The sequence below is a fragment of the Apostichopus japonicus genome, chromosome 11 (assembly GCF_037975245.1).
Source record: "Apostichopus japonicus isolate 1M-3 chromosome 11, ASM3797524v1, whole genome shotgun sequence".
Classification (NCBI taxonomy): Eukaryota; Metazoa; Echinodermata; class Holothuroidea; order Aspidochirotida; family Stichopodidae; genus Apostichopus; species Apostichopus japonicus.
This window is the reverse complement of record NC_092571.1, coordinates 3,959,772-4,015,671: the sequence shown is the minus strand read 5'-3', so window position 1 is coordinate 4,015,671 and position 55,900 is coordinate 3,959,772. Positions and strand designations below refer to the sequence as shown.

The following is a 55,900-nucleotide window of genomic DNA, read 5'->3' as shown; positions in this document are numbered from 1 at the left end:
AAATGCAATTTTAGATAGATTCAGGGAAGTAAACTCAAAGGACCAAAAGACTACTGAGAGGTTTCTGGAAGTTAAAAAAGACAATATATTAACGATGATACGATCTCCACTGATTTGTACAAGGATTCTTTGTACTAGAAATTTGGAATCTCACAAACAGATTTTACAACATTATACGGTCGTTAAATTCTTAAAAGATTACTTAACTTATCTTACGCGGCGTGTGCCGGCTCTCGGTTACTTTCGTAACTGTGCTGACCTCCTTGCGTCACCAACAACGATGTCGGGAGTATCCCTCGTAGGCTGGTATCCCGTGACTTGGTCAGGAGCAAAACCGTTCCCGGCTGGTCCAAGTTGACTCAACGTTTGTATCCCAAGGATGGCTTCCCCCTGGGTGAACTCCGAAAAACTCTGCCGAAGTCACGCCTGTCCCGGTTAAACGACGCACCAATCTGATAAACAAACAGTCCACCGGTTCCTCCGTCCGTCCCCTCGCTAATTAATCTTTTATCTCAGAGGAATTTCTTCTCACAATTCTCCTCCGTAGGTTTATTGAGAAAACAAGTTAATTCTGACTCGACTGGATAATAAGATCGAAAAAAACCCAAATCACAGAAAATATCTCTTCTTATATATAGCCGGGGTTTAATCTCCCGAAAGTTCTTTTCCAGGAATTCTGACGGAATAACATCGAGAAACATCAATGTCTCGAAGAAACGACCGATAGTTCCACGTTCATTGGTCGACGATATCCGGTCGCCTGCTTAAAATAACTTCACGTATGTTCTGGAAATTTGTTATCGCTAATATCGAATAGCGACATCATTTCTCGTCGCTTCCAGAAAGAACGAACACAGTCACGTAAGCTCCGAAAGGATTGCATAATGTTCTAATATTAAACACGGTTATCAGTCACGACGAGTGACCTACTTACCACTCAGACCAGCGTATACTGAATACACGTACAATGAATACAGTCGTCCGTGACAGATTGCTAAATTCCACTTCATCGTGTACAAACCGCCGTTACGTACTAACGTAATGTTTAAAATTAATTATCTTTAGTTATAGAAATATTAAGGTAGTGCGAAACACATCACGGAATAGAGCAATGTGTCCTCTATCACCCTATTAATGGTTGACATCGGTGACATAACTTCTATCTTCGCCAAAACTTCGATTGATAAAAAAAAGGATATTTGTGATTGCTACAAATTCTACTACATTGCATACAAACTGCCGTTACGTACTAACGAAATGTTTAAAATTAATTATCTTTCGTTATAGAAGTAGTGCGATACACATCACGGAATAGAGCAGAGTGTCCTCTGTCACTCTATTCATGTTTGATATCGGTGTATTTCATTAATAAAGAAGTTATATCACTGATGTCAAACATTAATAGAGTGATAGAAGGGACTTTTCTCTGTCTCGTTGTTGCGTATCGCACTTCTGATATATTCATGTAGGAAATATTATTAATTATAAACATTTCATTATTGGGAGTTATTGTTTTAAATTTTATGAACAAACAATTATTGAGTACTACTGCACCCTCACCGTGTCGGCTATCTTCAGGTAGCATACGGCCATTTAAAGTCCTATTGACTTACACACTCAATCACAAAAGTAATGTGATCTCTAAGTCTAGATAAAAGTTTATACTAGCTAAACGCTACCCGTCACCGGATAGCTGACAAGTTGGCCTTTAATGGCATTTTTTTTTTTTACCATAACCGTGCAGATTTTTTGCTATCCGAGCCGGAAGTTTTCGTCACTTGTAAACAAACCTCTTCACTCAGTAGTAAACAATTTTCCTACGCTGCTCCTCTGAGGCCTAAAGGGGTCTAAAATTGCCTCAATTGACCCAATTTCTAACCATATGTACTTCCATGCATGTTCTTCAACATGCAAGCCACAAAAAACTAGATCATGGTTGATAACAGGTCAAAAAAGATGTTCTCCTGCTGCTTTTTGGCACTTTTCCTGAAGGAGAACAATCGTGCGGATGGATATTGACTCTAATAGGAGTATGCCACCTTAAGTGAAAGATGATCTTTTTTTTTAAATATCAAAATGATACTTTTTATAGTCGTCATAACATAAACCACAATATAATTCTATGCAATTATCATTTTAGGTCCATAAAGATGTGTATATAGAGATTTCAGTTTGCACAGTACAGTCTGCAAATACACATATGAGCAATACTGTGTTAGCATTAACCAGGTCTACATCTGCAACAATATTTCCAGTCACCAATTTTGATAAGCTTGACCAATTTGGGTGCATTTATGATTCTTGCAGGTTTTATTGGTACTCCTGATTGCAGTCCACTTGGTCTGGCTTGCCCTACCTGCAGAAACATCATCCAGAGAAGGGTCAGTGGGGAGGGCTTCTTCGTCTCTGGCTCTGAAAAGTGATGAAAACTACTTTTGTTAAGCTCAGCTGATTCCTTCCAAACTGACCTACAGGACATACCCCAATGTATTCCTGAACTGTTTGGAACATGTTAAACTGATATTGCATGTCACTTCAATGCAACTGTTAAGTTTCTAAGAATAAGAGAAGAGAATTGAAGGTGCTCTTTGCCAAATGCTGGATCATCGGGATTTGTAAACCACAGCCTCACTGTAACAGTATGTACAGTGGTCTAAAGGAAAGCTTACTGAAATGCTATCTATATACACTGTTCACATCAATAGCATAACCAGTCCATTTCAAGGTTGTGCGTAGGTTGTCAGGCGCGTATCCGGGGGGGGGGCGTTGGCGGCGCGCGCCCCCGGGTAAGAAAAAAAAGAGAGAAAAAAAAGAGAAGAAAAAGGAAAAAAGAGGAGGAGGAGAGGAAGGAAGGGAAAAGAAAAAGAAGAAAAAAAAAGAAAAAGGAGAAAAAGGGGGAGTAGAAGTAAAACGCCAAGACACCGGGAAGAGAAAGAGGAACAGTGACATCATAACAGCGCTGGTCCCTATTATATACACAGGGTAGCCAGTGACGGATCAAGGATTTCGGAAGGGGCGTTTGCCTCACCCTAGCCCTCACACCGACAACTCCATTTTTGACGTTTCCATTTTCCTCTCTCACTCATGATCTAAATATATACTATATATGGTCTATCATAACGCGTGTGTGTGTATATACGCCTTAAACAATTGTAGAATTGTGCTATGAAACCAATTGTGGCTGGTCTCGAACTCGACCGTGTCGTCGGGGAACATGACGCATTTCGGGAAGGGGGCAACCGCCCCCCCCCCCCCCCCATTCAGCATATTTTTTTATGATATCGCTAGTAATTTCAAAATAGAAAGTGTTTAGATGCAACTTACAAGGTCTGGGAAGTGTCGTTCCCAGCGTTCTGGGAGGCATTTTCGGCCAAAATTTACTTGTACGCTTTGCGCCAACAAATGGTCCTGGGTAGTGCCATTTCCACCGATATGGGTGGCATGTTCGGCCAAAATTTTCTTGTACGCTTCGCGCCAAGTTATGGTGGCGCTACGCTTAGATAATTTGCCTACAGGCTCCGCTCCTTCCTTGGCAAATTCCTCGCTACCCGCCTGTTCGAATTTTGAAGCAAACAGCAGATATCACATCATATCAGTGAGCATGAAATTGGCGTTCCAGGATGAACAGCCTCAAAACTGTCCGACTTGCCCGGAAAAAATAACCAAAGCGCGCGTTCAACATGTTAATGTCACTATCATATTAGCAAGCACGGGTTATTGTATCGCATGCCATCGTGTACCGTACGGTCCGTGAAAGTTGCGCAGTGTACCGCGGGATGCTAATGTAAACAACGAAATGTCTTATGTAGATGGAGAAAAAGGCATAAAGGTCCAATTATGTCAAAACTCTCTTTTACATTAGTAATGGCGAATTAGGGGCTGCAGACCCCCCCCCCCCCGCCTCCTACGCCTATGTGTGTAGTGTTCGGTTTCGGAAATATCTGCTATTTTTTTCATTTCCTTCAACCAAGTTTTATAATAGCCGTTATAATAGGTTTTAATATTTCTACACCAATAAATTAATTGTGTCGGAATTTTCCAAATTTCTGACCAACATTCTTCATCACACTTCCCTCTACTGTGCAATTTTGACCGGTCTGTTAGGGGTTGAAGGAGGTTTTTCTATATTGGTTGTCCATAGATGATATTTTTTGCAACATTATGGGTATGTTTTGAAGTGAGTTTATTCACGAGAAACGTGAATTTTCAAATTCTGAACAAATAATGGGCTTGGAACCTTGAAAAGTGGGCCTGACGGATATTGTGGGCCGCGACGTAGAATCACCTACAAAAGCAATGATCCACAGGACATGCGATGAGGTCGAACATGATTTGTGAATGGTGACAATCTTCAAAAAGGTTATGGATGGAAAAAACTATCGGGGAATACTTGGTTCTCAGGCAAAAAGTGTACAACTGGTTGGTCATTTTCAAGCCCGAGAAGTGCCATTTCCGGTGATCTGGGTGGTATCAAAACCAGAAGTACGCTGCGCGCCAACCGATGGTGGCGCTCCGCTTAGATAGTAATTCGCGCCCCCCCCCCCCGGGTTAGAAAATCCTGGATACATCGCTGGTTGTTACAATGTATTATTTATGATAAAACATTCAAATTTGTCGCTCGGCCAAAATCAACAAGGTCAAATTACCTTATTCTCCATAGGTGGCAAGCTCTGGTTCATATAGTTACTACAGTAGATCTCCCATGGAAGCATCAGGATATCTCTTTCTGCTGTCAGAGTTGTTTGAGAATATGTTGTTACCTCATCTAATCAGTTGAGTCCATTGATACCACACCCATTCAAAGTATATAGCTGTGATTGCTGAGAACTTAGCACATCAACTTTCTCTGAAAATTGGCAAAATAACAGAAAATTAATGACAGTGAATAGTCTCAAAAAACCCTTGATGCACATAGGCAGGAGCAGAAAATGCATATCTTTTTAGATTATTTACTAAATAAGATCCACTTAGGATACAGACCTCATACAAGGTTTGCGTACAATATATTTATCTGAAGTTACACATTGTGATTTCATGTCAATCATTGGGTTCTTACTTATATAGTATATTATACAACGTAACGATTTTATGGTCTTATAAACAGGTCATGCATGAGTACTTTACCAAAAGTGTTTGAATAACGTCACGCACACTTGGAGATACAAAGAAACTTACATTGTACAAAAACCTAGTCCGACTATACAGAAACAGTAAATAATGCATAATTCTAGTTCACCTTTGCAGCTGAGAAACGTTTCCAGCTGCCCCACAGAGAAAAAAAAAACAGTGAACACCTGTCAGAAACAAAACAAATAAATGCGTTAACGTTATGATTCATACAATCATTCGCTTATGGATTCATTAATCAAACCACTAAAGTACCGTCGATTTTGGCACTGCTGACAAATAGTTACAACCAAATCTATCGGACTGGGCTATCTCTCACAACTTTCGCACGAGAACCGATCTGCTCAATTATGGTATCTGTAGGTATCACTATTTCTTTAATTTAATCTTGTGAAGGATGTCACAATAGTATTTACTTAAACAGAACACTGTCAATTTTAATATCGAATAAGGGCCCGGTCAGGTTGTGATCTGTAGGTCAAACCCACAACTTATTAGGATTTGTATGGCAAAGATACCAACCATATCTCGAGTTGTAGAACAAAATATTGATAGGATGTTTTCATCTTACAATGACGACTGTTTTCTCGTTAAAGAAAGCGTGACATGCCTACCGCCGGAATATTACTTTAATGGTTCGTCATTCGGAGCCATGGGCGGCGATCCGTACTTCCGAGTGGGGGGGATATGACCTTGTTGACTATCTAAGCGTAGCGCCACCATGAGTTGGCGCGAAGCGTACAATAAAATTTTGGGATTTACAAACCCTCTAGATGGCCGGAAACGGCACTTCCCGAGGTTTCCAAGCGGCATATACCCAACTTTAAAATAGGGATATTATGTCCGAAATATCTCATAATCAGGATCCAAAATACTTTTTTTTTTTAAATTTCGGGTGTTATTTTGGGGAAATTGCCCCTGTCAATCTTGTTTCAGGCGCTACGTTAGAATGTTCGAGAGCTCTTTTATATTATTCGATGAAGAAAATGGCCTCATGCAGGCTATTATAGGCCTATACACATGCAATACACAATTACACATAGTTACATTCCTAGGGACCGATTGCTAGGGCATCCAGGTGAAACGTGTATTAAGCATTACCCTGGTAACATGAGATTCTCAGCGGTTCGAGGGAACATGTACGTGTGTAGGCCTACTATAGGGCCTATATGAATACTATGAGGGTGCATATATGTACTATATCAATACCGTGGGCGCAATAATACATTTTGTTGTTATAGGGCCAATGAAGCCTACAGTCAACTATTCTTGCTTTATAAAGACGGTTTATTTGAAAAGATCGCACTGCGTTTATGGTAGGCGAGAAATGAAGCTAAAAAAGAGCCGTACATTCACGATAATGCATATAAAGGCATGAAAATATTCTTATCCCTGGCATTTGGTGGGGGGGATATGGTGTATTACATCCCCTCCACCCATTTTCATGGGGGATATATCCCCCCTTCCCCCCCCCCAGGATCGCCGCCCATGTTCGGAGCAAAAAAAATTATCTTCATTATCATGATAAAGCGGTATGTCGTTTGCAAATATTTTATTTCATAATTCATTGGTATTTTAATATTCAACTGTCCTTGCGCATTTACTCACACAGTTAGTTTCATGGTTGTCTTTCTTCACAGACAGACGGACAGATCATGTTCGTATGTTATAAATGTTACTTATAACAAGCTGTACATTTCTCAATTACAAGGGAGCGGTTATTCTACAATGCCTATATTTTTGGGATCCATCAAAGAATGTTCTCTAGAACATCTATCAACCAATCTGCCAGTTTAAAACTTGATTTTTCAAGTCGAAAATTGAGAATGAATTTACCCTCTTCGGCGTTTGAAACTTTGTTTACTCGAAAATTATCCGATTCGCATGACGTCATGTGACGTCATAATATGAACACGTTTGTTGTCGCTGTTGACGATCCTCCGAACATACCATTCACGTACACATTAGACAAGTACACATACCACTAGTAGTTACTTAACAAAACACCGATCACAAGTGCGAAATCAAATCAAAATTTCCCGTGAAATGGCGGATCCAGAACCAATTGCGGCAACCGAAGTTCAAAGTGATAGTGGTTCTTCACCAGGCAGTGAAATTGGGCTATAATTAGAGTGCCCTTTCTCATATTCGAAGCAGAGAGTGAAGGCGATGATCATGCCAATATTGAACCGAACGTTGAGGGTGGACCTGAGGTGTTAGAACCGTATCAGTTCGAGCCTGGTAAACGAGCCAAAATTGAAGCTCCACAACATATCGAAGAAGAAACCCATTCGAAACGATTGCAAGGAACATACAACGTGGTAAGAATTGATTAACGAAGCACTTAAAAACAAAATCCAGTCCATTCTGTGCATGTGTTGTTGGAATTCGCGGAACTCCTTAAACCGTGTTGTGCGTTGTGTTACGGTAACTTACAAACCATATGTACAATGTGTTGGCTATGTATTCATACATGTACATATACTTTATAGTAGTAGTAGGTTTGGTTGCATACTGAAAGTTTGGCTCGGGGATGTAAGCAAGGGCGGCGAAACCGGGGGGAGCACAGGGGGCACGTGCCCCCCACTTTTCCTCAGTGTTAAAAATGTGCCCTTTTTCTACATACAAATTGAGGTGTCTCAAGTTAGCAAGAGGCCAGGGAACCAGAATGAACACTCGGGAAGGGCCGTTTCCGGCCATCTGAGGGTTTGTAAAACCAAAATTTTTCCAGACCCAACATCAACAATGAAAGAAAAGGCATGTTTTGAAGCATTTGGACACAAGTATTGGCGTGACCGTGATGTCATATAATATGTGCATCAGGGAACGGGCATTGACCTTTTCAGGGGTATTTACCTCCGAGACATGTTTGCTTCGTACCTTTAATCTGGAAGCCAAAATATTAATATAACCAATGATATTTGACAGAAAAGTTATAATAAAGACCAATAGAGGCAGCAGAACTCTTGAATGTTTAGACTTTGTTTCTTCAGCAGCAGTTGTTTTGTTTTACAATCTTTCTTCAGAAACTCAGCAGTACACCCTATTAATGGTCTTCGAATGTTTAGATGTGTGTGATGCTGTGTTTCAAGTTACCGACAGTGTTGTACGTGTCGTCGTGCGTGGGTAACATTTTTGCATGTGAGTTGCGTCGGGCAGTGTTTCTTGTTTAAATTACCCTTTATTGTATTTGCTTCTGGATTATTCTAATTAATTTGTCACTATAACGATTGACTAACTGATCCAGCATATTCCAGAAATAAATTGGGGCACTGAGATTTTTCACAAGAAGATGGAACCCATTACTTCTGAAGCTAACCTCATAGCTTATTAGTATACAACAGAGCAATGAAGGGGTGTTAATTTAGATCAGAGTTGTCCAGCCTACGGCCCGCGGGCCACAGTCCGGCCCGCCGCAGGGTTGCGTCCGGCCCGCCAGAGATGCTCTACGGTGCGAAATTTTAGTGAGCAGATTTATTGATAACAATTTGAAGCTATATAATCAATCATTCGAACCTTCTGGGTCCAAAAAACTGGATACAGGTCAGTTTATGTGACACTCTCAGCGGAGGGGGGGGGGGGCGGCTGGACTTTATTCATCTGCTTTATCAGGAAGGAAAATAAATCAGTGCGCTCCGCGCGCAGTGCTCACATTTTGTTGCCTTGGGCTTCGGGCAAAAAATCGAAAAATCGAGCGTAGGGTTCATGCGGCCCCCTCCTTCATCATAATCTTTCCATGTGGCCCTCCTCTGCAAAAGGTTGAACAACCCTGATAGATGATACAGCAACATCTCTTCGTCTATTGCGACTTCAGTGGAGTAACGCTAATACTAGTACTACTAGTGCTCGGCGCGCTACCTCCTAAGGATCGCCACTTGCCCCATTGGAGGTTTCCTGTTCCCCGATCTGGTCTTCAAAGTAGTTTTAAAGTGGATTACTTGACAGAAGAACGATTCTTTTATGTCGAATTGTTTAAGTCCATTTGTTTTATTTCATAAAAAAGGAGGGATCGTAGTATGCTTCCGTGAAGTGTTCGCTTCATACGGAGCTGCATACTGGCTAGGCCCAGTGAAATCGGCGCTGGTGTTGTGCACTAACTTGGTCATAATCGCCGAATTTTTTTCGTCTTTCGACCATCGATGAAGGCTAATTGCATGGGATATATTTTGTGCAGCCCCCAACAACACAACGGACGGGCATTTCTCTCGGATATTTAACAACATTTTGTAAAACAAACTTGAAATTTCTAACGATATAGCGTTATACAGTGGTTATTCTCTCAGTGTAAATGTGCGTGTATGTGTGACGGTATGATTGTCGCGCATCCGGTACGTGCCTGGGCTTGGCACTTGTGTTCCTAACATGAAGTCATCATTGTCTTGTTTTGAAATCGCATTTTCAGATATCTATTTTCGGATGTGAATATTAAAACGTTAATTTCTAAATAGTCCTTGAGGTTTTCAAGGTGATGAGGATAGTTTTGTACATAGATTTTCTCATAGATTCAGAGGAAGTTACTCTCGATAAGTTGGATTTTTCGTGTCATGGCCTCTTTAAATGTTTTTTTTTAATTTTTTTATTGAGAATCGAACTGCCAGAACAGATAACTTCTAGCGCAAACTGCACTGTCAACTGTTTTGCTTTTTCTTGTTTATTTCCTTGTTATGATAACATAAAAAGATGGCTTGCCTCAAACTGCAGATTATCCAAATATCCATTAGAACCTTATCTTTTTCAGAATTATTTGTGATATTTCTTAAATTTCAACTATTCAGAAATCAGTTACTGACTTGGTGTTCACGATTAGAACGATGCCGATCACACACTGTAAAAAAAAATCGTTAACGTTTGTCTTGATTTGGATTATTGTTTACAGAGGGAGAGGATTTTTCTTAGTTTAGATCACAATTCGATTATTCTAAAACCAACATCGAGTGCAAGGTTTGCCCTTATTTACGGGTAAGAAAGGAAAACTTTAGCTGGTTGAACGAAAATCTATCAGAACGCTTTTCTATTACTGAATATACGGATAAACGTTTTACCATATTATCCGGAAAGTTACTGTTACTCTGTCCAACAGGTAATGTTTATCTCTGCAAGCTTTTTTGGTGTTGACAAAAGCGCACATACGATTAATGTTAACACACGTTAGAATACGTAAACCCGGTTTTCGTTAACCCATCGATCGCGACATACACGCCAACGGCCACATTCGAACCAAACTTGGTTACCAACGAGGTAAATTTCTTGAATTTTAAACAGTTTGCACCCATCAAATCAAGTATCTTAGCTCTTTCATGATACAGTAGGATATACTCAACAAAAGGGAATCGCATTTCTTTCAAAGTTTTTGATAAATTCTGTATTTTCGTGGTAGACTTCGTCACGTCGGGTTCGCTGATGCGGTGGAGATGGTTAGGCTTGCAGGAGCGTACAGCATCTGTAGTACCTTAGCCCGTATACTAACCCCTATGTTATTTGTTAGGATATATGCTACACAATGAAACGCGTATACTGTAGCTAGCTTACTACGATGAGAGTATTGTAATACAATTACAAACGTTAGGCTTATCTATTCCTAAAATAAAGCAGGCCTAAGTGTAGCCTTTATAGTTTAATATCACCTTAGAGTAAACACATACTCCCTCTTAGTTTTGGTGTTATATGGTTAGACTTTTGTAAACAAAAGGTAATTGTGCATATATAACTAGGTCAAAAAATGTACAAAGAAAGCAGGTCCTCCTGTTTTAAAAATTTAGAAAATGTGGATGGAGGCTTAAAAGTAAATAAGGCTTAGGCTTACAACTTTGGGGTTCCTTGCTGCTGAAAGCAAAAGGAAACGATGCATTCAGATTTATGTGTGTTTGGATGCATGTATATGTACCCTTGTAGCTAAGGGTCAGGATTACTCAACTAGGGAATGCGCGATGTTCATCACATTCACTATGTAGATGCATTATGTTTAGTGAGTGCAAGAACATTATTGTTTTGGTAGTTATATCATGAATATTAATGAGGTCACTGGGTCAAACCTGAAAACTATACATTTTGTTAGCCTACTCGAAAACCACAGTTCCCATTTTAGTGAAAGTTGGTATCGTGTAGTTAAGTAAAAACGTTAATGTGTTGATGTCTGTTAAATTTGATATATTAGCATATTAATGAGCGGGTGTGGCTTCATATAATTTTGTAACAATAAGCAATAACTTGATAGGGGAATGCTGATGTTTATCATAGAATTGACTTTCTGCTGGTATTTCATGAGGTGTCAGTTTGCCAAGGTATATTTCAAAATTTGGTGTTTTATTTTGTTTCCCAAAACGTGTTGGAGCTAAAACTATCACCACTTTGTGTTATCAACATTACCCACCACCATGTAAATTCTTGTTGAGTATGGTCATTCTAGGAAAGTAATTGAACTAGAAAATGAAGATACACTGTTCACTGAGTCATTATGCAATGCTCTCTGCATAATGATGAGTGTTCCATTTTCATCAGAAGAAACATTTTTCCAGTACTTTGATGAGGATTTTAAGTCATGGGTTGACCTTGAGCTTGGAACCAAAATTTTAGACAAGAGCAAGATTAAACTTAGCACTCTTCAACCTTTAGAGCCCTTGATAGGAACTGACAAACTCAATTTTAATTGTTCTGCAACTAGTGCATCTAGTTCTTGTGTGTCTGATGATGAGAGTGATAAAGCTTCCATTGAGCTTACAGTTGGATCACTTGATTTGGAATAGATATGACTCCACCAGAACTTTGTGCAGGTGTGATTGAAGATGTTCCAAATACCAAACAAGAGACCACTGAAGAATCAAACAAAATGATTAGTGTAACTGAAAAAGCTGGCAGTTCTGATGATAATAGTTGGGATATTCAGTTACTTTGTATCAAGTTTAGCATGACTTTGCAGAACAAGCTTGAAAATGAAGAACAACTACTGTGGGCCCAAAAACATGAACTACTCAATCATCTTGGAGACTTTCTGTACAAAAAAAAAACAAGTACCCAGATATGCACATGAAAAGGAGAATAGCTAAACAGCTAATAACAAAATATCCTTACTTAAGGGAGCGCATTGGCTCAGGTTATGATACTTGGACTGCGGCCCTTAACAATAAATTGAAATCACTGAGGATGAAAGATTCAAGTCTCTCATTAAAAAATGCGCCTCTTAAAAGAAAAGAGAGCATTCTACAAAAGGATGTTTTCAAGAGGCCCTGCAAAGGGGAATTAAATTTCCTGCCAGTGATACCATCCACTGAAGATGATACCTCTCTGAAAAGACATAAAGAAACCATGAAAAAGGAGATGTCTAAGAAACGGGCCAAAAACTTGATTTTGATCGAGAAACTTATGGATAAAACATATCCACAACGAAGGGCATATTTAACCAATAAACCACTTGTTAAAGACTTACTTCAAGAGTATCCTGCTCTTCTGCTAACAGAAGAAATTAGCAATGAGATGACTCGTTTGGTGAACATTGATTGTACCAAGAAAGTATCAAAGTTTCCTAGATTGGCCAAAAGTATCACCTTACTGGGAAGATGCTACCTCAAGAGTGTCAAGAGTGGTCCTAAACATGACAAGATCAAAGAAATTCTACACAGGTGTGACAGGTAAGTCTTCAACTTGAATTTCAGTCAGTTTAATCTCTACCAGTGTTGTAGACCTAACAGGAGGCTTGGGTGTTTAGCCTTATGCCCCCTTCAAAAGCTTTACGCTCCCAACGATCCCCACTCCAGTGTGGACAGACTATACCTGCCACAGACCCCAAGAAATCGTTCAAAGGTAAATAAATAGGAATGCGTAATAGAGTGTTCTTTTGCGTTCATTTTTATCTTCTAAATCACAAACAGATCTTAGACTAGTACCTTTCAAAAAACCTATCATCCCTTACATGAAATATTAGTCCCCTAAGGGTGCAAAAATGTCCTTTTTTGTTGCGATTGAGGAAATCCAAAACGTTACAAAGGCAAAGACCACATTTCTTTATTTCATGTGCCAACCTGCTGCTATGTTCATTGCATGTACTTATGTTATTTTTTACCCTTCTTAAAATCATGAATCGTGTATCAAACGTAAAACTATGCATGATGCAAACTATCATATTGTGTTCTTCACCATTGTTATTATTCCAGGAATATTAGAAGCTCTGAGGTAGACAGAAGAGAGGAACAGAATAAAGCAGGATTACAGTTGCTACCATTGCTGCTACGGGAAAATGAAGAAGAGTTCGTTTCCTACACAAATGTAAGATCAAAGTTGGAAAAGAATATTTGTGATCATGGCATGTTTGGTATCACCTGTTTCATGTTCTGAGTAAAATAGCATATCTTATGCAGGTGTAGATTCAGGGTGGGATTAACCATCCGAAGCCCCTTCCACCTTCACAATATACTTATTGCATCCATTGTAGTCAACTCCTCAATGACTTAAAGCGTTTGTGTGTAAATCATAACCTTTCTTGCATATTTCTTTATTTATAGTCTTCCAGCATGACAACAAGAACTACATCCCATTTTATGATTAAAGTTTAGTTGCTTGTATATCCTCTTACTATGGGTAAAACGTACCATAGAAGCACCAAGTCATATAGGGATGCGCACATATGGGGTATGGGAAGGATAATTGTCCAAGCATGGACCAAGTGTAATGCACTGCAAAGAGAAAGATATGTCTTATCCTGTCATTATAAACCTGTTGCATTATGACATTTTGTATGTATTGTTTTTATTCATTTCAGACTTCAAACGAATTTCAAAAGATTGCAGAGTCAGTGTCAACCCCAACAGTTATAATCAGTGAAAGTACATGTGCCATTGCTGCTGAGTCCCAAGTGCTCAAGGAAGGTGATTCTGTGGACAGTCTCATTCATCTCATCAGTATGTTTTATTGTGTCAATATTGAATACCCGAGATCATGTAACTGTACATTGACATATGTACAAAAGGAGATTTTTGAAATCACTGACAATAAAAAGGTACCAGCTAAGTTGATAACCTTTGTAACAAAAGTCGCTAGGCAATAGATGATTAACCCCAAGCGGTCTCACATGGACATGCAACATTAAGCGAATCCAGCACAGCTACTATACGATAGCAGGAAAGAAAATTAGCATGTAAAAGCGACTATACGAAAGCTTGGAAGCACAATCTAACTGCATGTTTGTTTTTAAGATTTGGAATTCTTTGCTAGGCCTGGTGTAGATTCAGCATCGTTCATTAGGTTGGGAGTTACTGATAAAAAAGTAATGCATTGAAAAATGTAACTTTAAAACATTTTTTGAGGGGGTGAGAGGGTAGCAAATTTGTATTTTGTTGAAAATATATTCCTCCATGGGAAAAGCCCTTTAAATATTCTTTTAAATCTGGGGCAGGGGTTACACTCTTGGATCACTAGGTAAATCGTTGCTAGTAGACTGACAGTACACATGGGATGCTATGTGGTGTTGAGATTAATTATTTCAAATAATGGTAACACATAATATTTGTATATATTTAAAGTGTAATTGATTGTTTGTACTTGCTTCATATGATACTTTGTTGTATACACCTATTTTGTCTATGGGGAGAAGGTATACTCTTGGTTAAACTAGGAAAATTGTTGTGAGTAGACAGGTGGTATTTATAAGGTGTTCGGTGGTATTGTCATTCCCACCCTATATGGAGCTTTTTCATTTTGTGTATTAATTTAAATATTGCTTAACACATAATCTTTGTGAATGTTTTAATTGTAATTGATTGTTTGTTCTTGCTTCAAATGATAGTGTTTGTATACATGTAGCCTTGGGTAAATAAGAAAACAATTGTTGGTTAGGCATGACGTGCTATAGTAGGTGTTTAGATGTGAGATTTGGGTGTGATAAGGTGACCTGAGATGAATCAATGTTATAATCAAGAAGCTCTTTTAAAATTCTTGATTGTATGGTCACCGCATCCTACACCTCATTTTAAGGGATGTTTCATGTTGTATTTTTATTTTAAATAATACTAGACATGATTGTTTGCATATTATTAAATTGAAATTGATTTATCTCTTCTTATCTTTATAATTTTTAGTTGATTATTTTTAACTTGTTTGAATTCGTTTTTTGTTCTTTATGGGTGAGGGGTGTAATGCTATCAGTCCCTTTATTCTGACACTGCCAAGGCATGAAAGTATGTCAGTGGAACGATTTTACTCAGCCATGTATATAAGATGGGTGTTAGAGCTAAAGGTGGTCCGAGTTAAAATAAGGAGAAAAGTACTGGAGACCAATTTTGTCAGTTTCAAACTCACTCTCTAAGTTTCACTTGTAAAAGCAGCCCACCCTTCACCACATACAGGTGCTTGTTCCATGTGTTGTTATCTTTAGTGATACATATACAATCCTAAACTCTACATTTTTAAATTTTCATTGATAGTCTTTGCATGGTATTATTTGTTGGGTTTTAATAAATATTTCTTACTTTAAAATCAAGTTTGTATCATTTTCAGTCTCACAGCTCTTACTATTCATTGTTATTATTCTGTACATCAGTCTTAAAAGGCAGAGAATTCCATAATATACATAATTTTCATGCAAATATATGTACTGTGTCAATAGTATTCTGAACAGATAATTGAAAGATAATCTCTAAATTCTAAAATTAGGAAGACTAAAACTGAATCCGTTGAAGGTAAATCTAAAAGTGGTAATATTTCAGGAAACACTTGCGTTTTTAAGGAGAAAACACCGTTTTCGGTTGCAGCAACTCAATATTGATGAAACACGCAAAACAGGATTAACGTTTAACCAAGATACGGTTAACATCTTATGGATTAATCTGAGGAAACCCGACTTTTGGTTGCAGCAACTTTAAACCATTTTCAAGGAAACGTTTACGATTTTTTTTTACAGTGCAGGCTTACACACTATTTTAGCTTTATTTCGATCCATTTCCATGCCTTTTTCATTATCAAAACAGACCTGACGATATTGTTCAGTAGGGGAATAAATTGTACTACACGAACCTGTAATCTGTATAAGCCTAAGGCCTTGGCACCGTGACATTGTTGTCGAGCATTTCTTTTAAGCTAGTGAAAACAGCGAAGTCGGTTGTGACACTTGTCTGCTAAGGCATGTTATGCTGTCCATTGAACATAGCTAGAAAGCCTAATTATTGCCTGTTCGATCATTACGAAAACGTACATGCAGAAGTGTTGCGGTCGGAAAATTAACATTTGTGTATGTGTGTTTATTATGTAGGTAACGTAGTCTTTTCAACACGCCATGACGATTAAAAGAAACACAACATTTCGGTTCTTTGTTCGGGGGAGATGGCGGTCCCTGTTATATCTCGGTTTCTCAACAATAGTCACATAAGTTAGCCACGCGACCGTGCGAAGCGTGTCCAGCTGCCCAAACAGATTAAAAAAACACTGAAAAGAGCAGCGTTGGTTGTTTTGTAGACATCGTTCCAAGTAACTTATACAAGTAACTAATATACATAATATCAAGCATGTTGATATGTAGCGCAATCTCTCTTTGTCCCTTTGTGTAGTTTAAAATAATCTCGAAAGGGAAATCTGTACCCCAATGTAGCATGGAATTATTATCATTTATGGGAGAATAGGGGTTAGTTTCACTTATCACAGCTCTCAATAACGAATGATCAGTCATCGTGGTAGCAGACATGGAAACACATTTCTTTCAAACTGCAGGTAAGTTAAACAAGAAAACCATTCTTACCATTATATATACATGTATATATATATATATATATATATATATATATATATATATATATATATATATATATATATATATATATATATATATATATATATATATATATATATATATATACATTGGTATATTTGTTTACTTCAACGCATGATAGCTGGGACTTAGGTTTACCTCGGGGATAGGTTTACCTGACACCAGGTAAACCTAAGTCTAGGGTCTTCTTGTTCAATCAATTTCACTTCCTTTGAGGAATGATTATTTCGAGTTAAGAGAAAACCTCATAAACTTTTCAATTCCGAAGTTACAAAAAAAAAATCGTTCATTTAAAGGGTAAAATTTCCCCTCAAAAGTGGAGGTAATTCCGAAGGGTATATAACAGAATTACGTAGTAGATATACGTGGTATATATTAGGGCTGTGTCATTCCGGTTAATTCACTAACCGGTTAACCGTTTCTATTAACCGAACGGTTAACGTTTACACGTAACCCGTGTTGTTGCCTCAAAATAAGAGCTGAAAATCAGTTATATAGCTCAGATTATAATTCCGAAAGAGCGCCACCACTTTTCATGCGGAAGTACATTCTCAAAATAGCGCTGCAAGTATTGTTTTTTCGTAACGCGTATGTCAAGAATTTGGTTGTATTTGCTTAGTTTTGACGATCGTTGCATTGAAAAAGACGAATCGCGCGTTTTCATGAAGTTTTAAACACATTTTTGTTTCTCTTTCAGTTCATCGGTAACTGTTACAGAGATATTTGAAGCAAATATTTCTTCGTTAATTGCGTAGCCCCTACTGTAATAGCGCAGGCATTGTATGGAAGTTATAAGCCTAATATTACTAGGCCTACTTAATATTGGCATTGTGTATTGAAGTTCGCGATCATATGGAGTGTTAGACTACAAGGCTTTCACCAGCTAGGCCAAGGTTAGGAAAGTCGGTTGTTAGGAAGCGATTACTACAGAAGTGTACGGTAGTAGGGCTAGGCCTACGCAATTACAAGTACAACAATGGGTCACAGATATATTGAATTTGTGCATTGTGGCGGGATAGGCAGAGGGTAGGGGGGAAGTGTGGAAAACATTGTAAAATTCCCCGTTGACACCCTGTCGATTTCCCGCAGGAGTTCGCGCAGCAAACACATTAGCACGCCTAGCATAATGGCGTGGGGTAGTCCCCCGGTGGGGTAATGTGATGGAACCCCTTGTGGGGGTCCAGGGGTTAACGCCCCGGAAAATTTGGCGCGTCTGGCGATAAAATATTCGCAGCTGTGGATGCAAAATACTGACACCTTTTTTTTTATTTAAATTGTCACGAAACTGATGAAAATTTTGAAATGACAAGTTAGAGTAGCCATATTTTGTTATAAAATGAAAAGAGATCTATCTGTCTTACAATCATTAAAAAGTTTAACTTAAAAAACATGCGATTTTATGAAACAACGTTCGGCAAAGCCCCATTCCTGGACTGCCTAACAATAGCTTGCACTATACTACGGTAGGCTACATTTTCCAAGGTACCATGCCAAACAACTGTTAGCTCATCCCCTGTCTAACACCTGTTGTTAACAATTTTTTGGCATGTTGCCAAGGAACGTTTCATGGTCTAGAATTAATAAGGTCAGTCAGTAAAGGTTCGGTTAAGTTATGAGAATTATTATCTTAGACGTTTAAGAAAAGTAGGTAAAATATGATCCCCGTAGCAGCTAGGTAAGTAAAACAGGCAACTGACTCCTCCGCATGAACAAGACAATCTATTCCACATGATACATGAAAGTAAACCTTGTAATCACATGTTTAAGGCCACTTGGCATGATTAACTAAATGCTTAATATTGTTTCCATGTTCTTGTAGAAAACGTAAACTTCGCAATATACAATTAGTTGTGTTTTTGTAGTTACGTGAGATCCGTAACCGACGAGGTGGTTAGGCTATTTGCTATACACTAAACTATGGTAGGATATTATTTTCTCCGTAATTTCTAGAAAATACTTTTTCGCCGCTTAACACCAGATGTGTTCTTACGTTTTATTCATAATTGAGTGTACTAGAGCCTTGTTTACATGACATTAGTTGCATTTAGCACGATATGCCAGTTTCGCGTGAATTTTTCGAAAGTTTTTTGCTCGATCTTTCGTAAAATTTGAAAGGTGTACCAACTTACTTTTCGTACACAATTGGTTATTTCTCTACTGATTTTCAGAGTTTTTTTTAGTCAAGTGTATACGTTGTGCATTGAGTATAAACTTGTCGCGAATGCAAGAAAACGATGCGGGGATTTCCAGCAGACAAATGTTTTCTTTGTGGGATTACTGAGTCTGTTGAATGGAATCTCGCACCTTATAGAACACTGAACTGAAATTACATCATAATAAAGAAAACGTTCACTGCTTAAATACAATATAGATTTGAAAGGATTAGATGCAGACTCGCCACGTTGTCGAACGGGGTAACAATAGGCGCTTCACGGGTCGCATACCGCTTGGTAATCCCTTCAATCGTACCGCCAATCTTAAAAAAATCTTTTGTATGAATGCGTGATAAAGTTTGCAATTGTTACGTGATTTTCGGCAAGCAAATGTTGCGGTCTATTTCGGGAATAAAGTGATGTGAAGACGCGCCGTTGCGACTGCGTAATTGGCATTACAAAAACGGTTAAACTTATACGATGTAAGGCGGACGTTTATCCGGCCGTTCGGTCGATTAACCGTTTAACCGTTACAGCCCTAGTATATATGTTGATCCCAACTTTACACCTCGATTTTGACCAGATGCGGCTATATATAGTTCCGAAACTTAAAGGTTCCTCTAATTACACTGAAATCTTCGTGTTTGTACTTTTTCTTCCATTAATTTGGGATATTTAAGAAAATAAGAGTTTCTATTTTAACTGGCAAATTTACACGTAACGAAACAACGCCCCCATATAAGCAGTTCTTTCTGTGTTCGGTGGCAGGGCAGTCGATCGGATCGTATCGTTGCTATCCCAATAGCCTACATTCAACGTTACTTTATGTGGGCCTAGCCATGTACAGTAGTCTACAAAGTAAAGTGCCGCAGGTTACCGTAAACGTTGCCCATTTGAAGTTGGCTTTTGGAACTTTGGTGGAGTATATGCATTGTAAGTAAATTCCTTAAAAGTGTTCCGGATATATTAATAACATTTAGAGTAAATATCTTCATGCTGAACACAAATAAAGTAAGACCATGGTTAGAGTTAAGAGTAGACTAGCCTAGGCCTAACGTTAGCCCTAAATTGGACCTATCAGTATTACTGGCTATGGTAAATCACAGCTGCCTGCTACTGCCTTTGCTGATACTCGGAATATAAAATGTGATAAATAAATTAAAGTATATACTTGTAACAGACTGGTCAACCTACACATTTTGCAGCCTGGTGATCTTCCAGATTTTTAAAGTAAAGGCTTAATAATTGACGCACCTCCAAATATTACTAGGCCTACTAGTATAGTCAGTATTGCGAAGTTCGCCATACAGCGAAGTTCGGGCACCCTAAGAAATACACGATTTTCACCATGAAAACCTACAGGAAGAGCCAAATTTCACCAAAAAGTACGAAGCTACAGTTATTTTCTCTCCAAAATGACCCGTGTGCAAGAAATTACTTACATATTTGTCAATAAAATGACGAAGATCTATGAAGTCTGTTATAATTACTGAAAGAGCAACAGCGCCACCAATTTTTACCAGCGCCACACTGTGGGTTGCGTGTCCGAACTTCGCAATACTCTAGCAAGAAATACCAGTTCCACAATCACGAAGAATCTTCTTGGAATACAACATAGAAACAGTTTGCAGGAAAGAAAGTTTGGCCGTATATCGTAATATAACAAAATTCTCCCACCATATGAAGTATATTTTCAAATGATTTATACCAGAAGATTTAGTTTTGGGGTGTTTTAAGTCTTAAGTGGCCGAACTTCGAAGTCACCATCCTACTACTATTACTATATACTAGCTTACTAATACTGTAGCTAGTACTAGCAACTATACAGCAGGCAACCATAACTTTTTGCAGCCAAGCAGAGTTAAATATTTCATGAGTTTGAATCCATTTCAGGTATATGCTGATCAAATTGTGTTTGTGCATGTTTTGGGGCATTTGGAAATCTTACTCCCTAAAAATAACCAAAATTACCTCAATATAATACCACTAATCTCTGGGACCTGACCTTTCTGAGGTTAGAGGCTCAGAGCATAGCAAACAGCATCCAAAGATAATGGATGTTTACTTAGGCCTTCACTACAGTAAGCTTATCGACAGATGTGTCAATTTAGGGGTATGAAAGAACTTGCATTCGTGCGATGCAATTTTGAACCATTTCACGAAATATAAATCTTTGGGTATGTTTCAATCTCTCTGCCATAAAATAAGGCAGTCAGAAAGTCACAACTCCACAAAAACAGATACACAAGCAACGGAACACTACAGTAAAAGAAAGGGCCTGATAGATTCCATAAACGAGTTACAAAAGTAAAAAATGTGAAAATGTTTGCCATCTCAGTACAATATTCATCCCCACAATATTCTCTACAGTATATGTGTTAGTGTGCATCACTTAGCCCTGTGCGTACAGTAGTAGTGGTGTGTCATTGGTTCTGATTCAGAGAACTAAGTCACACAGGGCCTCAGTGTAGCAGTGTACAACAATTTTTTGTAACATGAGTTTTTTCCCCCTGCACCTATGGGATGAATCATGGCTGAAGGTAAACAATTGAGTATTCATTTTAGAATAACAACGCAATCATGGCTAAGTAATTTAGGCATTTTGATATTAACGTTATGATGTGGGTAGTGTTAATAGTGCTGAAGTAATAGCTTGATCAAAAGTACAGTATTCCTCAAAGTCCCACAATGCCTTCACAGGGTGACCTACTGTACAGTCACTTGAGCACTTAGGAGTTTTTGCGAAAAGAGCAAATTCCTTGTCCAAAATTGCTAGGTTTGATCCAGTTTTATGGAGTCCCATAACAAAAAAACACAGTCTGTGATATATCAATGGAAAAGTGTAAAGATTCAATGTAACATATTTGAAAGGATTAGAGTATGTTGAAAAACCACCAGCTATGCATTTTAAGGAAATAAACAGTACCTCATTGAACCTTGCATTGTGTTCACACTAATGAGTTATGAAATTGTTATCAGTGTCTTCATCATTAAAAGCTATTAATTAGGTTGATCAATGGTCTCACATATTAGTGCAATCACAGAGGTTAAATTTCAATCAGGTTATAATGCCAAGGGAATCCAGACCTACTTCATTAAAAAAAAAAAAAAATTCATGGCTCCTATAAAGATCATTCATGATAAAAACCAGCATACATACAGTATGTGCAACTAAAGTAGTTTCATATTGGGTATCATGTCCAAATAAAAGCTCTTGATTGTATTCAGTTTTCATACTTTTAAAAATGACCATCTGTGTGCAGTAATTTGGTGTTAGTAAGTAACATGAAAATGCACAAAACTAATGTTCAACAGGCACTAGATAGTTCTCATGTCCATAGCACAAACCAGGGAGTTGTACCATTACAACTCCCTGCACGAACAGGCTATTATGATCAGAGTTGTTATGGAACAAATAAAACTCCCTTGTATGATGTTAGCACTGTACTGTGTGACAAAACACTTAAATGCATACATGTGGTAACTTGTTGCTATGATCCGATACTAGCTGGTTGGGTGTTGAATAGATCACCATTATGCCAACTGCACTGCACATGGTTTCCATTATGTAATAAGTTTCATTTTATGAATTTGTCAATCTGACATGTATGCTACTGTACTGTATATGTGTAGGCTGCATGTACAACTTATTGTATCTTAATAATATACAGTAAAAACTATTGAGAACAGTGATAAACAACATTTTCAAAGTGACAGTTGGGGATCTAAAAAGACCACTGAAAGCCTTCTGTAGCGATATAACATGATACTAAACATATATCTCTGCAAGCTAGTGTACCCTGCTTTGAGATGTATGGTTTAAATAAGGTTTTCACAAGTTTGCCCTGTTGACCCAACCACTGGCCTAGACATACCAATAAATAGATCTATCCATGCTTCAAATTGAGTTTTCACAATTTGACCATTTTAACCTAAATTACCTTTGACCTTCACCAAAAACAATAGGCTTCTTGTACTTGTGATGCATCTATACATACATACTGTACCAACTATGAGATCTGTCCAATAAAGCTTACTGTCATGAGAAACTGTGTTTACAAGCTAGGATCACAAACAGAGTACTCCTACCAATGCACACGCACACATATGCCATCGTGAGTGGAAAGTTTCAACATCATTGAAACCAAACATTAAAAATGAACTCAGTCATAATGCCAAAGTCTGTGTACACGAGTAGTCCTGAGCTTAAACCCCAAATGATGCGTTGAGGGACTAAATGTACTGGTATACATAGTCTAGGGTGCATGCAATTTTTAAGTAAATGAACTGCATGCAGGATAAGGCATTGAACCATGCATGAATACTCAGTCAATCTCTTGAAGGGATTGCATGCTAAATTCCTGGGTACAACTTACATACCTAATAATAGATCAATATTCAAACTTAGTAGTGTGGCATTTTTCTCAATTGTTGCATATGCGGTTTCCATGAAAAAAGTGATAGATAAATTAACTAAACTGACTTGAATATTGGACAACATGTACACTAAGTATTGACATCAAATAGGGAACTGCACTGTCAAGACTTCCACTTGCAATTTATGAAACAATTATCTGGACTTATTTATGTTCATTCTCTTGTCAGAAAAGATGGCTTAAATTTGGCACAATTTGAGGAATGCATGAATGCAGAATGAGAACACCACAGCAGATATGCTCCACTTTATTGCAAGAAGTACAGGGCTGCAATTTCAAGGTCGACACAGGATATCAAAATACTGTAACTTTGAGCTGCTGGTTCATGCTGATCATGGGATGCAGCGAGAAATGGCTTATATGGAAATAAGGAGCTCCCACAAGCATATATTGCAAACATCCCCAGTTGTCTTTAATATTCAGTAAGTATTGACTGTGAGATATATTTTAAATCCCTATGACCTGAAGTTAGTTTTCTAAAGTCTCCCCTTTAATATCCTCTAAGTCTGATCAACACACAATATACATAATATAAATTTACTGTACTAAGTTTCAACACGAACAAAGATGATGAAAATTTGCTGTTTATTTTCAAAAACTGTAAACGATCTAAGGCAACGGCTAACAAAGTAATGTAAGAAAGACTTTCCACTTCCCACCAAGTCCACTGCCAAACCTTTTGTTTTACTTTGCTACTTCCACCATCATAGAATGTTATCAGAATTGAAATGACTTTATGTGTAGTCTTTGAAAACCAAATGTACTGTAAATCTGCCATCTGGCAGGCTGGAATGAATTGTAGGTAGGATTGTGAAGCAAAGACTTGAGGTGTTAACACACCATCACATTTTAACCTTGATTATGATGTGTTTATTTGTACCTTTTGCAACAATGTCAATATCAAAATGTGAGGCTTTAAAAAAATATTTACATGGAATGTACTTCAGTGAAACTTTGACATATGATTGAAATGTTGTTTTGGTTTGTTGTAGGTTAACAAGAGCCGGTGGAATTTCTCCACAAGAGAAGGAAGTACTGTCATCAATAAAATCTGCAGACAGAAGAATATTTTTACTGAAGATCAAAATTTTCAATGAAAGGAAAGGCTTTCGATTAAAATTGGACAAACAACTTCTGTAGATACAATGAGGACTAGATTTATATGTCATTGCTTGGAGCCAGGTATGGTGCATTCTATGAGTTTGAATTTTTCTTTTTAGTTTCTGGACAGGTATATGACATGCAGCATACAAATTAAAATTTGTTAATGAATTTTCTTCCTTCACAGCATCATAAAATTCATTATTAATAATCCATTTATACAAATTCTTATGTTGCTGTATTTGAGAATAATTTTCGTTAGTAAAACAAAGATTTTAATCGTATTCATTGCATTAACTATTATTCATGTAACTCCCTTACTTCACTGTATCAAATAAAACATTGTTTCACCAATCCATTATTCCAGTTTACTGCTGGGAGGGGAGACACCAAGGTCTTTTAATACTTCAGTTACCCAATTAATGCTAACTAGATGCTCAATAATGCTTCCCACTATGGGAATGTTGGGTCTAGCAAACCTTAAGTCTAGTGGACCCTCAATGTAATGAGCATCCTCTGCCCCCCCCCCCCCCCCAATGTTGGTACTGCATGTGGTATACTTTTGTTAGTGAAACTAAGAGTTTGATCCTAGTCATTACATTGAGGGATGCTCTTTATTAAACTCCCTTACTTAACTGCAGCGTATTGGTAATCAACTATTCTAGTTGTAATGTTGCTAGTACTGTAGTTGAGAATCCTTTTGTTAGTGAAACAAAGAGTTTAATGCTATCCATTACATTTAGGAGTTAACTCTCTAAGTCTCTACCTTCTCAACATCATATAATAAATTATTAACAATCCATTATCTCTATATATTTATGGCAGAGCTGTAGTCGAGTCCAATTAGCCAGAGCCCGATCCAAGTCCGAGTCCATCTGGTCTGAGCCAAATACAAGACCCCTCAAGTCCAAGCCGACTCCAGATACCAAAGATCACCTTTGGTAAAAATTCTTGAACTGTTATGATAATTATGCACCCAGGAGGAAATTTACCTCATGCTATAATTTTTTCGAACCAGATAAGTGGCAGCAAGCTCTTCCTGGTTCATAAATGTTATAAAACTACTGGGAGGGGAGTCACCAAGGTCCTTCAATACTTTCAGTTACCCAATAAATGCTAACTAGATGCTCAATAATGCTTCCCACAATGGGGGTGTTGGGTCTAGCAAACCTTAAGTCTAGTGGACCCTCAATATAATGGGCATCCCTCTTTTTGGTACTGCATGTGGTATCCTTTTGTTAGTGAAACTAAGAGTTTTATCCTAGTCATTACATTGAGGGATGCTCTTTATTAAACTCCCTTTCTTCACTGCATCGTATTGGTGATCCATTATTTCAGCTGTAATGTTGCTAGTACTGTATTTGAGAATCCTTTTGTTAGTGAAACGAAGAGTTTAATGCTATCCATTACATTTAGGAGTTAACTTTCTAAGTCTCTACCTTCTCAACATCATATAATAAATTATTAACAATCCATTATCTTTTTATATTTATGGCAGAGCTGTAGTCGAGTCCAATTAGTCTGAGCCAAGTCCGAGCCCACTTGGTATGAGCCAAATCCAAGACCAGTCAAGTCCGAGCCGACTCCAGATATTCAAATATGATCACCTTTGGTAAAAATTCTTGAACTGTTATGATAATTATGCACCCAGGAGGAAATTTACCTCATGCAATAATTTTTTCGAACCAGATAAGTGGCAGCAAGCTTTTCCTGGTTCATAAATGTTCAGCCCGGGCGCTCAACTTTCAAACCATGCAGGGAGAGTTAAAATCATATTCAAACCACGACCACCGCCAGGTTAGAACGTGCTTGTGAGAACCCTGCTCTACTAAAAGTGATATTCTAGTTACATTTAGGATTGCTCAGTAAGATTTTCAAATCATTGTCATGGTTGCTACTTTTTCTGATGTCATCATCATTTGTGAATTATTGTTATTGTTGCCATGTTACATTTGCCAGTATCAATTTTGCTTATTGTTCTCTCAAAATTGCAGAGTAGAAGGAAGAAATGTTAGCTAATAGTGATTATACCATATGTTCTTCGTCTCTAAATTGTTTACGCCGAGGTCAGTATGAACAAAAGTGTTTGTAATAGTTTTCCTTTCTGTTAAAGTATTTTCTGAATCATTTGATTAATTTTATATTTATACTGGAATTTTCAGTAGGTGTTGGCTTCATTGAGGGTCAAAGGCTACTCAAGGTCAGTAGAGTAACATAGAGCATCTACAGGGGCGTATCCAGGGGGGGCGCAACAGGCGCGCGCCCCCCCTATTGGCCGTCACCAAAAAAAAAAAAAGTTTAGCAAAAAAAAAAAAAAAAAAAAATTGATGACGACCTTTATGTGAGATGTCGGTGATCGCTCAACCCCCCCCCCCTTCCCGTATGCTTTATTTTTTGTTTGCCAAAAAAAGGTTCTGGCGAAGTTCGGCGGCATAATAGTTTTAGAAACATAGATGGTAATTGTGTTTGTATTATCACTATAAACACTAAATGACATGCCAGCCATACTAAATTGTGCATTTTGTCTCTATATTTACTGGAAATGTTGCTTATTATTAAGGTCGAAAAATGGATCACATATGGCCATGGGCGGCGATCCTGGGTGGAGGGGGGATATATCCCCCCATGAAAATGGGTGGAGGGGATGTAATGCACCATATCCCCCCCCCCACCAAATGCCAGGGATAAGAATATTTTCATGCCTACATTTATGCATCTTCGTTAATGTACGGCTCTTTTTTAGCTTCATTTCTCGCCTACCATAAACGCAGTGCGATCTTTTCAAATAAAGCGTCTTTATAAAGCAAAAATAGTTGACTGTAGGCTTCATTGGCCCTATAACAACAAAATGTATTATTGCGCCCACGGTATTGATATAGTACATATATGCACCCTCATAGTATTCATATAGGCCCTATAGTAGGCCTACACACGTACATGTTCCCTCGAACAGCTGAGAATCTCATGTAACCAGGGTAATGCTTAATACACGTTTCACCTGGATGCCCTAGCAATCGGTACCTAGGAATGTAACTATGTGTAATTGTGTATTGCATGTGTACAGGCCTATAATAGCCTGCATGAGGCCATTTTCTTCATCGAATAATATAACAGAGCTCTCGAACATTCTAACGTTGCGCCTGAAACAAGATTGACGGGCAATTTTCCCAAAATAACACCCGAAATTTAAAAAAAAAAAGTATTTTGGATCCTGATTATGAGATATTTCGGACATGACATCCCTATTTTAAAGTTGGGTATATGCCGCTTGGAAACCTCGGGAAGTGCCGTTTCCGGCCATCTAGAGGGTTTGTTAATCCCAAAATTTTCTTGTACGCTTCGCGCCAACTCATGGTGGCGCTACGCTTAGATAGTCAACAAGGTCATATCCCCCCCCACTCGGAAGTACGGATCGCCGCCCATGCATATGACACCATTTTGCATTTCAGCCCTTCTTTGAAAGCAAAAATTGTACACCCCTCCCCTTAGACCCATCCCCCAGGACGGCAATCATTCATGCCTGGCGCCCCCCCATTGGAAAATCCTGGATACGCCCCTGATCTAACTCAACAAGGAAAAGTTGGTAGACATATGTAGTGCATATAGGTTTCTGACATTGAGTACTATTCTATAAATTTTTACAGTATAGCAGAAGCCCATGTGGGATAACTAGATATCTGAAACTGAAAGCCATGTTAACATGATAGTTCAATATTGGAATGATGAATGGAAGTTTGTATGCAGGTGTATCATGTGCTGAGTGCTCTTAGCCAAGTCAAAGGTTATTTGAGGCCAATATAGGTAAAATCTGAAAACCTTCATGATCCCATACTATCTAGTATCTGACTAGTAGCTGCTTTAATAGCTGAATCTTAGGGCAATTAATATATTTATCAGAACAAGTAATGTACCTCAAAAGACTTCTTAAGCTCTTTTGAGCCCCATTCAATATTTCAGTGTATTAACTTCATCATTCTTTTAACAAATTTACTCAAAATTGCTAGTTTCATGTTCTGGCAATGAACCTTTGTCATATCATGTTGCATGAGTGCTGTAACTGGTTTACAAGCTTGCAAAAGCCTTAAAAGGAGGATAGGATGTTGGGATAAATAGTTCAAAATAATATTAACAAAATTGTACCATATTTTGCTTTTCTTTTTTCCCATATGTTGCCACTGCTTGAATAAGACTAGTTGATAGGACTTTTTGTGAGCTCCACCTTTGACAACAAGGTACAGTAGACTTCAACTGCATCTTGTTGGCAACATCCTAGGAAAGTTTCAATAAACACAGATGTTTCTATAAATGAGGAATCTGATGAACATTCCAATACTGCGAGTCTTTATTGGACATTTCAGCAGGAGGCAATAACCAATTCTGCTATCGTTACATACTGTAGGTCCTTCATAAAATGCCACTTAAAGAACTGTATTACTTCCTTGGGAAGGTGAATTTATTGTCAAATACAACATCTGTCAAATATTTAGTTTCCCAACCTGTCCAACTCCCCCCCCCCCCACCCTCCATTTATCCCGAGTAGTTTACAGAAACTGAGACAGAACATTTTTTGTGGGAAACAAGGTTAAATAATGTTGTTTGAGGTATTGAGCATTTATCTATATGTCCCTTTCGAATCTAGATAGGAGGAAGTAGCAAACAATGCAAGGAAAACATGAAGTTCAAGTGGATGCTTTAATTGCTTTTACCCAAAACATTGCTATATTCATTGATAAATATAATCCACTTCAAGTTCAGTACCGTTATACAACATGCAAAAGAGTTATGATATTGATGTACTTTCTGAATTTAGACCATTGCAGGTGAACAAGTTTAACATTGGTTTTTAATTTGACTGTATGTAGAAAACAGCGGTTACATAATGAACCTCAGATACAATGTCGTGTAAATACATATTACTGCTAGGAGCTGTTTAACAAACAGTGAAAGAAAAATTTATTACTTGACTATCAAGAGATTCGCAGAACTCCACTCCTTCAACAATATTTACAGTGGTGCAGACTTCAAAGCAGTGCAAGGGCAACAACTGCCTATCTCTTTAAGAAATTTCCAAGTGCTTTCATTTCTAGCATTTGCATATGTTCAAAAGAAAAATGACAAATTAAAAGATGTGGTCTTTTCAACATGTTACCACATCTCCCCCCCCCCCCTCTCTCCCCCATCAAAAAAGTATTGCATGTACAGCAGTAACCCTTTTTGTACATGTGCAATATATGGGGCAGAGCCTTATTCATGACTTGACCAAGCCCTTTATCCATTTGAATAGCACAAGTTATGTCAGTGGTATTCACATCAATGCCTCATAGAAAATGTGCCTCATGGTAAATTTTCTAGCTGATAGCATGAAAGTGAATGAGCTGAAGTTGTAGAAGTTGCTTTGTTTATATATTTCTGAAAGTAACATGAAATTTCATATTGATTTTTAATGAAAATATTTGCATTTATCAGTAATAAACAGAAAGAAGACATAATGATTTCTGCTATAGTGTCTTATCTCTGCCTCTTATGTTAAAATTGTGTTCATTGGTTGGTCCTTGTACTTCGAACATATTGCTCCCTAACTCAGCAAACCCATATTCGATCTGAAGATGCTAATTCAGACAGCTTACTGTTCTCCACCTATTATATTGATGAATTTGCATCTGGATGAATTTGCACTGGATGAATTTGAATCATGCCAACTATGTAAGGAGCCATTTCTTTAAACCTTGCAAGACTGGTCTATAGAGTTTCAGCTAATTTAATACAAGCCGATCGATGAAGAATTCAAATACTGTGTAATCCTATCCTACTTCAAAGGTTGTACGTGGTCGAAAGGTTTCCTAGTAAAATTACTGGTCCTTTCAGATCTGCAACTTCATCTTGAGAACTTCTTTTTGGTCACATAGTAGCCTGAAACAATTGAAAGTTGGAGACAGTACTTTGAAGATATGTGCTTCGGCACCATTTACCCAGTGGCGTAGCCACGGGGGGGAGGGGGAGTGGGGGCGACAGCCCCATGAAAGCTTGTCGCCCGCCCACTGGGATTTTGGGTGTCGAAAAAATTACATGTGCGAAAAATATATCATTCATTGGTCTGCATGGTATCGAATCTCCATGATGACCACTTATGAACGACCCTTCGACCGCGGACCGGCAGTAGGCTATAGTTGCTGAAAAACCTGACGTGACATAGCGCATAGGCCGAGATATGTCATGATATTTCAAAGCAACTTACCAGATTGTTTTTTTTTCTTCTTTTTCTCTAAACTATTTGATGACCATATCAAAGACATGGGGATCTCAAAATAAAGGATGTTGTGAAACTTTAGAGCAGCTTACAAGGCCTGGGAAGTGTTATTTCCAACGATCTAGGAGGTCTTTATAGCTGAAAATTTCCCGTACGCTGAGCGCCAACCCATGGTGGCACTCCACTCAGGTAGTAACAAGACGCCCTCCCAGGAATTGGTGAAGCCCCCCCCCCCAAGCGCCCACCCCTCCACTGGAACAATCCTGGCTACGTCACTACATGTACCACAGGTTTATCTGATACCAAAGTGAAAGCGGCTTTCCACAAGAATAAAGAAAGCATATCTACATTTTTGTGTAACACCTACACAACTCAATCCCCACGCAAGCAAGACTACCTACGTATAGTTTTCATTAAGGATTCCAATAATTCCTGCAATTTCCTACCAATGACATATGGAAAGTCACTCCTGTTATCGTGGCGGAGCTAGGGGTATTGGTAAGAGGGGTGAGAATGGTCTGTATGGGCGCTTTCGACTTTATCTAAGCGGAGCGCCACCACAGGTTGGCGCAGAGCGTACAGAAATCTTTTGAGTAAAGATACTCCCTATATGGCCGGAAATGACCCTTTCTGGGCCTTGCTAATTTGCAGATAAACGAAGAATAAATAGGTGTCATCGCCAACAAAATGTGACAAATGTCAATAGGTAGATGAGAGCGCCATAAAAAAGTCAATAATCACGAATAAGTAAAAAAAAAGTGATAAATAGCTGAAAAGGGCGCCAGCAGTCCATATGAGGGGGGGGGGGGGCGGGTGCATCCGCCCCCTGACTGTATTGACGCTCCGCCACTGTTGGGAGCTCAGTGTAGGAAGAGAAGGGGGGGAGAGGGACGGTATTTTTTAACGGTTTGGGTGAGCGTCTGCAATGATTCGTAATGACATGTTATCGCAAGCGTTCAACATGCTCAAATAAAAAGAATGAATGAGGAGGAATTCATATCACTTTTCAATCATTTTTTGAAACAAATTGAGCGAATTGATCGCTAGTAATCTTGAAATTGGTTTTATCACGGTCATTGTCATGTTTCTCATATGAACCTTTCTCATATAAAAGAATTCTGTACGTAATGTTATCAGAAATACTTTTAAAATGACACCAAAGAGATTAAAAATTCTTTTCGAATTTGTTAATAATATTGTCTTTTAAGAGACACCGTAGACACGTTGCTCGGTTGGGTTTACTGCAATAGTGGCAAATGGAGACCAATATCTGCACTTAGTGGACCTAATGTTATAGTCGTGCATTGACCTTGAACAGAGGGGCCTACCGTGAAAACGTACGGAAAATTCATCCTTTTATATCTCATCAAGACAATTCCACTGGATACAATAATACGGCTCAAAAGTCCTTAGATGTGGTCATCATAACAATCACAATAAAAGATATGTATGAAAAGCAGATTAAAGATATGATGGAAACTCAAATGTGGACCAAAAAACGATGTCCCTACGGATGCCGTTTAGTGACATTTACATAATTTGTGTGTAGTAGGTTCCGTAGCTCTTTTGTGGAAAACATTTGTAATATGCTTAAAGTTGGTAGTTCATCCATGCTTTAGATTAATGAGAGACATAGATCATCACGTTTTATGAGGATGGAGGCTATTTTTAAAAATCTGTATAATAGGTACTGTAACTCTTTTCTTGGAGAAAGCTTGGAATATGCGGATAAGGAAGAAAGTTTCGAGTTCCTCCCACGCATTAGATAAATGAGGGACCTAGTTCATCACGCTTTGCGAGGATATCTCATATATTAGGTGTAAGAGAAGCGGTGATTGTAAGGAATGGAAGGGGAGAATGAGGGGGGGGGGGTAAATGATGTTACCAGGGGGACCTAATCAAGGGCGGCGGAAGCACTTTTAATCTGGGGGGGCACCGACATCAAAGGGCACTTTGCAGAAATTCGATTGGAATGATGCAGCCTTATATTTAGTACCCTTTATAACTCTTATTGTATTATCTTATTTGCGTATACACATCACTCCATCAACGCCCTCCCCCTCCCCCCCTCAAGAAAAATATGCATACAAGCACTGCAATATCCAATGTGCAAATTGGGAAACAAGGAACAAGTTTTCTTTTGAGACAAAATGAGGTGAAATCATGCTAGTTGCTAATGTAGGAATCTTCCGAATTAGAGTTTATTTCTTGTTAATATCTTAACAATTTTTTTCCATTCGAAATAGCTTTGAGTGTGACCCACAGAGATTCATTATAATTCAGGGGCGTAGCTAGGATTTGCAAAGTTGTATGCACGACTATCTGAGCGGAGCGCCACCATCGGTTGGCGCGGAGCGTACAAGAAAATTGTTGGTTTTACAAACCCCTCAGATGGCCGGAAACGGCCCTTCCCGAGTGTTCATTCTGGTTCCCTAGCCTCTTGCTAACTTGAGACACCGCAATTTTTATGTAGAAAAAGGGCACATTTTTAACCTGAGGAAAAGTGGGGGGGCACGTGCCCCCTGTGCCCCCCCGGTTCCGCCGCCCTTGGACCTAATAATTTGTCCTAAATGAGATTTAAAAAATTCATTAATGTAAGTAAATTATATTACTGCCTGCTCTCGCTGATTTCTTTTAACCCTATAGAGCGGAGTGTGTGAGGTGAAGAAGGGTAGGGCAGGATGGGGGAGGGATGATAAATGACGATGTAACCAGGGGGCTGATAATTCGTTCAATAAGAGATTTGAAAATATATATATGTGTAAGTTCATATCATTACTGCCTGCTCTCACTGATTTCTTTCAACCCTAAGTTACGCTTAATCGGAAGACTATACGCCGATAATACAATTCTTTAACAAGGAGATGCTTCTAATTTATTAAACTGTGTAACTTTCACTAATCTATTTGGAAAAAATATGCTTTTAAGTTGAAAGACTCAGTAAGGATCAATTAAGTAGAACAAGGATCGTTGCGTGCTGCGTGTAACGATGAAGTTTCCTACATTGGGATGGAAGAGTATCAGGGAGTGTAAGATTGAGTGGGAAGTTAAATGACGGTGTAACTGAGAAATAAAAAAATCTTAGTGATAAAATCATTATTGCTTGCTCTTTGCTGATTTAACATTAGAATAAGTGTCTCTAATCATTAGATATTCCTTTAACATACGAGGTTCGATTGGGGAAGGGGGGGGGGGGGGGCGGAGGGGGATACTAGACGGATTGACGGGGAAGAAGATTGGGAGCCAGTGACGGAGCTAGGGATATTGGTCAGAGGGGTGAGAAAGGTCTGTACGGGCGCTTTCGACTTTATCTAAGCGGAGCGCCACCACAGGTTGGCGCAGAGCGTACAGAAATCTTTTGAGTAAAGATACTCCCTACATCGCCGGAAATGACCCTTTAGGTATAGGTGTCATCGCCAACAAAATGTGACAAATGTCAATAGGTAGATGAGAGCGCAATAAAAAAGTAAATAATCGCGAATAAGTAAAAAGTGGTGAATAGCTGAATAGGGCGCCAGCTTCCCATTTGAGTCCGCCCCCCCCCCCCCCGTCTGACTGTATGGACGCTCCGCCACTGCCTGTTATGACATTAGAAACAAATACTGATATGAGATGAGTGTGGTATATACCTACTGACGACTGATAACAGTATTATAGTGCATGTTCTAGCCTTTTGACATCGTATGAATCTAGCAGACAACGTACAGGTACCGTCTGGTACCATTATCCGTTTTGAGTGCTATTTAGGGGTTCTAGGACAAAATCCCCCGGACAAAATCCCCCCAGACAATATCCCCCTGACCCATACAAAGCCTGCCTGCAACAACCAGGGATGGCCCAGGTGTGACAGTCAAGGCACGGGACATTGCACTGGTTAGGGTACCGTTCAGGGGATTGGTCAGGGGACTGGTCAGGGTACTAGTGAGGGTACTGGCGAGTGTAACTGTGAGGGCTCCTGTTAGGGTACCTGTGAGGGTAACGGTCAAGGTACTGGTCATGTGACTGGTCAGGGGTACCGGTCATCATACTGGTCACTCTACCAGTCAGGGTTCCACTCAGTGTACTGGTTAGGGTACTGGTCAGGATACCAGTCCGGATTCTGGTCAGGAGATCATTGCGGGTAATTGCGAGGCTACCTGTTAGTGTGGCCATGGGATATAGCTCCATGGTGTGACATTTAAGGGACCGGTCAAGGTACTGGTCAAATTACTGTTTATTGTACCAGTACTAGTAAGGGTACGTGTCAGAGTATGTGTCAGGGTGCCTTTCAGGATGCCAGTTGGGATACCGGTCGATGTACCGGCCGGGGTACAGTCCAGGGTACTGATCAGGGAGGGATACCGGTGGGGGTAACTGTCAGGCTCACTATTAAGGTACCGGTCGGGGTATGGTCGGAGTACTGGTCCGGGAACCACTGAGAGTACCAATGGAAATACTGGTGAGGGTACCGGATGACGGTACTGGATGACGATACCGGGGACCGGGATGACGCATTTTTGTAAAGAATTGATGGGAATTTTTTATAGCTTGGGGAGATTTTGGCTTGGGTAGATTTTGTCCTAGGGGGATTTTGTCCTAGGGGGATTTTGTCCAGGGGGACTTTGTCCGGGGGGATTTTGTCCTGTCACCCTATTTAGGTATTAGTATTGGACCAAAAACAGTATTAATGTCGGTACGAAACAAACGTTAAAGAAAGCTCAAATGTTGTTTGTCCATCACTAACATCCCTGGTGGAACCATGGAAATATTTGAAAATTGTCAGCACTGTGGCAAGTCCCCAGACATTTTGATATGTTACCTGTACCATTACAGTTAAGAAATTGGGTAAAGCCTGTTCAGGGAATGATGATAAGCAGCCCCTCCACTTTTATGTTTTTGACAAAATACTATACACTCAAAGCCAGATTTTTAAAGCAAAAAAATTATGGCAAGAACTAATGGTATACTGGCAGTTTTGAACTAAAATCGACAGTGAATATTACATGAATTGCATCAGAACATAATTTAAGTAATGTATAAATGCATGCGCAGTTGCAACTGTTCACTGTATGTTTATTTTTTTTTCACTCCTCAGAGGAATACTGCTACAAACAGTCAAACAACAAACAATTTTCAATTGATCAGGAATACAACAGAAAGTGTCCCTTTCTGTACACTACAGTACAGTATACTGTGTTGCTGACTCAAAACATAAACAGAGATAGAGGCAGTGAATGCTATTGCTTAAAATTCATCAAAAGTTGTTGACGATTTGTTTTTTTAAACTTCTACCCAGAAATCTGGCTTATTACCAAACACATACAGTAGTGGAGATTAGCATGATATTAAAAGACCAGACACAATAAAAATTGTACAATCATGTTCAAGCAGTTCATTGTATTTTCAATCCCAGTTTATATTTTCCACAAGATTTATTTCACATAAACCAGGATACTTGCACTATTTCATGACCTCAATTTACTGACCTCTCTCATACATGAGAAACATTTTGGGAACTAACTTATACCTCAAGTATTTATCTTGACTTACCAGTATAGGCTGTATCTAATACCGTAACCAATGCAAATTACCACAATATCATGGAGTTTCCATGCTTGGAGGGACAAAATTATACACAATACCCCTGGATCGCACAATTTCATACCTATAGTTACAAATGTTGTGGTTTTACAGTATGTTTCATTGGGCTGCACTAGGTTTCCATGACATTGGTGCTAGTTGCATGTGCCTTTGCTGTATTCACTCCCCTCAATTTTGAGGGGAAATAATTTAATTTTGTTTAAAGAATAAACTGGTTCTTGGTGTAATAAAAGACCACAAGCTTTCAGTAATTAAGTCAGGCCTAATATTGTAAACTTTTCCCATAGCATAACCCCTGAACCCCACTTGTAGAATTGTGAAACTGTGGTTCAGAAACAATGCAGTGTACCCCTGGAGATTTTGAGGGATAAAAGTTTGAAAGATTTTTATAATAGTAATCTGCTTAACAAATACCCTTAGTCCTGCACAAGTATCTGTGTGGTGGTTGTTGAAAATTACTGTACTATGGCTTGCTGATCTTGCTTGGAATACAAAATTAAAACATCTTAAAACATAAGAAATGCATTTAAGAACAGTTGAAGCAAGGTAAGGCAGCAAAATATCCAGTAACCTCAACACTTAAGCATCAGGACCACTTCAGTTGTATAACAAGTTCCATGTTCTTGACAAGCAGCTGCAAATGTTCCCTAATACTTACAAAAACATGTACTGTAGTGCCACAATGTCACCAAACTAAAATATTTCAAGAAGTACATTGCAAAAGAATGAGACCATTTATACAGTTAAATATGTAGACGACTTCCCATGAAGACTGGTCTGCATTCTCTTGGTTCTGTCTGCTTGAAGCTTATAATATTAATTTCCTCTACCTTTTATATGGTGTAACAGTGTAACATATCCTGGAACTAGTTAGTTTTCTGTTACTGTGCCAATTCAACAACTATTCCCAGCAACTTCCTAACTCCATTGAAAGATGTGCTGTATCCCAGAGGATATACATGAGATGTGTGAATCTACTTCGCGATTTACAGGACATACTTTTGCTTTGCTTGGCATCGGCTTCTATGCAAGCTTTTAATTGATAAGCCCAACAAGGAGCTACTGTATACCACTATGTACAGCATGATGAAAAGCTTGGTTGATGATTGTATTCACCCCACTGTAAACTGTGTGATAATCTTGCCTGGCATTTCTAATTAGAGCATATCCTTTGCTGTATTAGCCTGTAGATCTATCCATCTGTTGGTACAAAAAGAAAAACTTTCTCTTAAAGATATGCTGATTTGGTCCCAATTATAGCACGCGCAATATAGCTTGGAATGTTTTGCGATTACAGATTAGACTTCGCACTCTACAAATGAAGAAAACAATGAACTGCTTTGCAAAACTAAATCTCCTGTAATTCAGCCAATATTTTAATCATCTCACAACCTTTCATATATACTATTTTCACTGTAAATTTCAATTCGTTTATAAATCCATCCCATTTTGGGCCCATTAATTCTTGATTCATCTTGCCTTGTATACAACATTACACATTTTATTTATGCAGCCATGCATTCAGTTGGAGCTGAAACAGCTCCCTACCATAGCAAGTGCTTTTAAAAGTTGCAAGTCATTCAAGCTTTACCAATTGTAAAGATTTCAAAATTTAAATATACATGTACATTTTATGTGGACCTAGCCTGACAATTTGGTGTTGTCTTGCATTGACCTTTAAGATTAAAAACCAGAGAGTGGATATAGCTCTAGTGTAGTTACATACTATGGACATAGAGGAAAAGATACCACCACATTAACCAGATCATACAAAAGTTTTCATCCCTTCTGATTGTTTCTTTCTTCATTCCATAACTTTGGAATAAATTACCTCAGATGTTACTCGTATTTGAGATAATAGAGTCCTATGGTATCAAGTTTATGCGATGTCAAACCTACAGAATATTAACTTACTTTTTGGTTACCTGTAATTCAGAAAATATCTTCCATTTGGCTGTCAATGATGCAGTAGGTCACCACATCAGTCTGTCCCAGACGGCATCTGTGCTCTAGCTATGATTGCTACCGTTCCAACATTGACTTTTTCACTGCATGGCAGCTACATCGTACAGTGTTATTCCCTTGGATAGTGGGCTGTTGTCATTCATCTTGAGATTGAGAATGTTGATCATCAAATTTGTCTGAGAAAACATTAACAGTGCCAATCAAATAAATATCAAATGGTCAGAGTGTAGATGTGTATTATTTCAATTTTTATTGTACACTTCTCTCCAATATATTTTGGGCCAATACAGAGCTCAGATCTTTAACACTGAATATTGCACATTTAGTCAACTTGGCATTACTGTACTTGTGGATCTAAATAGACTTAACAAAATGACTTACAGTATATGCAAGGGAGGGGATAGAAGGCTTTATTAAATTTTTGTGTTATATAGATTTTTGGAGGATGTTAACTTTTAATTAGGTGCACTCAGCTTTTGTAATAGTTACATTATGGAAATGCACTGACTCAATAACCTTTTGGATGCATGGCATTGTTATTTTGTACAAATTTTGGCTAGTTATAAATAAGACACTTGAAACACAATGCATCACTTGAGAGACTTAGATTAAAGGTATTCTGCATTGGCCCAAATTTGATGCTGGATTTTCTAGTATTATATCCTTTAACTGTTTTTATTGATACCCTCACTGGGATATTCAGACATCTTACAGTACAGTGGTGTTTAGAATGTCTGAGAATATTTTGGAGAGTAAAGACTTCCAAGAACTTTTTGAAAAGTTCTAGCAATTATAGCATCTCTTATTCAATACAGGCTACTTGTAAGTTACATTTGCATGGTGACTTCAGTCTCTAATAATCTAGGCATAGCTACTGTACAGTATAGTAAAGGCTTCATAATTGACGCACCCCCGTAATTGACGCACCTTAAATTATTACTAGCAACGATGGCCACCTAAACTTTTTTGCAGTCAAACAGAATTACATATTTCATGAGTTTGAATCCATTTGAGGTATTTGCTGACCAAATTGTGGTATTTTTTAAGCTTTTAACACCCCCCCCCCCCAGTTTTGCACGTTTTTTGGCCATTTGGAAATCTTACACCATTAAAATACCCAACATTACCTCAATATGATAACACTACTCTCTGGGACATGACCTGTCAGAGCTTAGAGGCTCAGAGCATAGCAAACAGCATCTAAAGTCAATGGATGTATACTAAGGCCTACACTACAGTTAGCTTATCGACAAATGTGTCAATTTAGGGGTATGAAAGAAGGCCGTGGCTATTCTGACGACTAGTCATAACAATTAGTTATAAACTATTCTTACGACATCAGTGAATTCATGCGAATTCAAAGTAAATAAAGCAACTGCGCATGTAGTATGGGTAACCCTAACTCTAACCCCTAAATCCAATCCTAACCCTAACCTTAACCCTAACCGGAAATTATTGTTACTCCTGTCGTAAAAATAGTACTCCTAGTCGTAAAATAGCCATGTTATAGCAACTGCGCATGCGCAAAAGGGAATTATTGTTACGACTAGTCATAAGAATAGCCACTTTGATGAAAGAACTTGACACGGCAGACATTTTGTGGTCAAATTCTGCTCAATTGTACGGTGCATAAGCACAGAACCTTAAATATTTTGAGATCAGAACATTTCTGAGGAACTACACATTTGAAAAACACATACAGTTGAGTAATTTGGATTTTTCCTTGATAGATATCATTGATCAAATCCTTAAGTGCGTCAATTATAAGCCCACCATGCTACAGTATCTGGTCATGATTAGGGCAATGTATGATACATACATGCACATTAGGCTAAGAAGTTAAGCTGACCTACTTGAAATCTAATTTCTCTGGCAGTTGGTATTAATTTGTAGCTCACACTACAGACCAGTTTACCCTTGACCCAATGCTAAGGTAGTGTTAGGACTTGGACTATGGCCCTTGGCTACAGCCGAACGTAGGCTAGGCCTTACAAGGTTTAGGCTAGAAGCTATTCACTATAGTATTGAAATATGGGTATGAACAAAAAACGTGAAGCTGTATGCAACAACGTTATAATATCAACGTTATTAATATCACCAAACTTTATTGACTAATCTCATGGACCTTACCTGAAGTTGTTGGTGAGACGTTTTCGTGTTAACGGTACTTTTTTAAGAAAAAGTCAACAAGGAAAGAACCTGGGCACGAAAACCAAACTACCCGGCGAACGACTGACCCGATCTCAAGCCCAGTCCCCTTGCATCGAGAGGGAACAGATACTACACATCATCTTATATTACAGTAGCCGAAACTGTTCTTGGGTTGCATGTAATGCAGCCTACGGGTATGCTTTAGCGTTAGCCCTGGCGTATACAGTATACACAGTGTAGAGCGTATACACTGAATACAGGCTACTACCGCTGTCAAGAAAACTACGGATGCCTGTACGTCAGGTCAACTTATATACCAACTGGGGGATATACTTTGAGAGCAAGACTTAGGTTTACCGTAAGGGTTTGACCAATTGGATTTTTCCTTGCCAAATGACCCAAAAAGTAGGTAGCAACTTATATATACTTATAATATATATATATATATATATATCTTTAAGTTCCTAGCTCTGGTATACGTAGTAAGAAGGAATGCAGCTTGTGGATCAGTTTAATGCCTGTTGTTACAACTCTGCTCCAAACTATTGTTTGGTTAATCAAGTTGTATTATTAGTGTGCTACCTTTAAGCAATTGTGTTTTCTATATATATGTAATGTATATTTTTCCTCAGTCTCTGTTATACTCTTATAGAAAGAACCAGTTGCGTGCAGCAACAGGCTCAAGGGCGGCGGAACCGGGGGGCACAGGGGGCACGTGCCCCCCACTTTTCCTCAGGTTAAAAATGTGCCCTTTTTTCTACATAAAAATTGAGGTGTCTCAAGTAAGCAGCCAGGGAACCAGAATGAACACTCGGGAAGGGCCGTTTCCGGCCATCTGAGGGGTTTGTAAAACCACAAATTTTCTTGTACGCTCCGCGCCAACCGATGGTGGCGCTCCGCTCAGATAGTCGTGCATACAACTTTGCAAATCCTGGCTACGCCCCTGACTTTTAATGATTTTCTGTGGGTCAAACTCAAAGCTATTTCGAATGGAAAAAATTTGTTAAGATACTAACAAGAATAAACTCTAATTCGGAAGATTCCTACTTTAGCAACTAGCATGATTTCACCTCATTTTGTCTCAAAAGAAAACTTGTTCCTTGTTTCCCATTTTGCACATTGGATATTGCAGTGCTAGTATGCATATTTACCTTGAAGGGGGGGGGGGGGGGCGTTGATGGAGTGATGTGTATACGCAAATGAGAGTTATAAAGGGTACTAAATATAAGGCTGCATCAGTCCAATCGAATTTCTGCAAAGTGCCCTTTGATGTCGGTGCCCCCCCCCCCCAGATTAAAAGTGCTTCCGCCGCCCTTGAACAGGCTGTAATATACTCAGCAGTCTCATGCGTATTATCTAGCTAACTCTTACAGGTTATTGGCCAAGACACATACACTGGAAGTTAACTTTGTAGAATAGATTGTTGTTTGGCATTTATGTGCTGATTTTGGAACCATTTCTTTGGAAATGTTGTTACTTAAATTGGTTAATAGTCGTGACCACTGACCAATATGGCTGGAACAACAGAAGATATGACGTGGAAAATTGACAAAATGGATGGCTGGAACTGGTTGACATGGAAATTCCAGATGAGACATTTCTTGCTTGCAAAAGGCCTGTGGGCTATGAGGATGGCTCAGGAAAGTTGGGGGTTACTGATTGTGAGAAGTAGAAGAGTGAAAACTTGAAAAAGACACAACTGGCATTTTTCACCATTGTGCTTGCAATAGCATCTAGTCAGCTAGAATTAATTACAACAAATGACAAACCAAGTGATGCTTAGGATGCCTTGCGTACTCTGTTTGGAAGGGATTCTCTAGCCAACAAAATTCAGCTCAAGAAAAAGTACCTCAGAACTGAAATGGCAGAGGGCGAGTCAGTTGGAAATAATTTGAAGTATATGAAAGGAATTACGGATTGTTGGGCTGCTATTAGTGCTCCTATTACTTAAGAAGGCCAGGTTGTTTAAGTTATGTCAAGTTTGGAGCCATTTATTTACTTTCTACTCTTACCATTTACTTTTTTATATTTGTCTTTTAATTTTAATCTTATGCTATATGTCACAGGTATATCTCACCATTTAAAGTTACAAAACTATCCATCCTGCCACCTGAATTGTTTTTGCTATGTCATGCCTTTCACTATGCCACCTTGTAATACCCCTTCCAGTCATAATGCACTTGACATTGTGTGTGATTTGTTTTTCAGACAATATTATTGTATGAAGTCTTCACAGTATGAAGTGTGTTTCATTTCAAGAAGTCTACAAAGTTTGTTAAGCTATTCCTTCCATTTGATCAAAGTATCTCACTTTGAAATGATCGAAGTAGTTTATATTTCATGCCCATATTTTCACAGGACATTAAAACATGTTCTTTCATGGAGAGTGTCACACCAAATGTTTTTGTTTTCTTTACTGTTGCCTAAAGTGCCTTATTGTTACAGTGACAAAATCAATAAAAGACCAGGCAACTCTATATCCACTGTTGACTAATGTTTGAATCTATGCATGTGCAAAAGAAAAAAAGCAGCCCTGCTCAAAAAATTTTGGTCAGAGTATCCATAGAACGTAATGTATCCAAACATGTCCTGTGTACTGTAAGTCCGCTTTTAGTTATAGTCTTCATCCCAATGTGGCAAAACCACCTCATCCCTCCAAAATACCCTAACTCTTCCCAAAGCTGGTGAACACCACACCCATCCCAAAGCTGGGAAACTTCAAACCCTTCCCCAAATCCGCTAAGCACCACATTTTCTCCCAAAACCCCTAAAAACACCACATCCCTCCCCTAAACAACACACCCCTACCCAAGCCCCAGTACTTAACTCCAATATTGAAATGTGGTTATATAGTGTGATACATGAACTAAAACAAGGATTGATATTGACTGGAAAACTGTTAATTGATATTCATTGATGAATATAAGCAACAGATTAGTACCCAGCTTTGCAGACTCTAAATAAATAATAATAAATAATATAATAATAAATCATTCGGAATTTTTGAAGTTCCTTACAATAAAAGCAACAAGAAATACGGTTTGGCCTATGCCATGTTACCTTTCTATATTCGACATGTGGTATGACTCCTTCAAGTTTGACAACACACTCAGGAAAGTTTGTATTACCTTCATAGTTACCACCAGTGATCTTGCCAGAAAGGAAACACCATCTCCCTTGCCCCCTCCCCGTCTTGCCACTCTTACCCCTCCCATATGCAGCTCTCAGAAATTCCACATTTTACCTTATATATTAGAAGTGGGGACAAAATTTCTTCCAAACCTTAGCACAACTTAAATTACTTAATTTCACGCCACAAAACCTAACATTCCTAATAGACCGGACACTAAAGGAATGGGTTCCACTACATTGAAAACGATTTGAGTGAAGTCTTGTCGGTAGTAGCCCATAGCATGCAAACGGCTTGGCGAAAGTCTACCTTATTTCAAAATGCATCATGTAGGAGAGTAGAAGATCCACAAATGGGAGAATTTTTTTGCTGTAACTCTCTTTCGTTGGTTCGTTTTGACCTATTTTAAGTCAGGAATACATGTGTGAGGACGAAGTTTGATTGCAAACGTTGTTTCATAGGTTTTCGTTGATTTTTTCTCGGGTATCTTTGCCCTATCATATATTGGAATTACTTTTAATCCATTCTGTGAGGTTTTGGTAAGTTATAAACTTTCAATGTCTGTAAATTCTGTGAGTGAATCGTAGGACCTACTTTACGTAAAATACGGGGAAATTCAAATTTAATGATATGCGTGATCGTTGATCTTTCTTCGAGGTCAAGGGGTCAGACTTCCAACTGATATAAATATATATATATATATATATATATATATATATATATATATATATACTCATGATATGTACCTTAGGTCGACAGTTTATGGTAAAAAAGTGTACCTTAGGTCGACAGTGTACCTTAGGTCGACATTTCAGTGTCGACCTAATGTTTTCACTACCATTTTAAGACACTTTTTTATTGTCGCAAATAGCTTTATAATGTTCTCCGTCCTCTAAAACGTTCATTTAAAAGGTTTCTGGTTAGGGTCGGTTCAGGGTTAGGGTTAGAAAAAAGGGTTAGGGATAGATTAAATTTAGTGTGTAAGTCAATGTAACGACAATAAAAAAGTGTCTTAAAATGGTAGTGAAAACATTAGGTCGACACTGAAATGTCGAACTAAGGTACACTGTCGACCTAAGGTACACTTTTTTTACCTTAAACTGTCGACCTAAGGTACATATCATGAGTATATATATATATATATATTTATTTGCATTGCATTAACATAAAGTCTGTTCAAAGTATCTCTTTCGAGATCCGGCTTTAGGAATCACAAATGATTTCGAGTTGGTTAGCATCATATTTGATCTCTAGAGTAAGGCAAAATATGTCACCAAAAACAGAACTAGTATTGTTCGGTACAGGTGACAAACGCCTACAGTGGAAATACAATCTTCCTTACCGGTTTCGAACCTATGGACATACAATCAGCGTCCATAGCCTAGTGGTTAGGGTGTCCGCGTACAGAGCGGAAGGCCCGTGGTTCGAATCCCGGTGGAGGCTGAAAGTTTTTTCACTGTTCTGGATTTTCCAACTCATTACGATTTTCATTTATATATATATATATATATATATATATATATATATATATATATATCACTACCATTTTAAGACACTTTTTTGTCGTCACAAATAGCTTTATAATGTTCTCCGTCCTCTAAAACGTGCATTTAAAAGTTTTGGTCAGGGTCGGTTCAGGGTTAGGGTTACAAAAAAGGGTTAGGGTTAGATTAAATTTAGTGTGTAAGTCAATGTAACTGTCGACCTAAGGTATGATCCATAGTTATATAAATATATATATATATATATATATATATATTTATTTATATTTACGCAAACTGTGAAAAAACAGTGAAACTTGTTTCTCTGCATATCAATGTGTAAAACATGTCAACGCGCAATAGTTTTTTTTTTGCACACCTGGAGGAAGAACGTAATGTGAAAATGGTTTCAGTATACAGGGCAAAACAAGATCAACCATACAGAAGGAGCTTGGAACATTAAGTCATTTCGCTCTGCGTAGTACCTACACACTGTAACAGATATCAATTTGCAGACGAGTTAAGAGACATCTATCTTACACTAACCATAGTACAGATGCTATAAAAAAAAAAAGTTGCTGTCCATGATAATTTGCCTTTGTGTACATTTTCTGCATACTTGTAACACAAACGTTCTCTCAAAATCGAAAAAAGAAAGAAAATAAATCCGTTTTATAATTAATATTTCCCAATCCTGAACAAACCTTTACATGATCTAGTACCGTGCTTTCCATCCACATTTATTTCTCGTTTTTGCCATTTGATTTCCTTTATTTCTACGTTGCTGTTAGATGCACCCGAACCGAATTGTACAGTTGCTTATAATAGCGTTTTCGACTTGAATATATTGCGCATTTATATGCATCTGTGTTATAACATGATAACACGTGTTATGCTAGAGGCACATTTTATTGCGGCCTGTGTTAAAAAAAATATATAAAAATATAAAAAAAAATTAAAAAATATATATATATAAATATTTTATATTATATAAAAATATAAAAAATATTTTATATTATATAAAAATATTAAAAAAATATATATATATATATAATACCACTACGATTTACTGTATTGTATCTCTAACATATCTAGCTCTCGCATGCTCCCAAAACATAACACGTGTTAGTGTGTTATAACACCCTGGCATATAAATGCATAATATGCTACACGTTAAGAACAAATATAAGCTCACACCTTTCGGCTTGGGTGCAAGATGGCGTAAAGTGTCACCACAATATGTAGTTCATACACTCCTTTACCCACAATAGTGTGCTACCAAAATGGCCCTGTGTTACTGGCTGGTAATGTTATTGTAAGTGACGCTGCAAACACGTGGGAATGGTATACTAACAATTGCAGGACCTATAATTGGCCATGGAACTCGCATCCAATTAATAATAGTATATGCCTGGATCATAAATCAACTTTGCGGTAAATGGACAAATCTTTCACGGAAGCTATTACATGCAGCTAGTAAATCACAATTGCACCTCTAGTATGGCGGGCCATCAGTCTCAAATCGTGGGGAATTGACATATACTGATTGAAACCGATTTTATATATAAATTACATACATCAATTTCAATTGGTTTATGTCGATTTAAATCGATTATATGTCGAATTAAACTGGTATAAGTTAAGTAAAATCTACTTCTACCGGTTTAAATCGATGATATGTCAATTTTGATCCGTAAAAGTCAATTTAAGCTGCTAGACACTGGAGTTAGTCGAAGGAAATTGGTCTATGTCGATTTAAATCGGTATGTGTCGATTCTCCACGATTTGAGACTGATGGCCCACCAAACTCAAGATGGTCATCACATGAATGTATGTATGTCTTTTAGATCCTCCTGCAAAGCAAGAACTCGCAAAAAAGCCTCATTGGCTTATCAAAGCCAAAGTCAGTCTCTAACATCCATATTTAACGTCCATGATAATGAATTGTGAATTGTCAACAACTCTGTAACTGGACGACATATATTGGAGAGACTCGAGCCGAGGACCTTATGATTGGAAGGCACCAGAACCTTTCTCTCTTGTGTAAAGGAATACGTTCATCATGAGTAATAATATAGTTTCATCTCACTTCAATGAATTTAACCGTATACCTCTCGTTGTAGGTAATGAGTCTCAAGGCAATTTCCTTCCAGGAAACGTTTTGTGCATTAAAGCTAAGTCATTCCATTTCATCGGATTTATTGTTTTTATTTTTAATTAGCTAAAGTTTAAGCCATTCTTATACAATCCATTAACCTCCATTGCCTTCTCTATCTTACTCTGCATGTTCCTCTGACCCCCCCCCCCTTCCTCCCCTTGGACCACCTTTTACCCAAGTTGTCCAGAAACCTTGCATTGTTTGTTTTATTTGAAAATTTTCTTTAACTCATTTATCCTCAATGTAAATATTTTTGTTCCTCCCGTCTGCGCAATCCTGTCTGGAAATTTTACAAGAAAACGACAAACGTCATCGGGTTTTGATCTTCAACGTCGTCGTGCTTTATGGTAGGTAAAACCTGACTAGGGCGAAAGTTTGTAGACTATCTCGGAGTCCTGATACATTCGAAACCAGGCAAATATGGGATAAGTATTAATGTAATTTATTTTCATAATATGCCTTAGAAAATTAACTACCAAGAGAGGACAGGTCACGCCCTTTGTGTCCCTCAACAACATTCTGCTAAAAAAAAAATGGATTCATACCAGTATTAATTCTCGTTAAGGATTACTGCAACAACTTAATTGTTGTTTGGTGATGGTGGTGGTGATGGTGGGGTTGGTGGTGGTGTTGGGGATGATTAGGATGATGATGTTGGTGATGATGATGGTGGTAGTAATAGTGATGATGAAAATTTCGTGCTCACATTTCTTGTTTTCGGTATTTCATCAACATGACAGTGTCCCTCTATAGCAGTAAAATCAATGGGCAACCGTGTGAGTCTTTGCGATATCTTGAAATTGGAAAAGAAGGAGTCGTTCATTGCAGCGTTGATGAAAATAATTTTGGTGTATACTGGTACAACTCTTCGCAAACAAAGTTTTCCCGCCCATTCCTATCTTACCGAGAAGGTAAAAAGGCAGATAGTGGGTATCAAGCAGGGGAATTTGATATTTACCCCAACGGTTCATTGGTCATCAACAACGTCACTTTGCAGCACGACCAAAGTTTCCGAGTATTTTGGAAGGAATCGGAAGAAGCGGATATGCAAGGACCGTACACTGTACGAGTAATTGTGATTGGTAGGTGATTTGTTGTGGCATCATACTTTCCCTAGACGCCATGGTTTTGGAAGACCTACCGCAAAGTCGAGCGATATGTTATAATTAAGACTACTCTTTGTAGTTGGAACATTGATAGGTAACGCCATAAAACAAAGAAAACCAAATACGGGGTTGCATGAACAGGAAATGCAAAAATTGTGTTCAACCCCTACTCCAAACCAGAAATATTTATGAAAATCAGATATCTAGTTATATCTAGTTCTTTCCGATTACACTGCCGACAATGAAGAAGGTTGCTCTCTTGAAAATGTTTACTTATATTGAGTCAAGATCAATTTTCAGTGCTAAGACTTGTGCATGCAATAATAAAGAATAAAGAAGACTAGCCCTCAATTGTTATATTTGTAATGAGACGTTCAGGATCATTCGTCTTCGGTGAATGCTTAAACCACATATGTATGAATCTGTTACAGAAATGTGTTTATTTTGTATTTTTTGTAGTGACACCAAGTCAGAAGTATCCTTTCATCAAAGGTTGTGACCCGGATGAAAGCTTCTGTTTCTTATCAGAAAATGAACCTTTCGATCTTCAGTGCTACGTGCAAGATGCACGACCGGCAGTGGATTTGATATGGTTTAGGAAGACAGTGCATGGCGATACTGTCATTCCGTCTAACTTTTCAGTATCATCAAAAACAGCTTTGATAACAACTTATGCAAATACTACGTTTGCAGCTTTCAACTCCAGCAGTTTAAGTTTACTCAAATGTCAAGCTGTTGAGCCTCCAAAAGTAGTCCTTCATAATGAAGTAACTGCGTTGGTTGAGGTGGTCAATCGTGATCCTCCCCGTTCATTGAAAGTCAAATATTTCCAACTAAACTCTAGGGTCGTGTTACATTGTGCTAAAAAGAGGAACGTTTTTCTCGTGTGGAAGAAATGGAACGCTCATGAAGAGGTAATTGGGTATGCTAATTACCTGCAATCGAATAATAAGAAAGTCACTTCTTCGGATTTTGATATATCGATGATTGGTTCTCTTACTTTACTTCAAGCTCAAGTTAAGCATGAAGGTATTTATGTATGCAACTATGGAAACGGTGTTTTATCTGGTTCGCAAGCTTACAACGTTTTCATGTACGGTGAGTAGGAAAACATATATTAACCCCAAAACGTGTTCTATACTTTTCCCCTTTACTTCAACAGGCACAAAATAGTTCAAATCTTTTCCAAACGAAATTCATTTTGTTCTAACTTAAAGATTGTAATTTTATGCAAATCAGGTTATGGATTGAATTTAAGTTATTTCAAGACAAAGAGATCATCAAAATAAGTTAATAAATGTTTTATGACTCAATGTTAAACGGAATTTGCTAACCCTTTGATATTGGTCTTACGAAAAATAATGTTTTAAAAATTAGCTCCTAAATCGGTGTTGCAACAGAAGAAAACGAAACCATTTTTAAAAACTTTCATGGAAATTAATTATAATCTTAATTAGAATTATAATTTTGACAACTCAACTAACGATCAAGTTAATAACATAAATGCGCTCTCATTATGCTCTCTTTACAAGAACTATATTTACAGGTGTGATAAAACATAAAGGAAATATTAATTTTCAGCAATGATTTCTTCACTACCTTCTAGTTCTACCTTCACATTTTGTGGTTGAAGACTGCAGCAGTACATGCTGTTGTCAGTCTGAAGGTGATCGCGATGGCACTCTTAAATGTTCGGTACGAAACGTCCGCCCAAGTGTCAGTCTTGAATGGAAAACAGCTGCAGAGGACATGAATCCTTACATCACATTTTCCGATCAGTGGACGACAGTTGATTGCCACGGAGACACATATACTGTGACCTTACTCTCACGATACCACGTAAATCACCCTTCCTTGGACAGTATTGACCTCGAATGTAGAATAAGATGCCAGCATGAGAACATGTTCAAGCTAAGTTCGAGACTGACTTTATTCTTTCCCGTAGGTAAGTCCAAATGGTTTTATTACTGTATAGTCATTTCAAAAAGAACCTACACAATTAAAATGTTGTGCAGTAATTATGTTGGTGTATTTTTGTTTGATTTTTGAGGCTATTAATATTTTGCAATCTGATCTTGTTACCCCCATGAATTAGTCAATTAAATTGTTTCTCTCCGAGTATTGCCAATTCATTGGTCATTCCTAAGCACGTGTGAAACGATCTCACACCTGTATAAATGGGTAAAATGGGAACAACAGTTACGCAATGCACTTATGACACTGTTTAAAAAACACACATATTACCTTCAAAAAGCACATAGTTTTCATGATAGCTATGAAGACGTTAATGGATTAATATTATGGATATGGAGTCGAATGTGGACCTTATTGCTCCTAAATTAAGTGACAGTCTTGTAGTCAATTTTTACTAAAATTATAGACTAAGCAATTGGTCTTCATATATCAAATTTAACAGGCAGTACTGGACTTTACATAGCTACGCTAATGGTCGTCTTGAGGACAAGCTGATTTAGTATGTGAATGTGATTCATACTATCGTAAAGGTATGGATGAGTGATTATTGTCTTCTTTGTATTCTGAACATGAAAAGATCGTCTGTCTTTGGTTATCATAACTTTTCGTTTAAACCTGTTTGGTCAATTTATTGACACAATTCAATAAACGTACCTCTTGAAATATGAACAACAAATAACAAATTGGAAATTATGGGCATATGTCACTAAGCATATTTCAGAATGATTGGGCTAATTTTACCCAAACTTGTATTCAATCACGTTAGTCCAGTTTTGAACAACAAGTTTAACAGTATAAACAAATATTGGTTTGTCCCTTGCTGCAACGGTAAGCATTTATTGTTGCTGATATAGTTACTTAAGTTGGGCAAACATTTCGCATTTTCTCATGTTATATTGTCGTTGTTTTATTCATACAGATAACACAACATCCGATACAACATCACCAGCCAACGTTAGAGAGGGTTGTAAGTCTGACGGCAGAGCGATGTTAATGATCTTTTCAGTCACCTCACTGATCGTTTTGATTATCATCTCAGGTAAGATGAACAAAAGGCAATACACCATGACTTGTTTTAGAAAAAATACTTACAACTAAGCACATTCTGTACAACACTGTTTTCAATCTGATTTGTCTTTTTGCTTTTTGCGATCATTAGCTTTCGTTGATGTGTCAGAATATAACCAGGAGTACAATAATTTAGTGAATATTATCCAATGCCAATATTTTGTACGTGTGAATATAAAAGTCAAAAAAATAATTTAGTGAATTAGTTTCAATTACTGACGATGAAAGTGTGCAGGACGTTGTTTCTCCCGGATTTTCAGAGGAAACAAAACTGGAAGACAAAACGCATTCCATCTTGCTGTGAACATGTATACTGCAATATGATAATCTAACACAGTGAGTAAATAATTAGTGAGAAAAACGTTTTCATACATTGTTTATTTAAGTTTTCCAACATTTGAACCCTCTTTTAATGAGTCTGGAGATGGCCCAATACAACATTCTAAACTAGAGAATTCTGGCTGGTTGAAAATACAATCAACGATGTTCTCTACATGAATCTTTCATGTCAGAAAACGTTCTCATACATGTTGCTTTTCGTCGTTGTGCAGAATGCTCAAACACACGATGACATGTTTTCTCATCATGTGCCTTACTGATTCACTTGCCAGCGACGCATGTATCAGCGGAGAGATCGTTACATGCTCCCTCCCATTCTTGTAATGACTGTCCTAATGTTTGCGAAGGTAACATGAATCACAATCATAAGGCATCTTTATATTCTATCCAAATCATCCGTAAAAATAAATGATTTTCAGATATAAAAAAAGCTGAAAATATCTGTGAACGAATTGACACTAAGACCGTATTGATAGATAACAACATGAAAAAAAAACCTTTGTCACACTCATTCAAATTTCATAGTTTTGAAGGTGTCATTAATATTAAATATTTCTTAGGTTGGCTCTTCTTTTTTTTTTCAAAAATAAACTATGTGTAACTTACGTTGAAACAGAGTGAAGAAATTGCAATGCGAGCAAGAAATTCAAAACAAATTTACAAATCGCGGAGAACATTAACAGCGCCTTTCTGGCGACGAAAGTTGCTTTTATTATTTGATGTTATTACAATCAGAAAGAGCATACTATCATGCACAGGCTTTATGTAGGAAAAAGAACCTGGTAAACTCTTAATACGGCTTTTTAGTGGCTGAGCTAACCTTTGTTTTCAACAGTTTAGAAAATAATTTCGGGAATTTCTAAAGAAAAACCATTACTCTAAACGTAAAGCTTATAATTGGTATAGAATTTCTTGTTAACTTAACGAAGCTTAAATCACAGTAAGTAAAGTTTATAAAGCAACCAATGTTGTCTTCCCTAGCTATTAATGTAGGTCTGATGGTAAATCTTAAGCGGCAGCGAAGATGTCCACGACAACCACCACAGCGGCCACCACAAGCATCAGAGAGCGAGGTAAGTCACAAGTGCACACCAAAACAAAGGTCAGATGCAAACTTCTTTGTGTTTGCAACAATTACATGACCATACATTGACATGGACTGTTTCTTATCAACCGTTGTTTATGTCGCACTCCTTTGTTTTGCTTTGATATAATTTTGTATCACTGTGATGACTTTAATGTCAATGAGTTCTGCTGGATCATTAAAAGAAGGTTTTGAGTACTACTTAATGAATTCCTGTAGCCGAGAGGAATGGATCTCTTGCAGTAGAGACGACGGGTTCTCACATATCACCAATTTTAACAAATTTTGAAGGTTTACTAACCCTAAATCGTTTTCAAATTACTCGCCTCAACCCAAGATTATTCCTCAGTATTAGTTGCAATATGTGTATTCCTCATTTTACTTTATCAGACAACAGAAATGATATAGCAGAGAGGTTATATGATAACACATCGCACCTTACATTTTCACGCCATCGCATTACTGTTTCTATCAGATTTCTGGAAGAGTCAGGAAGAAACACATGTTTAATATCAAATAACAAATTAATTCATGCAAGTGGTAAGAACATGTAACAAACATTTGAAACAAAACAGTCCATAAACGATGAGTAGCCTCTTCTAGCCTTCGTCCGTTTGCCCTTACTAACTGGATTATGTACACTGGTGGTATTTGCAGAAGTTTGTCTTGTTTGCATTGTCTTTATCAGTTATATATTTATATGTTAGGTTTTTTATTGGATTTACAAATAACTTCGAGTGTGGATATAACGTCGTAATTTTTTTCTCTAGAGTAAGAAAAACATGTCACCAAAAAGTACCAGTATTGTTTCTGATTTTTTGGTTTCATATTGGTCTTTTCTTCTTTAGATGGAATCATTGGCTGAAACCGGTAGAGTTATGCAAGATTGAAGTCAACTGTCGTTGTGAAGCTTCATTTGGACAATATTTCAACATACACCGCATTCAAATCAAAGTCATGTGGAACCTTGTCAAGACGAACTTGGGTACTGTTTGAAGCTATTAACTTACGTTACTAACAAATCTACCTTCGAAACTTTGACGGGCAATTTCCAATTATCAATATTTTGGTGTTTAAGTTTCATTTTTCGTTTTCATAATTTCTTGTGCTCACTTCTTTTTTCTTTCACTTATATTATATCGATTGACTTATTTTTTTGGTGTAGTCAAACACCTCGTTTATATATTTTAAACATTTTTGTATATTTCTGTTTTTAATTTTCTTTTTCGTTTTCATAATTTCATGTTTTTCATTTTGTTTTTTTAACAGTAAAATCTTACCCTATTTTCAATTTTATTTTAATAAATGATTTAGGGTAAAGTTCTGATATATTTCTCGACTGGAAGTGTAAACAAGGCGCAAAATGTTTAATAAGTTTAAGTGTTTTTAGTCCGGTGTTGATTGCGTCAGTATGTTAGAATTATGGGTCTATGGGAATTGGACTAGACAACATGTAAAGATCACATCATTTTTTCGCCTCTCGGAAATCCTTCAAATTTCTCAGTTAAATATTCATTCAGTATATTACTTTATCATTATTCTGTGAGAGTTCATTGCTAGTACTAAACAACGTCCAAGATGCCACCTAAAAAAGCTACAAACGCAGCAAAATCGACCTCAACTAGAAGGCAGGTTCGCTAACGATGAGCCTACACCTCAACCTAACACTGATCTAATTCATGTGGACATTATAGACTCTATTCGCCAAGAGTTGAATGCTGCCATTAACTCAGATGACTTTTGCACCAATCTAATAAGCAAACTAGTGCCAGCGATAGCGGAAGCAGTGAAAGAGAAGGTATGTAAAGAAATTCATGACACCTTCCAACTTGAACTGTCCAAAAAGCAAAAACAACTTGATGATGCCAGGGAGGAAATATGCCAGCTCAGACGAGACTTAACTGCAACCCAGGACTCTGCTGACCGCCAGGAGCAGTATTCAAGGCGTAACTGTCTCCGCATACAGGGGATTCCTGAATCTCCTGGAGAATCGACTGACGAGTTAGTCATTAATCTGGCGACCGAAAAACTGATCATTACCCTTACCCCTGGAGAAATCGGCCGTTCACACCGCATTTCACCCCGACCTAGAGCTAACAACATAGCAAACGCCACCCGACCCAGGGCTATCATCGTCAAATTGACCTCATACAACACAAGAGACAGGATATATCGTGCCAGGACCTCACTAAAAGGCACCAGAATATACATTAATGAGGATTTGACCCGCAGGAACCAGGAGCTATTCGCCCGTGCCCGCAAACATGAAAGAGTTAACCGGTCTTGGACCCTAGATGGCAAGATATTCGTCATTGATGGAAACGATCATAAACATCATATTGCTAATACAGAGGACCTGGCAAGACTTCGGTAATGTACGGACACAATGGTGAAGTTGAAGCCGCCATCTTGAATTTGAAGCCGCTACCTTGATTTTTGGGGACAGTACATACCATTGCCGTTTGTTACTTAAATGTAGCAAGTAGTTGCACGTTTTACTTGTATTTTACAGATTACTTTAAGGATTTCCCTTTTGTCGTGTGTTTTCGTTTGTCCGAACATTCGTCTTATCCACATTCAAGGTATTATACGTTATAATACTTTTTTTTCACTCTTCTTATTTTGTTTTGTTCTTCTTTCTTTCTTTTTTTTCTTTTCTTACTTCTTGATAGTTTGCATTTGATACTGCATGGAGCATTGTACTTTATTTAGTCACCTCTGTTGTATTTGTGCGCATAGCTTAACGTCTAGTGATCGTTGTTCCATAGGTCATTGCTGTAATTGCTCCGGGGTTATATAATGGCATAATGACTGTATTAGCAATCCTATTGTTAGTTTGCATGGGGACATAGCCTGTATCATTTGTAAAAATACTCGAAATCACTTTCAAGCATGCGACGACATTAATTCCCCTCTCAGTTCTATTGATCCTGATATCAATTCTGTTCAAAGTTTTCAAGCTACTAACTGCAAGTATTATGATTATAATTTCTTTCAAGATATTACCAACGATTTATGGGATCAGAAACTTACCTTGTATCATGTGAATGC

General features: G+C 38.0%; 2 protein-coding genes and 1 long non-coding RNA gene across 4 annotated transcripts; all 3 read left to right on the top strand.

Annotated features, from left to right (window-relative positions):
* The first annotated feature begins 11,512 nt into the window (after nt 1–11,512).
* On the top strand, nt 11,513–16,019 carry LOC139976333 (uncharacterized). Its single transcript, XM_071985016.1, has 3 exons — nt 11,513–12,752; nt 13,275–13,386; nt 13,880–16,019. The coding sequence occupies exons 1-3, from the start codon at nt 12,145–12,147 to the stop codon at nt 14,162–14,164; spliced, it is 1,005 nt and encodes a 334-aa protein (XP_071841117.1). The 5' UTR covers nt 11,513–12,144; the 3' UTR covers nt 14,165–16,019.
* A 681-nt stretch (nt 16,020–16,700) lies between these two features.
* Nucleotides 16,701–54,234, top strand: LOC139975798 (uncharacterized). Of its 2 annotated transcripts, XM_071983994.1 has the most exons (8): nt 16,712–16,818; nt 47,575–47,625; nt 48,019–48,360; nt 48,844–49,482; nt 49,991–50,329; nt 51,278–51,397; nt 52,747–52,838; nt 53,698–54,234. In XM_071983994.1, the coding sequence occupies exons 1-8, from the start codon at nt 16,791–16,793 to the stop codon at nt 53,737–53,739; spliced, it is 1,653 nt and encodes a 550-aa protein (XP_071840095.1). In that variant the 5' UTR covers nt 16,712–16,790; the 3' UTR covers nt 53,740–54,234. The 2 variants fall into 2 exon arrangements, with proteins under 2 accessions (XP_071840096.1, XP_071840095.1); XM_071983995.1 differs by lacking the exons at nt 52,747–52,838; nt 53,698–54,234 and adding an exon at nt 50,801–50,888 and having other exon boundaries at nt 16,701–16,818.
* On the top strand, nt 19,560–30,055 carry LOC139976141 (uncharacterized). Its single transcript, XR_011796012.1, has 5 exons — nt 19,560–19,962; nt 23,635–23,887; nt 24,458–24,647; nt 25,392–25,507; nt 26,065–30,055. It is a non-coding gene; the product is annotated as an uncharacterized lncRNA (long non-coding RNA).
* Nucleotides 54,235–55,900: the final 1,666 nt, after the last annotated feature.

Coding starts and splice junctions, on each gene's coding strand:
- LOC139976333 (XM_071985016.1), top strand. CDS start 12,145: ATGCACATGAAAAGGAGAATAGCTAAACAGCTAATAACAAAATATCCT. Junction 12,753..13,274: donor ATTCTACACAGGTGTGACAG/GTAAGTCTTCAA, acceptor TTATTATTCCAG/GAATATTAGAAGCTCTGAGG. Junction 13,387..13,879: donor AGTTCGTTTCCTACACAAAT/GTAAGATCAAAG, acceptor TATTCATTTCAG/ACTTCAAACGAATTTCAAAA.
- LOC139975798 (XM_071983994.1), top strand. CDS start 16,791: ATGGAAACACATTTCTTTCAAACTGCAG. Junction 48,361..48,843: donor TGTACGAGTAATTGTGATTG/GTAGGTGATTTG, acceptor TATTTTTTGTAG/TGACACCAAGTCAGAAGTAT. Junction 51,398..52,746: donor CGTTTTGATTATCATCTCAG/GTAAGATGAACA, acceptor TGTCTTCCCTAG/CTATTAATGTAGGTCTGATG.